Source organism: Oryza glaberrima, chromosome 8 (assembly GCF_000147395.1).
Source record: "Oryza glaberrima chromosome 8, OglaRS2, whole genome shotgun sequence".
Lineage (NCBI taxonomy): Eukaryota > Viridiplantae > Streptophyta > Magnoliopsida > Poales > Poaceae > Oryza > Oryza glaberrima.
Genome location: NC_068333.1, coordinates 22078558 through 22150064, shown reverse-complemented (window position 1 = coordinate 22150064; position 71507 = coordinate 22078558). Strand labels below are relative to the sequence as shown.

General features: G+C 42.8%; 7 protein-coding genes across 9 annotated transcripts in view; 2 read left to right on the top strand and 5 right to left on the bottom strand.

Annotated features, from left to right (window-relative positions):
* The window catches only part of LOC127781483 (uncharacterized), a 19019-nt gene extending 4644 nt beyond the window's left edge, over positions 1-14375 (bottom strand). For 2 of the 3 annotated variants that reach the window (XM_052308440.1, XM_052308444.1), the window contains exons 1-2: positions 13354-14375; positions 11972-12067 (exon numbers count right to left, since the gene is read on the bottom strand). The gene's annotated coding sequence lies outside the window, so the exon portion shown is untranslated. The remainder of the gene's footprint in view (positions 1-11971; positions 12068-13353) is intronic. The other variant, XM_052308443.1, reaches the window with a different exon arrangement.
* LOC127781482 (DNA damage-repair/toleration protein DRT100-like) lies at positions 2856-7416 on the top strand. Its single transcript, XM_052308439.1, has one exon. It carries the CDS (start codon positions 4009-4011, stop codon positions 5149-5151), a length of 1143 nt encoding a protein of 380 aa, XP_052164399.1. The 5' UTR covers positions 2856-4008; the 3' UTR covers positions 5152-7416.
* Positions 14376-26653: 12278 nt separating the features above from the next.
* On the top strand, positions 26654-28096 carry LOC127781518 (60S ribosomal protein L31). Its single transcript, XM_052308480.1, has 2 exons — positions 26654-26813; positions 27675-28096. The coding sequence occupies exons 1-2, from the start codon at positions 26725-26727 to the stop codon at positions 27952-27954; spliced, it is 369 nt and encodes a 122-aa protein (XP_052164440.1). The 5' UTR covers positions 26654-26724; the 3' UTR covers positions 27955-28096.
* A 2551-nt stretch (positions 28097-30647) lies between these two features.
* LOC127782265 (uncharacterized) lies at positions 30648-35025 on the bottom strand. Its single transcript, XM_052309391.1, has 8 exons — positions 34656-35025; positions 33073-33852; positions 32689-32983; positions 32309-32515; positions 32024-32197; positions 31659-31847; positions 31443-31556; positions 30648-31329 (listed from the first exon to the last, which is right to left on the bottom strand). The coding sequence occupies exons 2-8, from the start codon at positions 33813-33815 to the stop codon at positions 30988-30990; spliced, it is 2064 nt and encodes a 687-aa protein (XP_052165351.1). The 5' UTR covers positions 33816-33852; positions 34656-35025; the 3' UTR covers positions 30648-30987.
* A 9321-nt stretch (positions 35026-44346) lies between these two features.
* Positions 44347-44850, bottom strand: LOC127782768 (uncharacterized). Its single transcript, XM_052310038.1, has one exon. It carries the CDS (start codon positions 44826-44828, stop codon positions 44499-44501), a length of 330 nt encoding a protein of 109 aa, XP_052165998.1. The 5' UTR covers positions 44829-44850; the 3' UTR covers positions 44347-44498.
* An 11375-nt stretch (positions 44851-56225) lies between these two features.
* Positions 56226-57871, bottom strand: LOC127781563 (serine/threonine-protein kinase UCN-like). Its single transcript, XM_052308530.1, has one exon. It carries the CDS (start codon positions 57738-57740, stop codon positions 56469-56471), a length of 1272 nt encoding a protein of 423 aa, XP_052164490.1. The 5' UTR covers positions 57741-57871; the 3' UTR covers positions 56226-56468.
* Positions 57872-69015: 11144 nt separating this feature from the next.
* Positions 69016-70124, bottom strand: LOC127783371 (zinc finger A20 and AN1 domain-containing stress-associated protein 11). The gene has a single exon (XM_052310632.1). The coding sequence runs from the start codon at positions 69910-69912 to the stop codon at positions 69400-69402; it is 513 nt and encodes a 170-aa protein (XP_052166592.1). The 5' UTR covers positions 69913-70124; the 3' UTR covers positions 69016-69399.
* Positions 70125-71507: the final 1383 nt, after the last annotated feature.

The following is a 71507-nucleotide window of genomic DNA, read 5'->3' as shown; positions in this document are numbered from 1 at the left end:
TAAACATATGGGTATGGATGCACCCTGAGTCCAAAAACCGAAAAGGAACTGCGCAAAGCTCCAAGAGGAACCATGTTCCATGAAATGGCCTACTGGCCCTATGCCTCATGTGGCCACATGATTAAAGAAAATGTATTTGCAAAGCCAGTTACCTTCTCCTTTGCTATCTGCTTTAGCAAAGGACACTGTCACAAAACCATCTCTAACTTGGTAGAAATTAATTCTAAGGCTTACACTGTTAATTCCTTTTCCCAGAGGATTGAAGGAGATTTAAAAAAATAATTCCATATCTATTAAGAAAAAGAAAGTAGAATTAATCACTTTAGATTTTTCGGATTAACCAAACGAGCTCTAACAAGACATTACAAAATGCTAAAATTCATGTGTAGTGCAGCTCATGCTACGGCACGAACAGATACAATAGCAGGCTATAAGCTGGCTATAAAGATATTTTAGGGAGATAAAAGAGAAGAGAGAAGAGCAGCGGGTTATAAATTTGTAGCCAGCTATAGCACGGACTTCAAGACGCAGTATGTAGGACAGGTGGGACCAGATATTAATAGTATAGTATGCAACTATTGTACGAATTGACTATTAAGTTAACTACAGATGATTTAAAGATAGCAGTTGGTTATACTATTAAATTAAACTTGCTCTAAGGCGGCGAGTCAAATGCATGCATGTCAGCATGTGATCTGATACATGAACCCTATACTGAACTAAAACTACTTGTAGAGCTATAGGGCATTGATACGGATGAATGCACATCACGAGTCAGGACAGGGACGTGCCTATGATCAGTGGCATTCAGCACTCTGTCTGCGTGGATTTGGTTAGATTATCCCCAATCGATCAATATAATACTCCATTAGTTTAGTTTAATTATTAGGTGCCGACCCTTAACTCCGGGCCCGCGCAACGCGCAGATCACATGAGCCATGAGTGCAAGGTGGGGCCCACCGGTCCAGACAGCTGTGCTGTGGTGCTGCAGCCCGGTTCCCCATCACCCACCCCTGTCTACGAGTCTATCCTGGTCCACCGCCGCATTCACGTCGTTGGCTCCTTGCATGTGGCGTGGTCAATCACTGGTCAATTATTATCACCATTTTATCTACTAGTCCCGGTCAAATATGAGTACTCCATCGGTTCCATAATATAACGAATTTTAATATTTTACTTGTACTCTTTGATCATTTATTTTATTAAAAAAGTTTAGAATTATTATTTATTTTATTTGTGACTTACTTTATTATCTAAAGTACTTTAGACACAACTTTTCGTTTTTTATATTTGTACAAATATTTTAAATAAGATGAGTGATCAAACAGTACAAGTAAAAAGTTAAAATCCCTTATATTATGAGACATGTGAAGTATTTGGGCATTCAACCTCCTTCTCACTCCTCGAGAGGAAAAAACAAAATTGTGCTGAAATAACATGTGCAGAGATAAGAAACAATAACTTGTGGATGAATATTTTTCTCACATCAGTCAAATACGGATGAAGATCCTCTAACTTGAGTTAAAAGAACGTATGTCTCTCTGATATATGAGTCATACCTTCTAGACTGTTAGGGATTCATGTTTCTTTGACTTTAAATTAGAGGAGCTTCTTGAGTTAGATATCGTGTTTGGTTCTTTATGTTCTTATTGGATGGCCTAATCAGTTAAAGAAAAAAACTAAATTTTAAATTTAACTTAATTTTAAGATTGATTTCAAGATATTTTCAACGTAGTTTTTTTTTCAACATTAACTTTTAAATCACCAAAAACGCACATATAAAGTTTTACCTACAAATTAATCTTTATGGGCCTTTAGACTGTACTCCTTACAACATGCTCCATGATATATGTATGCTTGCGAATTATCCATCCAAACAGCAACAAGTTCTTGCATATGCGACAGTATGCTTGTTTAATCATGGGAGTAATTAATTAATCAAAGTTTCGTCGTCGTCATGCCGTTGCTTGCACCCCGTACGTACGTGCAGGATACACAGTGATCGATCTGCATCGATCTAGTCGATCGATCGCCGAGCCGGCAGATCGATCGACCAGCCATGTGTCCGAGAACGAACCAGCGGCCGCGCCCACGTTGGATTGCTGCAAACCAATGGATCGATCCATCCATGCGCCAAGTGATCGATCGATCCATCCATGAATCCTCACCTCACCGGCCGACGCTGCGGCGCAGTACGGCACGTCCATGCGCTTACACAGCGGCGAGAATATGGCTGCACGTGCCCATGCGCCCGGCTCGTCCCTGTCTGCAATCTCTCTAGCTTAATTAAGCTATCGTCAATCACAATGAAATTTAATTTGTTTGCTAACTGGTTTATTGATTGCCAGTAGATAATGATGCGTCGGATATGGCCGTAGAGGAAATTCTACAGCGTCCACTTCGACTTATCCGTTGCAAAAAGGTTTAAAGAGTTTTTCATTTAGTAGTAGTAGAGTTGAGAGGGGAGGATCCATTTTGAGTTTAGGGCTTTAGGCTATATTATTTTCTTCAACTCTAAACTTCAATTTTCTTATTTTCCGTTAGCACCTTTTTTAAACTGTTAAATAATATATTTTTAAAAAAATTTAAATAAATCTATTTTTAAATTTATAATAGTTAATATTTAGTTTAATCGTGTATTAACGAGATTTTTTGTGTCGCGTACGTGAAATGTTTCTCTCCAATTTGAACAAACGAACGAGGAAACAAGATTGTTAGCTGCACGCTTCTTAAAAATACATTCTTCCCAAAAGAATTCCTATGGCGACTAATTGTTTCAAATTATTTGTTAAATTCATTTCCAAACATTTAAATTATTCATCATATAATGAGTACATAGTCTGCGATAATAATCTGATGGATAATATGTTTCAAACAGAACTGACTAATAGTGCATATACTGTATACTTGAAGAAGCAGATTTTTTATGTCAGCCTATTTTAAGCCACCAAGTATTTCTATTTCTTTACAAATTCGTCCTATCAAATCCCTCTCAAGGTTTTTGTGCTAAATTACTGTGTTTCAACAAGCAGTAGCTTAAGATCGGCGAGAAGCTTCTCTGGTCCCGGCCGGCCTTCCCCTAGATCTTCAGATTGGAACGCTTTAAGATAGAACAAGAAAGATGCTGCTGCTGATGTATAACTTAGATCCATACACACGTGGACGACGGGTGATCGTGCGATCGGAGAATCCAACGGCTCGCATGGCACCGTGCATTGAATGGGGTTCGGTCCGAAGCAGATCGCGCCCATCATTTGCACTGCCAACAACACCAGCGACGAAACCCTGTCTGGCGCACGCAATATGGTGCGCGACGAGATTAAAGGCGCCACACCGGCACGGCACGTGCCCTGCAGACGCTCGTGTCCCCACCTCATCAAATGACTCTTCTACCCCTCCATTGCCCGGTCTAGCTCTAGCCAATCACCCCATCGTCTGATCTAACTAAGGCCCTATTTAGTTCCTTCAAAATGATAAAAGTTTAACTATTTTAGTGTAGGTTTTGTCAAAATGGATCTAAGTAGTAAAAGTTAATAATTTGGTATTTGTCATTTAGAAGTTTAGAGTAGCAAATTTTGCTAAAAAGTACGGTGAGAACCATATTGTCTCTCTCTCTACTAGTAAAATGACAAAATTTTACCATGTATCTAAACCAATAAATAAAACTTCAATGCCAAACCTTTTATCACTAAAATTTTTTAAAAAAATTTGCCACAGTAAATTTATCTAAATATGCCCTAAAAGCTTACTTATTATGCTGTTGTTAGCCCAAGGGTAAGATGGGTATTTTGGCCACTGTGAATGAATGCTCCATCAGCTATAGATTCTCTGGTTTTGATTGCTTCGTAGGCTAAAGCTAAAAAAACTGAAGAATGCTTAACGAACGCGCTTGGTGGAGGGTAATACGGTCATTTCAACACTCTGCCACCCTCTACTAATAAAGCTTAGCTCTGCGAGCTCACCACTCTCACTCTGCAGTGCAGTGCCCACGCGAGCCGAGACGAGACGATGGCATCATCTCCCGCTCCAAGCCCCGCCGCGCCGCCGCTCCTCCTCGCCGCGCTCACGGCGCTCGCCGTGGTCGCGTCCACCTCCGCCGCCGCGTGCTCCGCGGGCGACCGGGACGCGCTGCTGGCGATCCGGGCGGCGCTGTCGGAGGCGCACCTCGGGGTGTTCTCGTCGTGGACGGGCACCGACTGCTGCACCAGCTGGTACGGCGTGAGCTGCGACCCCACCACCGGCCGCGTCGCCGACCTCACCCTCCGCGGCGAGGCCGACGACCCCGTCATGGCGCCCGCCGGCCGCCCGGCCTCCGGCGTCATGTCCGGCTACATCTCCGACGCGGTGTGCCGCCTCGGCCGCCTCTCCTCCCTCATCCTCGCCGACTGGAAGCAGATCTCCGGGCCCATCCCGCCGTGCGTCGCCACCGCCCTCCCTTACCTCCGCATCCTCGAGCTCCCCGGCAACCGCCTCACCGGCGAGATCCCGCGCTCCATCGGCAGCCTCTCCCGCCTCACCGTGCTCAACCTCGCCGACAACCTCATCGCCGGCGAAATCCCAAGCTCCATCACCTCGCTCGCGTCGCTGAAGCACCTCGACCTCACCAACAACCAGCTAACCGGCGGGATCCCGGACGACGTGGGCGACCTCACCATGCTCAGCCGCGCGCTGCTCGGCCGGAACAAGCTCACCGGCGCCATCCCAACGTCGGTCGGCTCCCTGACCCGGCTCGCCGACCTCGACCTCGCCGAGAACGGCCTCACCGGCGGGATCCCGGACAGCCTGGGCGGCGCCCACGTGCTCACCTCCCTGTACCTCGGCGGCAACCGGGTCTCCGGCCGGATCCCGGCGAGCCTGCTGCAGAACAAGGGGCTGGGCATCCTGAACCTGAGCCGGAACGCCGTCGAGGGCGCCATCCCCGACGTGTTCACCGCCGAGTCCTACTTCATGGTGCTCGACCTGTCCCGGAACAGGCTCACCGGCGCCGTGCCGAGGTCGCTGTCGGCGGCAGCGTACGTCGGCCACCTCGACCTCAGCCACAACCGGCTGTGCGGCTCCATCCCCGCCGGCCCGCCGTTCGACCACCTCGACGCCGCCTCCTTCGCCAGCAACAGCTGCCTCTGCGGCGGCCCGCTCGGCAAGTGCACGTGACGTGCCCCAACCAGAGCCGTCCGATCGATCGGGAGAGCCTGATCGAACGTGTGGTGTGCGATGTACCGTGTACGATGCAACGAACTTACGTGTTCGTATATATGGTTAATTAGTTGCTGCTTAAGTATTAACTCACTTGGGCTATAGTTTTGGGCTTGGGTACATATAGAACATGATGAGAATTTGTGCCTAGTGTGTGTGTGTGAGAGAAAGAGGAAGTGGTTAAGGAAAAGAAGAATGTTTTCTCTTTCCTGCCTTTCTCTTCTTTATATTTTTAACCTTTTTTGCTAGTGATTTACTTGATAGTTCTACTTTAAAGTTTGTATTGTACAAGTGACAAAAGCATAAGAAATGCTAAAGATCTTGTATGAGAGGTTGTGGTTTCATATTTGTGCGCTTGGGTACTTGGCCCAATTTGAAAGGTCATAATAGATAAATGGATGATAAATCGTATGATTTGGTGATAATGTTTGATAATACAAACGAATGATGAATTAATTAGTATATTGCAAAGTTAAAAAGTTGTCACAGAAAAAGTATTCTATGCAACTTATATATAAAAAGATTTAATTGGCGGCTTGCCAATTTGTTAAAAAAAATATATAGTTTTAAAAAATTACAACGATTTGGAGTTTAGAAAGCATGCCATGATAATCTAAAATACGTAAGAGAGGAAAAACCCGGTCTTAGCCTTAAGGGATTTAAAGTTGTGATTGATTTTGGGGGTATTTTTCTAAAAAGGGGTTGCTATCAATTTACTTAGCCTACCTTTGATTCAAAGGAAATGAATCTTCCATGGAATGCTTCATTCCATATAAGTTTTGAAGGAAATTTAACATGAAATAGAACCTTATGAAAAGTTTTCTATGAGTCTATCTTATGATCCAATCAAATGGTTATTTATGTGTTTTTCTATATTTTGTAATCTCTATTTTAATTTACACTATATTTCTGTTATAATTTTGTGTTTTTCCTATTCCCTTTAATTTAAAGGGGCCTTAGTTATATTGGGTGGCTTGATTAGTTGGTACATAGCGATGCTTCATATCAAACGACATGAACATCAGAACATATGAACAAGATACTTGTTCTGCATAATAATCGCATGGTGTTTTTGTCCCCTCTGCCATTACGTTCACCGGTTATGTAGCCCCGTTTCCTGGCCACTCTCCGCGTTCAATCCATCTGTCCCCGTTGTCTCGTTCTTAATCAAAGCTCTATAATAAATTAGCCCAGCCGCTATCAACTCGATTGAAAATGTTTGGTTTGAAGGGTTATAATTTTGTTATTACTGATAATGTTTTTACGCAAATTCATATTCACTACTGGGCATTTCATTGGTAAGCTTTTGCAAGCCGTAAATTTCCTGTAGCTCAAGCTGTGAACAACAGATCGTGCCTACCGATCTGCCATGGCCCATGGCCAAGTCCTTCTGACTCCCATTTTTTCGAGATCAGATCAGATCATCAGCACAGCAGAACATTGACAGCTTAGGGGCAGTTTGATATGGATGAAATATGGATAAAATCTAACAAAGGATCTATAGGATGAACTAAATATTATGTATTATAAAGACGCACACGGTGATGACGAAGGGGCGACGTGGTGGCTGTTATCCGTAGATGGTGAGGCGAAGGGTGATGGGATCACGACGGCGCGACGAGACGTGCGGCGCCGTGTTTCCCAGAAGGAAACCGGACCGAGAGAGCGCGGTTAGGCGTGGCGTGGCGCGGCGTGGCACGGAGGGGATGGCGCACCGGCACGGACACGATGCGGTGCACGGGGGCAACACGAGATGCGGAGGTGGTGCGGTCGATCGTGTGCGCGGCGTCCGGGCATGAGCGCGGATGCGGAGGGATGCGGCGCACGGCCTAGACCCAAATTCTCTCTTTTTCCTTCTGTTTGAAGCGGCGCACGGCCTGGGAGCGGATGGATGCGGCGCGAGGGGAGGGAGGCGCGGCTTGCGGCACACGGGCAAGACGCGGGCTTGGACATGGGACCGGATCGAATAGGTGATGGCCCATAAACAGTGACCGACATAAAAAGGAAGAAAAGGAAAAGAGAAGAGGGAGGACTAAACTGCAAATAGCTGAGATTTGATTTGGAGTTGAGATGTAGCTCTATATATTTTGCATTTGAGAATTCAATTATTTGATTTGAATATTTATTTGGTTATTCATTAATTCCCAAATGAATTTGCTTTCCATTAGATTATCCAAAAATTATCCAATATAACTTCTAGGCTTTGATATTTCTTAAAAACTAATTAAATATTCTATTGTGACAATTTATAGTTTGGCAAGTAATAGCAACCATAACATCCAGCATGATACAAAAGTTCTAAAAAGTTCGAAATTTTAGTGATTTTTATTGTCGGGATTTTCAGGATGTTACAAACCTATCCCCTTAAGGGAATTTCGTCCTCGAGATTTAGTGGAACTATGGAGACATCGAACTAGTTCAACATTAAATATGGATCGACAGACAAACATGCTAATCGAAGGAAGAGAATCCAGGGCCTTTGCAGCTTCCAGACTTCATGAGTTGATGAGCGAAGCGAAGCGTCACTCTTTGTACTTTTGCCGTCTTGGTCAGCAACGGGCTCAGGCGCTTAGCTGACAGTCTTGGGGCACATGATCTGTTCTTTCGCAGAGGAAGCAGGTGATCTTCGTAGTAGGGCATTCTCCAACTGGATGGTCTTCATTGCAGTAGGGGCATTGAGTAACGCAATTACTACCGTAGTGTCCTATCTCTCCGCAATGACTACATGCCTTAACCTTCATTGGTGTCTTGGTCCTCTTCCGGGCTGATCTGCGAAGGCCGGGTTTCTTGTTCTTCATTGGTGTCTTGAGTACAGTCTATCGCATAATGTCCGAATTGACCACAAGAAAAACAACAGCCATCTCTCCTTGGTTGCCATGGGAAACTCCTTCTCGGTCCAACTCTCAACCTTCTTTTGGGGCATTTATTGGCATAATGTCCTTTCTCACCACAACCAAAACATGTGACATTTGCCTTCCGTCTGTCCGTAGTCAGATGGCAGCTTCCATTTGCAGGGTATTGCTTTAAGTGATTTAGACCGATGCTGTAGTCTTCAGGCTTTAGTGAGGATTGGACTCGTTCTTTGTCACTAGAAGCTTGGGGAGGTTCTTCAAAGAGCATCATGGGTTGTTTTATCCCCATATTTTGCAGGCCTTGTAAGTTGGAAGGATTCTTGTGTCTTGGTGTTGGTTGATCCATGTCTTCTCGTCTTGTGGTAGGTTTACTGTTAGAAGTTAGTAGGTTGAAGGTTAGTAAACTAAAATTCTCGGCGTCAATAGTAGCATGACAATGCTGAATTGTTGTCTTTCTTCTTCATCTGTTCACTCCATTTCTTAATATTATGCTATAAATCGTGTTGGTGAGAGCCGTGGTTGTATCTTGTGCAGTATTACTGTCCAATGGTACCGAATCTGCTCAATTTCCTTGTCCAAGGGTGAATAAACCTTGATCTATAGTATTCCTTATCCATATTGTTCTCACAAATTATTGATTCTCTTGAGGTCTTCCCATAATAGGCTACCCCCTTAAAATAAGAATGTTTGAAAATAATTTAAAAAGGTAACAACATAAAAAAAAGGTTTTGTACAAGTATCCTTTGAAATTGATGTATGCAAACCATTTAAAATTTTCAAGAGAGGTATTTTCTCACCCAATATAATTTGATAACAGATTTTTCAAGGAAGATTTTGTATAATCATACATTTAGCAAAATCAATACGGCAACTAGAAACTTCTGCAACCAAAGCAACCTTTGATTTTATTTTGCAAAAGAAAACTCTTGCCAACAGGGCAAAATGCCATATAGTTTGCATGCACGGTTCATAGTTGAAACAACAATACTTTTGAATATCCCAAAATAAATCTCCTGAAAGTAATTTTTTTTGGACCTTTTTCAGAAATTGCAATATTTTCAAATGGAAACAATCGCTTGGAAAACAGTTTTCACGAAGGTTTTGGAAATCTTTCACAATAATTTCCTTTGCAAGGAAAGCTTTAGGCAATAGTTCTAGAAGTTCAGCTTTGCAAACCTTTTGGAAAGGATGTTTACGAACACATGCATTCAAAATTTGATTTTGCAAGGAATTTTAATTTTTGGAAAATTTTGCAATAAACTATTTAGAACTGAAATTCACATATATTTTACAAAGAGATATTTATTTTGAAACTAATTTTGACCATTACCAGAATTTAGATATAATCTCAAAGTGGTTTTGGAGACAATTTTGCAATTACATTATTTGAAACAAACACTCTTTTCTCTTTGGAGAAATTTTCTTTGCAAAACTGTATTTCAAAATGCAAAAATTAATTTGTTTTGCAATATTTTCTAAAGACAATCCACAAAACAAAGTTCTCGGGGGAATTAAGCCATATGAGTTTGACTTGTCCTTAGAATTTTGAAGCAACCCGGAGCTGAAATCCAAAATGGCGTTCCTTTTATTAAATTTCCAAATTCGCATACTATCTTAAGTGTGATACAGATCCATACCTTTGAATCCTTCTCTGTTTATGGAAATAACTAGCAATCTTGCATGGTTTTCTCATACATCTGCAGTCTGTTTGTCTTCTTTTTATTGCTCTTTGTGATATTCCCATGCCGAAGGTAGTACATTTGTGGTTACTAACGGCTTAGTCGATACTTCACTCCTACTATACAATAGTGTAACTAGAGGAAACCAGTTCTAAAAATGGTAAGTTGTCATGATCGATAAGTTAGTTTCTGATCTTTTCTCTTTACTTAACTTTGTTTTTGTACAATATGATGAAATCGTCTAGTTTCGAGGATGAGGTTTCGACAGCAATCAATAATATTCCTATGGTGTCTTAATTTCTTACGGTCTTATCCTACAATTTTGAAGTACATGTAAGAATATAGAACCAATATTTTTCAATCACAAATGAAGTAGTAAGATAGCCTTTTCAAAGAAAGGGTTGAGATGTATGGTATCAAAATAATTTTTTTTTCGGCGCATCGGAATTAAACATTTTTGAAGAGGTAAGATGGGAAAACAACATTTGAATGTTTTCACATTTTTTTTCTTTTCAGCACTTAAAAATAGCTTTGTAAAATATAAGGTCCTTAAACTAACGACCATTCTATCTAGGGTCTCGAACTATAGTCGATATATTCTGATACCAGCTCTGTCGACCCCCTGATTTTGGAAATCGGAAATCTCTTGTGTTTATCAGTACCAATCCCTGGATCAGTAGTTGGTACACACATACATAGCCGAATCACAACATATCACGAATGAATTCAGGCTAAAAGAGTTAAATGCTTACATTAGGGCTAGGCAGGCCAACAACTATCAGAGAAACAACAGTGGAAGGCAAAATAATACAAGGGCCCGATTGACATGCCACAAGCAGTCGACTGGGGAACGAGACCTAGAGTGGAACTGCACTCCGATCATCTTGTTAGGTACGCAAGCACACTAACAAGGGCTTCTCTTCAACACTCTGCTAAAAGATATATATTTAGAGCAACAATGAGTACAAAAGTACTCAGCAAGCCACCACACAAATTGCAGCAATATACATGATAATACAAGGAGTGGCTATGGTTACTTTGCGTAAAGCTGAGTTTTTAAATATCATTTCACAAACCAAAGACCTAGCATAAACTGATCAAGTTTTAATTTCATTGTTCATTAAACAGCAACGTTTCTATCCACCATCCATTGTGTTCCCAAGGATAGCTTCTCGCCACTGCCGTCATGGTTTTCTGTGGTCTACCCCTTCTCGCCTCCCGAGAAGTTGATCCACCAGTACAAAATCATCATGCAATATCCCATCCCAATCATATTAAGAAATTTGAGTCTAGCCAAGTGTAATACATGTCCCGGTGCTCATTAACCGCGAGCACGACTATTCAAATAAATTTGGTTTACTCACAATGCAGTGGATGTACACTTTACCGTACTCCGCGATTGCCCAACACATGAGCCTCATCCCAACACATGAGACACGTCACGGCAAAGCCTTTCAATAACCTTACATTGGCAGTACCCGCTCCATGAACTTACATCCTCATGCACTCTAGGCGTCATAAGTTTCTAGCAGTGAGAGGAGTTCTGGCGCTCCCGGGAAGGGAAGACTCACACATGCAGTAAGTTATAATTAAGTTTAGGTTTACACATGGCAGTCCTACCGATGGCAACACCGCTGTAGGCACCCGCTCCTCGCGGTCCTACCAATGGCTGCCCCACCGTAGGCCCCTGCTCACACACATCAAGAAAACCACTATGCAGGGATACTGCCTCCGCTCAGCTAGTTACTCCGCTAGGTCTATACACATTCGAGAAGTACGGTTGTACGGGGGTCGTTTCATGCTTAACTTCATGGCTCGGTCTTTAATTGACCAGGGGCGGCACTAGCCTTTACCAGACTCCACCCAAGTCATCCAGCCACCCCAGTCGAAAATATTTGTTTAGTTTTAATTTTTCTTTCACAAATCATCTCATCAATATCTTGGCAATGTGGCACTCATGTCTCCACATGCCGTATCTCAACTACCTTCCCTAAGGTAGTTGCCCAAGCATAAAGCATTTGATAAACATGAGAATGCATGAATCTAAATTAGCATTACTAAGCATTTGCCATAAGTGACTAGGGACTCATACGTAATTATGGGTACAAGGGAATAATGAGATAGGCAATAATCAAAGGCATGGCATAATAACAAGTAGGATATTCATCACTGCATGTAATTTTATTTGTAAACAAAACAATTTTACAATTGGGATCAACATGCTCAAGGGATGGGGTGATGACTTGCCTGCTCAGGATAGTTCTTATTCTTAATATAATCTTGATCAACCTTCACCTCCTGGAAGTTGCATACGTTGCCTCACGACTAACCGATATACAATTTCTATAATACGCGAGAAGAACCAATATTCAACAACAAACAAATATGCACAAACAAAATATAATTGTTGGGGTTGAACCTAGGGTTGTTCATACTACTCGTGTTTGCTAACGGATAGTTTCTTAATCATTCTTATTGTCATGGCGGCTTATTTAGGAGCTATAATCATCATAATATAAATGGGATACACATTTCGTTAATTTGGAGTTGATTTATCTATTGAGTTATGGAAGGGGTATGACCACATATGCTTCTAATTAGTTTACATGGGTTTTACAGTGATAAAGCATGTTAAAGAGAATTATCCTCACACCTACTCTACTGTACAATATCAATTTTATTTATTAGCACACTATTTAGGTTAACCATTATCTAATCATTTGATATTAATTATTTAATAATTATGAATATATTTTATTGAATAGTGAATTATATACCATTGGAAACCTTATGAATTTAGATGAATTTAGGTTCAAGTTTCACTCAAATCCAAGGTAAAATGAGCAAGTTATGCTAGTTTAAAGATTCAAGTTTGAATTAATTCGAGAAATTGTGAAAGGGTACTGTTCGTAACTGATTTATTTTTAATCCAGCATTATCCACAAGCTACTGTGACTGACAGGTGGGACCAGACAAGGTTGACTAGGGTCAAAGCGGCTGTGTTTATTCACTGGTGGGCCCCATACGTCATAGAGAGTAAACTTAATTTTAATTTTAGTTAGATTTCTAATCATCCGGACCCATGCGTCATAGGCTGGGCTAATCATCATTAGGTAGAGGATTAGTGTGCGCTAATAACATGTGGGTCCCACACGGTTTCTCTCTCTCCCCATCTTCTTCTTTCGTCTCGCCCGTTACCGAGCGAGGCAGAGGCGCGGCTCGGCGCAGCCGGTGTGGCCGGCTCGAGCCGGGACGGCGGCGGGCTGCTCGGCAACTGCCGGGCAGAGACGCGGAGGATCTCCGGCGATCTCCCGCCGGCGGCCAAGGCGCGTGGCGAAGCAGAGGCGAGCGGCGCGGCATAGCCGCCATGGCTGAGCTCGGGAGGTTTGGGGCTTGAGCGATAGGTGAGGCCTCCGACCAAATTGATGAGTGCAGAAGCACCTAGAGCGACCGAGTGTTCGATTTCACTAATAATGTGGCTAGGTGGAGCTGTGGGACGGCATGTCCACGGTGAGCTCGCTGGCGGCGGAACAGCGGCCGGGACAGCACGCCGAAGGGGCTAATAGCCAAAATTGGTGGGGGATTTAGCTTCTACGTGATTAGGAGGAGCTATAGGAGCGAGGTTTTACCGAGAGACGGCAGGATGACGAAGTTCGGCGGCGCGCGGCTCAGTGCGGACGAAACAGGGGCGGCTAGCGGTCGGCGACGCTTGTAGGTGTTCGATGCGTGGTTCCCAACGTCCAGCGGCCTCGACTCCCTCAATGGCGACGGCGGCAGCAAAGCTCTTCCTCCACTCCCTCCAACCTCCAGCTCCGGCCGGGGAGCCTCGCAATGGTGATCTCTAGTGATGGTGAGAGAGTGATCGCATGGTGTTCGATGAAATGCATTCGAGGGAAAAAGGCAGAGAGGGATGGGGTTTGCATGGGGGCTTGGCTTGGAGATAAGCCAGGATGGCGTGGAGGATAAGATCGGCAGCTGGTACACTCGATGGCTGCCTATACGGCCTAAGTTAGGGAGGTTGACGCGGGTAAGTTTCCTCCTCTCTCACTGACTCGGGGATTTGGGGATCCATGGAGTAATGGTGGCGCTAGGGTTGCAGGCGTCGCAGCTAGACGGCTAGAGGAGAAGCCGTTTATCTGATGGGCACGACGTGGGACGATGTGACACGAGGAGATGGGTGAGAGGACAATGATGACGAAGGGGCGACGTGGTGGCCGTTATCCGTAGATGGTGAGGCGACGGGTGATGGGATCGCGACGGCGCGACGAGACGTGCGGCGCCGTGTTTCCTGGAAGGAAACCGGAGCGAGAGAGCGTGGTTAGGCGTCGCGTGACGCGGCGCGGCACAGAGAGGATGGCGCACTGGCACAGACACGATGCGGTGCACGGGGGCGACACGAGATGCGAAGGTGGTGTGGTTGATCGCGTGCGCGGCGTCCGGGCACGAGCGCGGATGCGGAGGGATGCGGCGCATGGCCTAGAAGCGGCGCACGACCTGGGAGCGAATGGATGCGGCGCGAGGGGAGGGAGGCGCGGCATGCGGTACACGGGCAGGACGCCGGCGCGGACATGGGACCGGATCGAATAGGTGATAGCCCATAAACAGTGACCGACAGAAAAAGAAAAGAAAAAGGAAGAAAAGGAAAATAGAAAGAGGGAGGACTAAACTGCAAATAGCTGAGATTTGATTTGGAGTTGAGATGTAGCTCTATATATTTTGCATTTGAGAATTCAATTATTTGATTTGAATATTTATTTGGTTATTCATTAATTCCCAAATGAATTTGCTTTCCATTAGATTATCCAAAAATTATCCAATATAACTTTTAGGCTTTGATATTTCTTAAAAACTAATTAAATATTCTATTGTGACAATTTATAGTTTGGCAAGTAATAGCAACCATAACATCCAGCATGATGCAAAAGTTTTAAAAAGTTCGAAATTTTAGTGATTTTTATTGTCGGGAATTTTCAGGACGTTACACGCTCGTGGTGTCTAGTTTTAGATGATGCTTTGTATGAGAGCCTGCCTTGAGGGATTGATTTCTACTCGGATATCGATTTGCTAGCCTCCTTGTTTCATGCTTCCATTAACCCGCCTTCGCAAACCATTTAGGTAGGTTGCAAAACCACATTTTTTTGTCAATTGCCCTACATCTCTAGCCTTCTTGATAGCCGCCTAACCTATTTGCAAGCTCACACTAAAAATAGATCCATCTTACAATCTTTAATTCTCTAAGTTCCATCCCCACCACTGATATTGCAGGCAAACTATCTGCTATAAAAGGCACCCTACCAATCGTGTATGACAAACAAAGACAGCTTGCTACAGATAATCTCGTGTGACCTAATTTACATGGAGAAGATAAGCATGAGGCTGGTTATGGTGGCCTTGGTGTTAGTGGGCATCGTGCTGGCGGCAAACCAGGAGGTCGTCGATGCATCCACGCGCGTGGCAACAGATTCCCCTGAACTTGCTGAAGAAAGGAAAAAACTTGAGAAGCTCACGGCAATCTTCTCTCGGCCTCCCGGTGTTTGCCACGCAAACGAGGGTTGCCGCGATGAACCAATACTAATTGATGACTGATGCCACCAAATGTACCAGTCCACACAAAATCGGTGTGTGTGAGGCATTTCCCATCTTCCCCGACCTGTGCAGGAGGCCAAAATTAGGAACCGGCAAATATATCCCTTGCACCGATTTATTTTGTTGAGAACCAACGCATACAGATGTTGTCTATGTGTCAGTTCTCAACAGAAACCAGCATATATGTACTTTCATATGTACCGGTCCTTGAAAAATGGCACTAATGATGCCACTACTCAATTGTGCTCTTTTGTACGTAACATTTTTTTTTATCTCAAGTCGTACGTTGACAAACTTTGTGTTTGTTTTTATATTTATTGGCATTTCTTAATCGGCCTCATATGCATCAAGATGTCTAATATCTCTACTATTATAAAAATTGAAGATGTTTTTGCCGGTACTTTGGTACGTCATCCGTGTTTGAGTCGGTTTTTAAGTTCAATTGCTTTTGGAATTACAGATTTGTATTTGAGTAGGTTTTTAAATTCATTTGCTTTTAGAAATATAGAAGGAGTCATATAAGAAATCTCTTTAAAAAACTTGCATGCTAGTTTGAGACGATTGGAGTCCTAATTATAGCTTATGATCTTGCAAAAATAATATCCAAGCAAATTCCTACAGCGAATTTCACTTTAGGTAAACCGTATAACAATAATAAGATATAAGATAGTATTTAACCATTGTAACGCACGGGTATTTTTTTAGTAAGATAAAAACTATGAAAATAAATGGTGTCAGGTAAAATCTCGAGAAATATTTGCATAACTACTACAAAACACACTAAGTTCATAGTAATTTTAGTTTTGAATTTGTTATTTGTATTTGAGACCTAATCTAACTGAATATTTCGCGTTATAGTGCTTAATAGCCTATACAATATCTAGCCCAGGTGTTAGGACAAAGTTCGTTTGTATACTTTTTTTTTTTTGCCAATACATTGCCAACTAACATTTAAAAAATAACCGGCCTCAATATCGAATGGGCAAAAAGCCATCATGTAAACGACATGCGTCCATGGGCCACAATGTCTTCGTTGGACCTTTGGCTGGGCATTGAAAGTGAAAACATATTTTTTTTCCCAACTAGGCCACGTGTAAGAAATGTAGGCTACCCGCGTACGTGAAATCGTGAAATAAAGGGAATTTTTTTTTCCAAATACACATAGCATCCAGATCTGGAAGGTGCATGTGCCGCTGATTTTGTCGTTTTCTTGATCGTGCATGCCGATGGCGCGTGAACATTCACGTATTAGACCGGTACTATTTATCTACTCTCTGCTTCTCGATAAAAGGTCAATCTGTTAGGTTGGGAGGCGGAGAAGAAACGATTATGAGGGCACCAAGCCGTACACTAATTTGATGCCCAAACCAAATAAGTTCTCAAACCACCACTACAGATGTGAGGATAGAAGATGAAGATCATTTCTAAAGCTGATCAATCAGATACAACATCGCGTGCCTCTCAATCCCTTAATCATCGGAACAAATCCAATGAAACTGTAGCTCGATGACCACCATTGCTCGCTTCTCCTCTTGACCATGCGCGCTCCCGGCTATGATCCTAACAGCCTATGTCCTCTTGGAGGATCCATCGAATACTTCGATGTTGACGCCTTGCAGCCATGGTCATCACTTGTCACCTTAAATCTGAAGTGAACCTCACAATTCATTTCTCCTAGGAAAACAAACCTCGAACATGAAGAGGAGCAGAGAAACAGATGTTTTTTCTTCAAACTCATAGGACTTGTTCAAGGCTGTCCCACATCGCTGAGGTAGGACTCTTGCTAAGATGGAGCAGCGACGTCGTGAAGTTTTCTAAATGGCACCCATTTGGTTCATCGGTACACCCATATAGCCAAGTTTTGTTTTTCAACATGTTCAGTTTTCAAGTTCTTATATCTAATCGCACCCACGCGTTTAGTGCTTATATCACCAGCGCAATCTACACCAAAAAAATACTTCATGTTCTCCAAGCATGTTTGTGCCATTTGAAAGTTTAATTGCAGGTTCGATTTACTCTGCGTGTGTCCAGGATCAAGATTGCTCGCTTTTCCAGTGTGGCGCTCGTGGTGTCTAGTTTTAGCTGATGCTTTGTATGAGAGCCTGCCTTGAGGCATTGATTTCTACTCAGATATCGATTTGCTAGCCTTCTTGTTTCATGCTTCCATTAACCCGCCTTCGTAAACCATTTAGGTAGGTTGCAAAACCACATTTTTTGTCAATTGCCCTACATCTCTAGCCTTCTTGACAGCCGCCTGACCTATTTGCAAGCTCACACTAAAAATAGATCCATCTTACAACCTCTAATTCTCTAAGTTCCATCCCCACCACTGATATTGCAGGCAAACTATCTGCTATAAAAGGCACCACACCAATCGTGTATGACAAACAAAGACTGGTTGCTACAGATAATCTTGTGTGACCTAATTTGCATGGAGAAGGTAAGCATGAGGCTGGTCATGGTGGCCTTAGTGTTAGTGGGCATTATGCTAGCGACGAGCCTGGAGGGCGGCGGTAGGGTTTCTTCTCGTGCCGCCGGAACAGCAGCAAACCCAGCCTAGGGCGAAAGGAAGAAGGATAAGAACATGGTGGATAAGAAGGGAGGAGCGATGAGGAAGGAGGAGGTGGTGACTAGGGGTGGATATCGAGCCAACTCAACTCGGCTCGGCTCAGCTCGGTTTGGCTCGTTACCTTAACGAGCTAGCTCGGCTCGGATCGTTAATACTAACGAGCTCAAACGCTGACTCGGCTTGACTCGGCGAGCTGGCTCGTTGAGCTTGTTTAGCTCGTTAACTTAATGAACCAGGCTTCCACCACAGTCCATCTGTGCGTGTGCATGAGTGCATCATAGTCACATAATAAGAAAACAAAACTACAGAATAAGATCACAGTCTCACAAATTCACATATTGTTAGAATTCAGAGAACTCTATGAATATTAATTAAAATAGCATCACAGATTCACAGTCACACCCTCACAGATAACATACTCAGCAAATAGCATAGTAGCAGCAAGTACTTAGCAAATAGCATAATAGCAAGTTCTAGTATTAGTCTGTTACATTCATTGATCCACATATCCTATATCCAATCATGCATAAGCATAATCGATAAATAATATCCATTGATCCATAATAGCATCGCTGTTAAGAAAAGCAAAAGCCCTTTGAAGTTGCAACTATTTTGTCTTCAAAGCCACCCAAAAGATCTTGTCAGCCTCACAAAATGTCTTGACAGCCATCCAAGCATCTAGTAGTCCCTACAAAATTAGATAATCTTACATGAGTATTCTTGTCTTCAAGTCTACATACTTGTATACATATTTTTGCAAACATAAACACCCTTGGACCTCACCACACCATACATTTGAACAAATTAGAAGCACTATAAATCAGAAGCACCATACTTGTCTACATAAATCAGAAGCACTATCATACATTTGAACAAATCATCAGAAGACAAAAATCTTACAAAATGTCTTACCTCTACTATCCTAGTTGCTAGCAACAACACTCTCTGGAAATCATCTAGTTGCTAGCAACATCATCTTTATCATTTTCCGCCTAAAAAGAAAATTGCAAGTTCAACTTAAGATATAATGTAATTATAAACTGGTAAAGAAAAATGCAAGTGGTTGATATGGGAGATCATACCACAAGCATTGAAGGTGTCTTGTTATCTTGAGAACCACGTATCCAACTAGAAGCACATATTAGTGCTTGAACCATTGATGGGTGCAAGGAACTTCGGTAATCATCAAGCACTCTTCCACCAGCACTAAAAGTTGTTTCAGATGATACACTAGACGCTGGAACAGTCAAGAATCTCTTTGCCAACCTTGACACAACAAGGAACCTGTGAGTATTCAACCTCCACCAATCAAGCAAAGTGAAATCCTTGTCCGTTAAAGGATGATTTGGTTCATCTAGATAGATTAGCCATTCTGACTTAGATACATTTGCAGAGCTAGATTGCAAAAATATCTAGAACTCACTTGAAGATTTAACTGAAGCTAATGAGTTACTTGTGTCAATGGTTGAGGTGGATGTTTCATCCCTTCCCCTGTTTCTTGCAGCCTTCTCAAGGCGATGCGTCGTTTCAGCCGTGGCAAAGAGTTCATCAACTTCTTTCCTCAACTTGACCAGCTTCCTCACCATACATTTGAACAAAACACCAACTCACATACCTCATCTTAAACCTAGGATCAAGGGTAGTGGCAATGATCATAAGGTTGTTCTTCTCTTTCCAATATATATCAAACTTTTCCAACATAGCTTCAACCATATTCTTCAAAACCTTGTCCCTATTAGTAGACTTAGATGCAGCAAGCAATGCCCTCTTCACATTCACAATGCTTGGATAAAAAACATTTGCTGTGGGGTATGTAGATCCAGAAAATACAGTAGTTACTTCAGCAAGTGCCTTCAATATTGGATGAATTTTGGAAAAGACTAACCAATCAGCAAGCAAAGGTTGCCATTGGTATTTAGCATCCACATAAGCATATTGAACAAAAGCATCCTTGTAAAACTCACAAGCACAAAGCATCTTATAGGTTGAACTCCACCTTGTTGGCACATCAAAACACAAACCTTTTCCAATAGGCAATGCAATTTGTTTACATACCTCTCTAAATCTATGCATACGAGAAGGAGACTTCTTAAAGTACTTGCAAGTCTCTCGAAGGTTTACTAGCAAAGGTCCCAATGGTGCCAAGCCATCATTCACTATCAAATTCACTATATGCGAGCAGCAACGGACATGAAAATACTGAGGCATGAACTGTGATGAACCCTAGCAATGAACTTGTCCTTTAATTTGCCAACAGCACTATCATTATTAGAAGCATTGTCAAGGGTAATTGAGATAACCTTATCCTCTATATTCCATTCAATTATGCACTCAAAGATTGCCTGAGCTATCTCAACTCCAGTGTGTGGTGGATCCAATTCAATAAAGTTCAGTACACAACACTGCATTTTCCAATTTGCATCTATGTAATAAGCTACCAATGCCATATAGCAAATATTTTGGTTTGAAGTCCATAAATCAGTTGTCAAGCTTACATGATCAACACTTTTAAGAGCTTTCCTAAGAACCTCTTTTTCTGTATTGTAAACATCCACACACTCTTTTCTAATAGTTTTCCTACCAATAAATTGGTATGTTGCATTCATGTATTTCATCAAAATATTAAACCAGAGGTGCTCTACCATCCTAAATGGATATTCATGGACAATTATCATCTTAGCAATGATTTTACGAGTGGCCTCATGATCATAATCAAAAAGAGTAGCAATGAGAGAGGCACCTGCCATGTCGGGATTAAAGCCAAGCAAAGCTTGAGCCTTCTGCCTGCCCAATTTGTTCAAATATGCCGTGCACTTCTTTATATGGCGATTGAGAGCTGAAGTAGCACCACCTTTCTTATAGGCAATGAGCCTATAGCAAAACCTTCATTTGGCCTTCGTCTCAGTGACCCCTTTCTCCGTTTTTGATGGAACATCCACAACCTTGAAAAGCTTCCAACAATCTGAATGCTTAACCCTTGCCACACTCTTTGTAGGGGATACAAAAATACCCTTCTTTCGTTTCCCTTTCCTCTTTGATCCTGGAGATCCAGAGTTGCCCTCATCTGTAGATTCCCCATCCACTTCCTTATCTTGACTTGAGGAATGAACTGACAAATGTGAGGGTGTGCTATCAGACGAAACAGACGGCATAGAAAATTCTTCATTTTTCGAGTCTGATCCCTGCAAGTTCAATTAAATAGTCAGATTGTTATGCTATTGCTTACCACATAATCAGTACAGGAGGCTATAACATAGCTAAGCCTACAGGATATCTCAGTACAGGTTGATATGGTTTTTATTGGAAATCTTAGCTTAATAACCAAACGAGTTGTATGGTTCAATCAGTGATAAAATGAGGAAACAAAATTGCTACAGATTGTGAAAAAAATTGATGCAGCACTTGATGTGAGGTTGGTGGATTTGATTTAGGTCTTTGTCTTGGTGGCTTCTGAACAGAGGCGAGGTGGCTGCCGCCTGGACAAGCTTCTGATGATTTCTTCCCCTTGCTGCGGTTCTTGGACTCCATGCTTGCCAATCGACGCTCCCTATCCATGAAGGCCCTGTGGCGGCTGCGGGAGAAGGGGCGTGGTCGGCGTGGCCTGGCGGCTGCGGTGGGAGGAGCGGCGTCATCGGCATCGTCGGCGTGGCGCTGCGGCTTCGGGAGGAGCGACCGGAGTCGTCGTCGTGGCCTTGCGGCCCTTGCGGCTGCAGCCTGCGGGAGGAGGAGCCGGTGGGCAGGGCAGCGGCAATGTTGCGGCCTGTGGCGGGCCGGCGGTGCAAGGAGAAGGGCGAGGGCGCGAGGCAGCGCTACGGCGGCGCAAGAGAAGGCCACGGCGGCAGCCTGCGACGGCATGCGCAAGAGAGGCGCCTCGGGCCCTCGGCTGACTGAGGATGGTCAAAGCTACGGTTTTTCCTTTTTACTGGGTACTTGGGCTGTTGGGCTGGGAACTTGGGCTTCCTTATTGGGTTGGGCTGCATGTCTGATTTTTGAGCTATGCGAGTTTAACGAGCCTACCGAGTAACTCGCGAGCTGGCTCGGGCTCGGCTCAGCTCGTTAAGACTCCAAGCTCGAGTCGATCCGCGCCGAGCCTGAAACGAGCCGATCCGAGCCACGAGCTTCAAGCTTTTTGCCCAGCCCTAGTGGTGACGAGGGAGTACACCATCAACCTCCACAAGCGCCTCCACGGCTGGTACACGTGCGTCCTTCCGTTTCATCCCCTCTTCTGCTCCCAGCTACGTCAACTGTGAGATCTGATACGATGGATGGATCACTCAATTGTTTTTTTTGTTTTTTCTTTATTACATCTGAATTGCATGCCCTGAACAGTAGTTTTAGATTTGAATTTACGGTGGTAAATGTGCTCATTGTTGTTCTCGTGTGTTTTCTTCCTTAAGTTCATTGCCTTTTGAAATTACAGATTTATATTTGAGTAGGTTTTTAAATTCGTTTGCTTTTAGAAATATAGAAGGTGTCATATAAGAAATCTCTTTCAAAACCTTACATGCTAATTTTTAACGATTGAACTCCTAATTATAGTTCATGATCTTGTAAAAATAATATCCAAGCAAATTCCTACAGTAAATTTCAGTTTAGCTAAACCGTATAACAATAATAAGATTTAAGATAGTATTTACCCGTTGCAACGCACGGATATTTTTTCTAGTAAAATAAAAATTATGAAAATAAAGGGTGTCAGGTAAAATCTCGAAAAATATTTGCAGATCTATTACAAAACACACTAAGTTCGTAGTAATTTTAGTTTTGAATTTATTATTTGTATTTGAGACCTAATCTAACTGAATATTCTGTACATGGCTAGCTCTCCACACTATGAGGGTATGTTTAAATCCCACCTCAAAATTTTTTTACCTGTCTCTTCAAATATTTTAACACCTACATGAAGTATTAAATATAGGTTAAAAAGTAACTAATTACACATATTGCGACTAATTTGCGAGACGAATCTTTTAAATCTAATTGCTCCATGATTTAACAATATGGTGCTACAGTAACCATTTGCTAATAATGGATTAATTATAATTAATAAATTCATCTCACGGTTTACAGGCGGATTATGTAATTTGTTTTGTTATTAGACTATGTTCAATACTTTAAATGTGTATCCGTATATCCGATATGACGCGCCAAAACTTTACACCCCTGAATCTAAACACCCGCTGAATGGGTAAAATCAATGCAGGGGGAAATTGGATCCCAGCATCAGCTTCAAGCAGAGCCGCTCAGGTCAGGTGAGCTCAACTCGTGCGTCCGTGCGGCCTTGGTCTCCGCAAGGAAAGCAAGAACACGGGCGGAGCTCTCTCGCCCAAGGAGCAGCGCCACTGGGTGAAGCCTAGCGTGGTGGGTTAATGGCAGTGGGTCGCCCGATCTGGCGGCTGCCTCGCTCTCGCTCTCGCTCTCGCTCCCGTCGCCACTCACCATCCCCACGCCGCTTCTCCTCGATGCGCGCAACAGCTCGATATCTTGCCTGTAGGGATCAAAGCAACTCACGGGAATACAGGCTACACTTTCTAGATGAGGCAGCGAGGAAGAAACACGAACACAGACAAATACACAAGAGCTTTCTGGCACTGAAACAACGTGCGCCCTTTTCTCTGTTTTCTTCTCATTAACACCAGCTAGTTACAGAGATATAGCGACAAAGCCCTTGTGTATTTGTCTATCTGTAACTTTCTAAATGATTAGCAGATGATTATTGTAACATTACTGTAGCAAATCATGAACTAATATACCTCGTTAGATTCGTCTCGCAAAATAGCCTAGAGGTTATGGAATGGGTTTTGTCAGTAATCTACGTTTATTACTCCTAAATAGCAATATTCCAGAGGGCTATTTAATAGCCTGGAGAATCCAAACAAGGCCATGGTGTTCTTTTCTCTTGAAGATAAAGATTAAGTTTTTTACGTAAAACGGGGTGGTATTAACGAATGACTCATTGAGCTTTAATTATTACAAATTTAAAAAATAGATAAATATGATATTTTAGAGCAACTTTCATATAAAAGTTTTTGTACGAAACATACTGTTTAACAATTTGAAAAGCGTGCCACGAAAATCTTAATCTTTATCCAACTCTTGTTGGAAAAAAGAACGAGATTAATTTCTAACATTGCCGGCAGGTGGTCATGCTGAGGAATGTAGGATAGGCCGGAAGATTGGGCTTCCAGTTCCACAGGAGGCTCCATCCTTGCTTCCCGGTGGTCCTGATGATTCGGGATCAGGGGACAACTCAGAATGTATGCAGAGAACAACTCCTTTCATCCTATAATATAATATAAGAAATTTTGGTTGGATGAAATATAAATAGTAATATTATAAAACTTAAAATTTTAGCTATATATCTCATCCAACCAAAATCCCTTATATTATGGGATGAAAAGAGTAGAGAAGAATGATAAGACGGTGGGAGTCTCTCTCCCCCACCCACCCCAGGAAACGATTTGTCACTTTTAGATTCGACAATTATCCAAACGCTCCTCATAGGTTTGCACTTATTTTTTTCCTCTTAAGAGATATCTTCTTAACTATTTGTCACTTTTGCCTACGTGGCATGGCAACATAGCAACGCTGGGTAGAAACTGGTGTGGGACTCACTAGTCAGCCTCTCCTCTCTGGTCCGGCATGCAATGATGGCAAGAACCTATGCGATCGGGGAAAGGAGCGGTGGTTGTGGAAGAGGCGAAGTAGCGGTGGACGGGCTCCTCGTGGCGGTGGAGCACGTGAAGCTAGCAACGACACCGGCAGAGGAGGCGTAGCAGCGGCGGACGGGCTCCTCACGTCGGTGGAGGAGGCGGAGTAGAAACATTGACGGAGGAGGCGTAGCGGCGGCGGACGACGGAACGGCGGCGCCAGCATAGCAGCGGCGGACGGGATCTTCAAGACGGTGGAGGAGACGGAGCGGCATCACCGACGAAGGAGGCGTAGTAGCGGCGGACAAGCTCCTCGCTGCGGTGGCAGAGGCAGAGCGGCGGAGGAGGTATAGCGATGGCGGATGGGCTCCTCACGACGGTGGAGGAGGCGGAGCAACGACGCCGATAGAGAAGGAGGCGCGTAGAGGCGACGGACGGGCTTGTCGCGACGATGGATGAGGCGTAGCGGCGGCGGACGACGGAATGGCGGTGCCAGCATAGCAGCGGCGGACGGGATCTTCACGGCAATGGAGGAGACAGAGCGGCATCGCTGATGAAGGAGGCATAGCGGCGGCGGATGAGCTCCTCAATGCGGTGGCGGAGTCGGAGTGGCGGAGGAGGTGTAACGACGGCAGATGGGCTCCTCACGGCGGTGGAGGAGGCGTAGAAGCCACGTCAACCAAAACCGTTGTCGACAGATCTCGTTCGTACTGGTTTTGTAAGTTAGAGGATGCGTTGTATCCAGTTTTACAGTTCAAGGACGATCTTGGCATTCGGTGACAAGATGCGGATCCCCTATGTAGGTTTTTTTTGGGTTAATTGGATCCATGCCACTTCAACTTTGCGAAATTAAAAAAATGCCACTACTATTCGTCATATCGGCTACATGCCACTAGAAATTTCTAAAATTGAAGCCATATCACTTCCATCACTTTTTCCGTCTCCTCTCTCACGCCGTTTCGTTCCCCCCGGTTTAACCGTTTCCATCTCCCTCCTCTTTCTTCCCCATCTTTTCCTCCATCCCTGCGATGGTAAAGAGGACAACGGCGACGACGGCTGCGGCGGCTCCTGTGCACTCCCGCCGCAGATGGTGTCGAGGACAGCGGCGGCGGCATCTGCCGAGACCTCCCGTTGCGGATCGAGGACAGCGGTGACAGCTCCCGAGCTCCAGATGGCATCAAGGACGGCAACGACGGCCACAGATTGGATCAAGGACAACGACGGCGGCGGCGGCTCCCGAGCTCCTACGCCACCTCCGCTGCCTCCTCCCCTAGCTCCGGACCCTAACTTCCTCCTCTGCCCTTGCCTTCTCGTCAGCGCCCTTCCGAGGCTACTCGCTCCACGCCACGCTAGCCCGCCGCTGCGCCCCCGCGGCCGCCTCCCTCGCCCTCTACTCCCACATCCACAAGGCCTCGCCGCCCACCCCGTTCATCTTCTGCCTCCTCCTCACCGCCCTTGCGTCGTCGTCTTCCCCGCCCTCTTACCCATCCGCAGGCTTCGCGTGCCTCGCAGCCACGTGCCTTGCCCACGCGCAGGCGTTCAAGTGTAATGTGCTCGCGCACCCCGTCATCACCCTGCCGGATGGAGCCATGGAGATCGCCGCAGTCTACGATGACTGTGCTTGTGCGCGTGCGGTGGAAGTTCGCCGGCAAGAGGAATATGTAGTGGCGGGAAGGAGGAGATCGTGTCGACGACGGAGAGGGAAAGGGAAGGCGCAATCCCTCCTCAAGCTCTACCGCTCGCCGGAGAGGGTGATGAAGTCGGGAATGGAGATGAGGAAGGAGGAAGGGGATGAGGACGGGAACGGAGATGGAAAAAGGGACGGGAGTGGCATGGTTTCAATTTTAGAAATTTTCAGTGGCATGTAGCCGATATAATAAATAGTAGTGGTATTTTTTAAATTTCGCAAAAGTTGCAGTGGCATGGATCCCATTAACCCTTTTTTTTTTCCTTTTGCCTTTGGTCTCATATCGGTCAGACGGGGCCCATGAACACACGCGAAACGCGGCCCATCTGCCTCTGCTCGGCTCGAAAGCGTGGCCCTGCCCAGCCCATGAGTGGAATTTCCAACGGCCCACAGGGTACTCAGCGAGGTGCAGGTATGAAAGGCACCCCCGCGTCGGAGATAGGGTTCCTCTCGCGCCGCCGGAACAGCGGCAAACCCAGCCTAGGGCGAAGGGAAGAAGGAGAAGAAGATGGTGGAGAAGAAGGGAGGAGCGGCGAGGAAGGAGGAGGTGGTGACGAGGGAGTACACCATCAACCTCCACAAGCGCCTCCACGGCTGGTACGTCCTTCCGTTTCCTCCCCTCTTCTGTTCCCCGCTACGTCAACTGTGAGATCTGATACGATGGATGGATCACTCAATTGTTTTTTTTTTGTTTTTTCCTTTATTACATCTGAATTGCATGCCCTGAACAGTAGTTTTAGATTTGAATTTACGGTGGTAAATGTGCTCATTGTTGTTCTCGTGTGTTTTCTTCCTAAGATAAGATTGGCTTCTATTGTGTACTACCACGCCCAGTGCTCGTCGGAATTGCAACTAGTTGTTATTGCTCACCAACAACATCCCAACAAGTTATCTAGTTATCAAGCTATGCTTAAGGACTGTTCAATGAGTCATTAACTCGTTTGGCCTTCCTTGGGAAGATGTATATAGCTAATTGATGGGCACAATGCGAGTCGCAGTTGCATTTTGGATGCAACTATTGAGTACCCTGTAAACTTGTTAATTGAGTTCTAGTGGATGCACTGACTGGGTTTACCCTAATATTTGAAATATGGCACAAACTTAATAATTGATAATGAAGACCAAGGAAATGCTTCTTTGGTCCTTTTACCAATTTTCATACTGAATTTTGTGTATTTCGTAGTGCTCGCTTTTGAATTTAATCAGCACTCAATGTATTTATCTGAACACGAAATGATCTTAACTTCGTGTCCTGCATATTTATTTTCTGGCATGGTGACCTATTTTTACTGCCTTAACCTTGTTTTATGTAGTTATTTAACTGAACCTCTAGAAATCAAGTGCTGTGATTTCTCATCCAACACAACATTATGCCATCACTACATTATACTGTTCATAAACATGAATATCACAACCTGTTCTGATGGATAACTCTAATGGTTCTCTTATGTTGAATAGTACATTCAAGAAGAAGGCGCCCAATGCCATCAAAGAGATCAGGAAGTTTGCGCAGAAGGCTATGGGCACTACAGATGTCAGGGTCGATGTGAAGCTCAACAAGCACATCTGGAGCAGTGGGATCAGGAGTGTGCCGCGGAGGGTTCGTGTGAGGATCGCCCGCAAGAGGAATGACGAGGAGGATGCCAAGGAAGAGCTCTACTCTCTGGTCACTGTGGCCGAGGTCCCTCCTGAGGGTTTGAAGGGGCTGGGAACCAAGGTTATTGACGAAACGGATTAAACTTTACCTTCTCTGCATCTTTAGAATGAGTTTAGTTTGAATTGCAACATCAAACTTTATTTTGGCAAATCAGAAGTTTTGGACTATAGCACATCGCAAGCTGTCTATCTTCGTATATATTCCATGGATTTACCTTTTTGTTCATGTAGTGTTCATTATTGCCTCTGGTATAAGCTCTGGTACTCAATGCTCCAGTTTGGGAAATCGTTTGTGGTTGCTCGTCATATTCATACATGAGGCTCATGGGATAAATTTGATGGTATGATGTTTTGCCATGACTTATACTACCTCCGTTTTTTAATAGATGACGTCGTTGACTTTTTCTCACATGTTTGACCATTCGTCTTATTCAAAAATTTTATGTAAATATATAAGATATAAATCACACTTAAAGTACTATGAGTGATAAAACAACCCATAACAAAATAAATTATAATTACTTAAATTTTTTGAATAAGACGAATGATCGAACATGTGAGAAAAAGTCAACGGTGTCATCTATTAAAAAAACGGAGGGAGTATAAATCATGGGCTTATGTTACTTTGATGGATAACTCTACTTTGAGGTGTCAACTATACAGTAAACCTTTTGAGATAAGAGAATCCCGTCTATACCACCAGCAAAATTTGGATGGTACTCTCTCTCCGTTCCACGGCTTCTCCCCCATTGTTTCACGTCATAAAACAACGTTTTGGCTTCTCCCCTTTAGGTTTACTGGCATCCGTATAAATTTATCGTGTAGGTTCGTTAATATCCATATGAATTTGGACACATACTAGTATTATTTAATGGGATTTAAATTTTAGGTTTAAATACTGATAAAAAAAAGCATCGATCGATCTATTGGTTTGTAGCAGAAACATACTATTTTTATTTATGGTCCCTTTAATAGATATGACCTTTACATTTATAATTCAGTTCCAGTGAATTTTTTTTTATAAAAACCACACACATCACAAAACTCTACATTGAGGTTTAACTTCTATATTGTGCGGAAAGCATAGTAACAAACGCTGCTAGCTAGGGTTTACCGGGTTAATAAGTAATTCTTTTTTATGAATTTGCACGTTTTGTATTTGAGCCAATGGAACTGAGGATTTTTATTTTTTGAAAATGCATGTTCTTCTTTTTCTAGAAAAGAAATGTATATTCCAGTATGTATCCATTTTGGTGTTGCGCTTTTGAAATATCTAAAGATGCACCCTGCCCCGTGAGAGCGCTAGTTTAGCATATTTTAAAGACATATATCTATTTAGTAATTAAAAATTACATTTGTATGTGTTATGAATTACTCCATCTGTCCTAAATTATAAGACCTATATTTTTACACGGTTTTCAATAACATAATTTAATCATTAATTTATTTTGTATTATGTAATCAACAACTATAAAATTAGCATTACATAAAAGTATTTTAAAATACGAATGTAATGACTTAACGTATATAATAGTGGTGTAGATATTATTCGTATAGTTATTAGTGAAAAGTTACCGAGTTTGATTTTTCTAAACATAAGGGTGCCTATAATTTGAGACTATATTATATATAGGCACTTTAAAATTATTTTTAGTCTATTTTATTATATATATATAGGCACTTTCTTTACTAATTACTCTACTACAAATTAGTACGTATTTCCAAATACATGTCTAGGGATTGTAAAAAAAAAAGAAAAGAAACACAAATTCAATGATATAGTTTCGACATGAAAAATATGTTATTTTTTAAAAATATATGGATCAAAACTAACCATTATTTTTTATTGTGGAAGAAATACATTGGTGCAACGTAATAGACAAACAAGTTACATGCATGTGCCTGGGAGCTGAGAGCTTTGGCTGGTGCAGCTGCTTGGGCCTTGGGCCATCGACTGGGCTGCTGGTGCCTGAGCCACAAGGACGTGGCTTACGTATGCGTGAGAAATCGAGAAACGGCGAGACTCGATCTGCCGCTTTAATCTTTTTATTTTTCGGGTTTTTCTCCATCTCTTAGCACATGCATGCATGCACGTATTAATCTATTCAAAACTCAAAATGTCTTGTCTTGTAACGTAAAATAGAGATGGTTTCTCTAAAAGAAAGAATGTGAAATAGAGGAATACCAAATAATATATTCAAAACTCAAAATGTCTTGTAACGTAAAATAGAGATGGTTTCCCTAAAAGAAAGAATGTGAAACAGAGGAATACCAAGTAATAATTAATTGTAACAATCCCTGGCCAGTAATTTAATGGTATGGTTACATCAGAATGCAGCTGTTAATCACATAAAACCTATTCATGCGTCTTTGTTGTCTTATTCTACCTTGGCTATCAATGTCCATTTCAGCAAAAGCATGAATGAGCAAGGAAGGTTGTGCACTGTTAGGGACTTTTGATTGTTCTTACTAATCCCAGGTGAAGCATTATTGAAACTGAGTATAGACCATCACTGATACGACCAAATGCCAATGTAAGTACGTAATATCACGGTGCACAGGTAGTGAAAAACATGACTCCTTGAGCAATTCATTACCGGTGGCGAAGGCAGATGGCGAGTCGCCATCGATGGGCGGCCGTCTGATGAAATGTTGACGAGGACTGAATTTTTGTTGGGCCGTCACTTGCATTGTGATATGTTTATGCTAGTGGAAACAGCTCACACATTAGTGTCTTCCAGTCATTATCAGATTTGTCGGTAAGAAGAAAAACTATATACAATAGTACTGTTGACAAATCATGCATCAGAATCTGGCCTACATAATGTTGTCCAGGTAGAACATCTTTTCGTTTCCCATGGGACATCACATTCTTTAGCTTCAACAGACAACAGAGAGCTCATTTCTGGCTTGCTTCTATTATACTACAAACGAACAACATATGTATATGAATGTACACGAAATTGTTTGCATTTTGACAGTAGCCATTCTTGTTTAGTTAACTAGCTCTGCAAGAGAGCAACTTCTCTCAAAGGTTTCACCTCAGCAGGTTTTCCTTCCCAACCCTTTTTAAGGTAGCTAAAGAAGAGATTCTGGATTTGTACAGGTTCACCAATCACTGCCTCTCCAACCATACCTCTCTCAGGAATGTGTATCTGGCATTCTCCATGGAAACTCCTCTTTGAGCAGTAAAATGTGCGATACCTTTAGACAGCAAAGGCGGAGCGCTTTTGTCGATAAGGGATGCGAGGGGAGAATCCAGGTCATCCAGATCATCATCACTGGTGTATCCTCTCCTCTGGACCATTGACGCTCTCCTGTCCAGCTTTGCATTGCCACCAGTGTCCGCCACTTTCTCTGCCACATCCAGTAGGGATGGAGGGCGGTACACAACAGGAGCAGCGATACATGGAAATGCGCTGGTTGCACTTTTGTCGGTGCATCGCTCCAGCAAACTCTGCATAACATCAAGTATCATGTTAACTACAAAGTTGCACTGTATGCATCTTCGTTGTGGGAACAAGTTTTGTAAGGCTAGACTACAAAGTTTCCTCAAGACAGAAACAACACCTCAGAATTCAGCTCCTCTAGGACTATGCTAGGAACAGGATCAGGACAGAACTCATCAGGAGTGAAGTTGCATAGGATTCTTGTTACTAACGGGAGGCCAATCGAAGGGCAGATCTGACAAAGAGGTCAAAGTCTTAAACACAGCTAAACTGATTGCTAGATAGGTAGATAGATAACAGTACAATTATTCATCAGGAACTATGCATGAGCACTAACCTCTTTCCTGATAGATTTTTCTATAAGCATGTCCTTTGGGAGCATAAGGAGATCACTCAATTCATTAAGCAGTTGAAAAGACTTTGATTCAGCTGCACTTCTTTCACTTCCTGTGTCGGTACCATCCTCCTCTGAGTCATCATCGTCGATTCCAAAGTTATCTGTCAACCATCTCGACCAATTTCCGATCTGCATATGCATTTTATTTCATATAAATTTGCTATTTTAAGTGCAATGGTAAGAAAACAACACCGTTTGCATTCTAGAGTTTATGCACAGAAGTTTAGCTTCCCATGCATAAATCATTGTGAGTAAATAAAGGAAAACTGAGAAAGCACTTAAAAGGTACTGAATCAAGTACATACAGAATTCTTCAGCTGAGCGCCTGACCCAAAGCTTAGATCACCAGCTGGAATCGGCAGGACTTTTGGGTCAACAATTGGGTCAGATATAGGATCAGTGGGTATCTCACTAGCCGATTCACGAAGGATTGCATTAAACATTGCAACATCTAAACGGCCTACACATTGCTCCATCACCTGATAATTCACAAAACACATAAATATAACATTTATATTAATATTTTCAGTAAGAAATGTTTTTCTTTTCTTTTCTTTTCTTTTTGTCAAGCTAAGGATGTCAAAGAATACCAATTTTGCCAATACTGGTAAACAGCCACATTCATGTCCACCAGCACGGAGGGGGCATATTCTGTTGAATGCATCGTGAAATGCAGCCTTCCACAGGTTAACAGAAAAGGTGCCTTGCTGCTGATCACCCAAAGAAGGACCTAACACTCTCCCAGTCTTTGGGGTTGACGATCCTTCCACCGGAGTTTGCATGTGAGGAGTTAGTGCCTGAACAACAAACGTTCTTCAGAAAATTGACAACATGGAGAAATCAGATATAATCACAGAACAATATCATTGCGAGCTATTTCTTTGTGAAACACTCAACTAGAACATCCAGTTTGGAGCAAGGGATGCTCAGTTTCATGCATGTGTCAGCAAGAATATAGTCTAACTTTTACCTGCCACCACACTGTTTCTACTATCCGAGAAAATATCCATGATTCAATCTTCTCCAATGCAGCCAAAAGTGTACTTGTTTCATGCCAATCATCCGGTACCTGCATGCCAGTAAATTTGGTTTGTTTGCCACTGGAGCTATTTGTCCATAGCATTGGCATCGATCTCCCATCAAGACTTTTTGCACTACCATTCATGTTGATGGCTGTAATGGTTGAAGACGATTGGCATGAGATACCAATAGTTTGTGCAATTATCTCCCTTAGCACAACTGTATTGGACAGCCAGAATGTCAATCTACAAGAGAGCAGAGTTTAATTCAAGGAAATTGATGGTTATGACCTATTTTCAAGGTAAAATAGAGGCATATCGTGGCCATATTTTACCTTGATGCATCGTTACTGCATGATTTCGCAACAAGCACTAGGCCAGACACAGTGCTTTTTGCCACCGAAGCTATCTTATCTGAGGACCAAAACTTTGATGCATGAATGTACATCCTAGAAAGACGCCGAGCTGGGGTATGCAGCTTATGTGCTGAACTTCCGTGCTCAGGCAATACAGAGTAGAGGGAAACTTCGAGCGCAGCAACTTCACGAAGTTCTTGTTCCAACTTGTCAATCTTTGATTGTAACTCCTCATTCCTTTGATACACAACTGGTTTCTCATCATCAACTATCTTTTCTTCAATTTCAGGAATTTCATCGTCAGTACCAGTGCTCTGATCACAATGTGGAGCTTCATCTAGCACATCAATCTCCTTGGCCTCTTCATTGCCTTTACTATCATCAACGGTTCCAGCCTCGCTAACTATATCGTCTGTTTCCTCAGAAAGCTCTGATGGAGCACGAGAAGGAACTCTTACAGTATCTGACCTTCTAACTTCAGCAGATTTCGCAGCGTTAACAACTTTCCTGGGTTTTGGAGATCTACTCTGAATGTTGTTTGAAGCTTTATGTTGCAGCTTGTTCTGAACTTGACGGCTGCCACTGCTTTTTGCCATGCGAGGGCTATTTTCTCTTGTATCCTTTCTCATGAGTTTCTTGGAAACTCCTGAAACTCTGGCCGGTTCATAATCTGATCCAACCCCCTTCTCGTCTCTTACTTCCCCATTATCTTTGGCACCCATTTCTGAATATTTCTAATCTCTGCTAGAATTGTGGTACCTGGAAAAATAATAAAGTCCAAATGATTAATCATTATAATTTGTAGCAACTTTTGCTAGGCGATCAACTAATTAAAACCAAAGCATGCCCAATTAAGATCGAGCACTATCGACACCGAGGAAAACACCAACTTTATGATTCAGAAGATTATGCAGTGAATCAAAATCCAGACTTATCATACTATGAAGTGCTATCATACATCAAAATGAAATCATTCCGCAGAAAAAAAAATAGAGAGCAAAATTTTGCCAGTAGACTCCTTCGTATGGGCGGTTAACTGAAACAAGAAATCAGAGCCCCCTGAAAGTTTTTTTTAAAAAAAAACAACAACCAAACCATTGGCCAAGAAACCAATCATCAGCAAAAGCAACCACTAGTAGTAGCATGGCAAAGAGCATCTTAAAAGAAGAAATCATTACTAGTTGCCTGGACGATATTCCGTCATAAATGCAGATGGCACCACACATCTACCCCCGGAGAATCCTAATCTGCAACCGAATTGCCCGTTTAAACGACAAGGAAACAGCACTCGCAGTCGCAGAAATGAATCAGCAGGTCGAACGGTGATGGCAACCGTGCGTGTCGCCGGAAATTCAGAAATGTGGATCACACAAGCTACCACTAATCAATCTCCGCGTGGCCGAATTCATTCATCAATGCTGCCGCCCAGAAGGCAGAGATCCTGGTCTCTCTCTCTCACACACACACCACACAGAGTAACGAAGCTCCAATCGAAAAACCTCCCAGCAAATCAAGAAAGCATGCTTAAACAAGATCGAATCCCAGCGAATCGAGAAGCTCACCAATCCTGATCCCCCACTCCCCCCCCAACGAGAGAGGAGAGATCCGGCCGTGGAAGGGCTGCAAAGACTCCAGGGTAGCAGAAACGCAAGGAGTAGCAGCCGGGGTCACCACCCACCGGCTCTGGCGTGGCGACCCGCGCGCCGAGCAAGCAGCAGGAGATGCAACGGCAACGGCAACGACAACCGCCCCAACCGGGCGGGCGTGGCGGCGTCCTACCCGGACTGAACGGTGCCTGTTCGACGCAATGCGGAGCCGGCGGGCAGCTGTCCGATGTCGTCCAGGCCGCCCACGCGTGCGCCGTGCGGGCGTCGGCGTCGGCGGACGGCGGCGAGGGAAGCGTGGTGGCTGCGCTGGCGGTGGAGTGGTGTGGTCGCCGCTTGGCTTGGTTAATATGGAGGGAGCCGAGCCGAGCCGAGCCGCGTTTCGGCTCGGCTCGAGTCCGCTCACCGGGAGGTGAGGTGAGAGAGAGAGAGAGAGATTTGTTTCTTCACCGTTCTTTCTTTCTTTTTTTTTTCACGATTTATGTGAGTTCTTAGGAATTTTTTTTAAAGCCCCATCGGTAGACCTATAATAAGTTAAAGTAAAAGTTAAATTTCAAATTTTTTAAATTGATTTTAAGATATTTTCAATATAAATTTCTTTTTAGCGTTAGCTTTTAAGTTGCTTTTGATTTATTAGGAAATATAGGCAACCGATGAGCCTCTTAGCTTCTTTTGCTCACAAGTGACATCAGTGGCGGTGTATGTGAGATTTTTTTTGGGTCATTATAGTAGTACTTGGGCCCTGTTTAGTTCGCGAAAAGAAAATTTTTTAGGTGTTATATTGGATGTTTGACCGGATGTTAGAAGGGGTTTTCAGACACGAATGAAAAAACTATTTTCATAACTCGCCTGGAAACCGCGAGACGAATCTTTTGAGGATAATTAATCAGTCATTAGTACGTGTGTTATTGTACACTTATGGCTAATCATGAACTAATTAGGCTCGAATGATTCGTCTCACGATCTCCTCCTTAACTGTGCAAATAGTTTTTATTTTTATCAATATTTAATGCATGTGTCCAAAGATTCGAAGTGGTATTTTTGTGAAAAAATTTTGGGAACTAAACCGGGCTTGGTAACCTGTAAAACTGGCGTGAAGAGGGCCAAATTTATTAACATATAGTTATATATTTACCTCTATTTCCGTTATTAATTCTAGGATGATATAAACAGTCCTACCACCGTTCATAATACTAATTATTCTCCATCAATCACTTTACAGTTAAATTCATTCCCAAATGAACTGCCCAAAAGCACCCTTAACACTACCTCATTTATTAAAGAGCATCCAAGTCATTTTTACCCGAGCTTAACCTCCGCTAAACAACGTAGAATTATAATTTTCTTTCGAACAAAAGGAGTATGTACTTTTTTATATTTTAAGCTTTATTTTTTTCCCCGGCCAGACTCTCAACCATGGATTTTGATGTGCCTAAATGTATGAAAGTCCGATATGTATGAATATTAATTATGTAAAGCAATGTTGTACAGAGGTAAGGCTAAAAACCTCAAAATTACAAAAAAAGAAGATCTGTATGGGTTCTAATATGGCAAAAGGTGATATAAAACGTCAACAAGAAAAACAATGTACAAGTGAGGCAATAATTTGTATGCTATATATGCTATGAAATTAAGTGCACTTTGGATGTGATCTTGTGCGGTGCTTAGGTGCATACTGTTACCTTTGTTGCACGTTGAACTGTGGGGATTATAAAAGGGTGCACTCCAGTTCTGTCTTGGATAGGCGCATGCTTTCCGCCTCTCCTTTTTGTCTCACTACTTTATTCCATTTTTATTTCAATTTTTTTGGTGAAAAAACATCTAGTTAATTACCTTAATCCCTCTTAACATACTAATCTGTAATACACCCCTTTAAAAGTTAGCCTCACTCCTGTACTGGTATTTTATTTTTATGAATCGAATAGCTTATCCCCTATTTCTATGAAATAGTCACGACTCACTAAATACATTAATTTGTTATATGGGAGCTCTCAAATTTAGCCCTGTCATAAATTGTTCAGCCATTGGATCGAAGTGGCTATGAGATATCAACTATCATATCAATGTTTTTTTTTTTATCAAAGGAGTTCTAGTGTCCTGCTATGATGCGAGGGGCACCTACTAGTTATACATAGCCAGCAATTTATTTTTTCTGAAGGGAGGGAGTATGTGGGTAGTACTTTTGCTCAAATATTTAGGGGAGAAAAGAACCCATAACTTCATTTACAAAGTTAATTCTTCTCTAAATACATACTCCATTCGTCCATGAATATAAGAGATTTTTATTGGATGTAAGTATCCTAGTACTACGAGTGAATCTGGACAGAGCATGTCCAGATTCGTAGTTTTAGGATATATCCCATCCACCCAAAATCCCTTATATTTTGGGACGATGGAGTATTCAACTAGTTATCAGCTATGATATTACATATACAATAGCAATAACCAACCAAATTAAGGCTACATCCATTCTGGCATTTAGAGGGGATATTTGACAGCACGCAAAATGAGATAAATTATTAGTGTGTAATTAATCAAATATTAATTATAAACTTAAAAATATATTTATTTTTATTTTTAGAAAAAAATATGTAGTGCTTTTTTTAAAAAATCATCATTTAGCAATTAAGGAAATGTGCTCACGAAAAATTGAGGTTAATCTATAACAACGTTAAATTTCAATTTGGCCCTAGAATAGCATATACTCCCGTCATTCTAAAATATAGTAGCAACATAGTACTAGATCAGATATAACCATATTCGTGAAACTAGATTATATCTAATATCCATTATTTAAATTGTTATATTTTAAAACGGTGAAGTACACTACTTTGTACCATTGTGCTCTAACAGTAGTAAGTTCTAATAAAGTAAAATTTGTTTGTGCACCGGCCAGAAGACATCCCTCCTCTCATCATCACCAAATCACCTAATTACGAGACGATGGGTCCTTGATTAGTCCCCACCTCACGCAACACGACACATATATTTACACACATCCGTCTGCATTCTGCACGCCGTTGACAAAAAAAAAAAAAAAAAAAAAAAGAAGCTGTGACAATCTGGATCCATCTACTGTGTTGCCAGTACACAAGAGCCCCAAACAATTTTCTATACACACACTAGCTGCTCCTATGCAAGTACCACGAAGTTCATCGCTTGGCCTAATAAATTAAAGCAAAAGTTAAATTTTATATTTTCGAGTTTAATTTTGAAGTCAAATTTTAAGATATCTGCAACATAATTTCTATGCAGTGTTGGCTTTAAACCGCTACGAACAGATATATAAAAGTTTTACTTATAAATTAATTTTTATTTCTTAATAAGCCAAAACAGATTACTAGAGAATACGGGTAACCGATGAGGGTCTAGTACCACTACCAACATTGCACATCTGCATGTGATTCACAGACAAGTGGGCCCAGATGTTCATGTTTGTTCCTTGTTTCCTACTGCCCTTCTGGTGCATGCAGATGCAGTCAGGTGAGGTCTAATATGCGTTCTCCCTTGGCACCAATTAGAGCACAATCTCAATTATACTAATATTATTTTTCAAAAAAAAAGTGGAAGAACATATTCTTCTGGCTAAGTCATTAGTGCAAAGAAAAAAAACAGAGAAACAGATATGAAAAGAAAGGAGATCTTGTTGTTTTTTTCTCTCTTTTTGATTTTTATAAAGGGAGGTGACCGGACTACGGTGCAGCTTCAGATTAACCGGGAGGAGCTGTCGGTGACCACCGTCCACCGGCCGGCTCCGGTCACCGTGCGTATCAGAGAATTGGCTTATGCTAACGACGGATCAATCAGGTATTTTTTTTAGTCTTTATATATTTACGCTTTTGCCCTCGGCCGCCGGCAAGCCGGAGTATTCAAGATGCATGGGCCCACACGCAGTGTCAACGATGGCCGGCCTCTGCTGCGCCTCACAGCCTGCTAAACCTTCCTCCCTCCATCCCATAATATAAGGGATTTTAAGGTTTTGCTTATAGTGTTTAACCACTCGTCTTATTCAAAAAATTTATGCAAATATAAAAAAAAGAAAAGCTGTGATTAAAATACTTTGGATAATAAAGTAAGTAAAAAAATAAATAGTAATTCTAAAAATTTTTTAAATAAGATGAGTGGTCAAACAGTGCAAGCAAAAACTTAAAATTCTTTATATTATGAGATGGAGGGAGTACATCATACTGATCATTAATACTGCCCACGTACATCAGTACATGTACGTATAGGTACCACACATTTAGTGTGGTATAGGAGTAGTCTTGTTTGGAAAAGCCTCTCTCTTTGAAAGGCTTCAATGTTAGGAAAAATTTAACCTCCTTTGGATAGCAGAATCACATGCTCCGTCTTCTAATACTAGTTGTATTCCATACATTTAGAACGGGATCACAGGAATTTTTAGAGGTGATTCTTTAACATGGAGCGGTTTTTCGAAAGGTTTTTTTTGAAAGGAGAGGGAGTTGTTTCTCTAAGGAAGGAGGCTGACTAATAACTTTTAAAGCAGTTAAAAAGATAATAATATAACACACTTATTTTTTAATTCATTTGATTATTTATACATTCTACTCCCTCTATCATAAAAAGTATGCCAATTTTTCCTGTTCCAAAGCGTATAAATTCATAGTACTAGATTGTGTATAATCCAGTACTAAATTGTTATTTAGTAGTACTCTTTTCTCACTGTACTTGATAAATATTGTTCAGTTTGTGAGAAAAATCAACTGCACCATATATTTAGAAAATGGATGTAAAAAATAGTGTAAGATATTATGGAATTTCTTCATGGTAAGTGGGGCTTTATATTTCGCATGTTGGGGAACATAAGATGGGCAATGTGTTGTACTTCTCATATAGAAGTAGGGATGCAAGTGGGTAGTCCCGCTACCTGCATAAAAACCCGCTTATTACTTTAATTTTTATGTGGTAGTACAAAATTTAGAAGAAAAAAATAAACTAGAAATGAGATAAGCGGGCTAAAAAAACCTGATTGCCCACCCCACTTGCATCCCTATATGGAAGTTGAAGGCATGAAGCTACACCACCTGAAATTCGTCATGTACGGGAAAAGAAACTTTGAGGACAAACTTTGCCCTCCGGAACTAAACAAGTCAGGCATTAAGATTAAGCAAATGATAACTACACTCAACAGCAAAATCGTCTAATCTCATCAAGTATGTCCAATCACCAGTAATGATGCCAAACAGTCGTACAGAGTTTAAGCAATGCTGTGTGACATACTGACATGTGGTCCTTGAGGACACATTTATCATGTATAGTTGTATAACACATTTATCATGTAAACCTCTATGTGTACTCAATTCGGTTTTGGTCCGTGGGGATCCAACAACCCCCACACAGTGGATCTGCTAACGGTCGGTGAGAGACCCTTTTCTCAGTTCTCATTTTCACGCAGTATGAATATGTCTCTTTCATCCTGACCAAAGAGGCTTTGGAAAAGGATGTCTAGACACATGGAATTATACCCTTTTTTTTTCTCTTTTTTATAATGGAGCATGGAATTATACCTGTACTGGGAGTTTGCTAAAAAAAAAGATTGTCATACCTGCAAAAAGAGCTCCATATATTGACCGACAGGTGTCAGCAAACCCACCCATCAGAAGTTCCATAGAGCTAGCTAGCTGCTCGTCAGCAATTTCGGCATATAGAAAGATCTGGACTTCTGGAGCTACAAGGCAGGCCATATCAGTATTCAGTAAGAAGGACCTACAAAAGAAAAAAAAAAGAAATTAACTTAGCAGCATGTTAGGACCGCGACTGCTCTCACAAGGACATGCCAACAGCAACCACCGTATTGCTTTGCATATACAGCTTGTCAGCTCGCATTGTGAGATTGAATGTCAATGGTTGCTTCATAGTACCTCAGCAATCAATCCTTAGGTGGTACACTGATCCCCCATTCTACCAGTTTCTGACTAAAAACATCACAACCACAGCCACAGGAGTAGGTTAATGTACTGACCTGGAGTCACGTTGGAGTTACGATTCGGAGGGTGAAGCAAACCAGGCAACCAGCTGAAAGGGCCAAGAGACCATACACACATAGTGCTAATTCATCAGGTAGAACGGTGATGAGACAGCAATGTTTCATTTACTTCCATTAGGGATGAACAGAATTGAGCTATACATATCCGTTGGATCACAATCATAACAGGCAGCAAGAGAGTGATGCAGTAGGGACAGAAAATCAGCACAATTATATGTTATACCTGAGATGGAGCAGTATGAGGCGCCCTACTAATGATTATATCCAAGTACATGTAACTTTGATGAGACTGCATAATTTGTGGGTGGTGACTCTCTAACCAAGTTTTTTCCCACAAGATATTGCAACTGAAATAATTGTATCTCAATATCTGTTTGACAAGAACTATAACTTGCATTTTTGGAGTTCAAGGATAACATCAACTATAACTTGCACTTTGGGGTTCTCACTAAGGATAGCATCAGTGAAATTAATCAATTTCACTAGTATAATAAAGATGCAAAAGATTAGCTATCAGCAAGAGTAACTCAGCTTTTAAATGAGGAAAAGATTATATAAAACTTTATTCATCAAATAAACATGGCAACTACAATTTCTTTGAAAGGCATCATCAGGTAAGAAGTTAGTGTCACAACAGGAAGATTGGTTCATAACTTTAGATAAAAGTTGCAATCTTGTAAGATAAGTTACTACACATCTGCTAAAGATCTGAAACTCTTCCGAAAGCTCATGCATACGCAAAGTTGGAAAAATGTAATCATGCGAAAGTACAAGATAGACATATACATGACACCAAAAAAGTTTATACATGGTTCAAACATCCCTTCCAAAAAAGCAAGTAGAACAAAAATATACATCGGAGAGTTAAATAAGTCGTCCAAAGGACTAAGAATTTGAAGGCTGTGACATTAAGGTAAAACAAAATGTGTTAAATGTGAAGGGACATATCTTTATTTGGTAGACCAAAAGTTCCATGATGTCAACTCTCAACAATTAACTGGTAGAATAGTGCACAAGAAATTTCAAATAATACTCAATGGTGTTTAGATGCAGGCACTCAGCTTAAGTATATGATGATTTGTTGTGTTGGTCTTAGACTTTTAGTTATTAGCACTTCAGCAGCTGCTTGTTAAATAAAAGAATGTAAAAAATTGAAATAATGAAGTATAGCCCTTACAGTTACCCAATTTCAACTTGAATACTTTAGACAGTAAACAAAATGCCAGTGCCTCATGTCCATGCTTGTGGTCCCTAACAAGCAGATCCCATCATGTTGACTAAATTATTTAGGAAATGTCAACAATTAAGGAAAAAAGGTTTGGTTCATGCCTCACTGGCATAAAAAAATGTACTCCGTTATGGTTTTAGCTCGCATAGACTTATAAGAAATAGCACTAAAATAACAATTCTAATAATATGGATAATTGGTTTAAGGACTTCTTGAATGCATTCGGTAGTTCGGTTGACAACACGAGCTAAATCTTCAACGAAACAACAATGTAATTCATATCAAATCATATAAAAGCATCCATGAAATTTTGGCAGGCTATATTTATACATATTTAGATCATTAGAGTAAGAAATTTATATTGCCAAAGCTGCAAGATAGCATTCGTGTCCACAAAGATTAATCATAGCATGAGCAAGAGCAATGCATGCCTGGACAACAAAAGCTGCAGTGACAGTGCAAAAATGCTTTGTTGGTAAAGATGCAGACACTGCTCAAATCTAATAAATCCACAGGATGCTCAGATGTCAGGGACTCAGTGCACAATATAATCACCACAGCATGAAGAATAATGCAGTGAACTAGTGATAAATAAATTGCAGGAGAAAATTTCATAGCTTCGATAGGAATCGCCATTAGCCAAGAGGCAACAGTGCAACACATTGTCTAAACTGCTGCAAAAGATCAAGACAGTCAAATGCAAAATTTGAAAAAATTTGCAAAAGATCACTGTAAAGCTTATTTGTCAGATACAGAGCACCGACACAAAAATGCATCATGTACCAACTGAACAGGTAAACAATATGTGCAATGTGTTAGGTAAGTGTTGGTCAATACGCATATGCCTGCCTAAGTAAGTGGGTTATTCTTTTCAGACTTTTGTTTTCAAGTGCTTGGTCAAGGGTACTACACATGTGAAGGCTTCAAAAGGAGGAATCATTAGCAAATATTTAGCATTATTCAAATGGTAACAACAGTTCGTTAAGCATAGGCATATACTACTGATGTCCTGGAGTGGACATTAAATATTTTAGTGAAACTTTTCAAGATATCCGAACTTAGCCACCCTGATTGGGGCAAGATTACAGGAGCCTCTCGGATTTCTGGGTCTCTGTAGAACGTATCTGGAGGAGAAGCCCTAACAAATGTTCATATGCCACAACCTTGTAGTTCAAAGTTTACACAATTTAGAAAGGTAGGCTGCCTGTAGAAAGCCTTAGCATTTAGCCATTTCGGTATGCACCCCTTCTTGTATTGAATATAGACAGGCCCAACCCTGCAAGGGGCCTTGTAAGTTGTAACAGGGAAGGTCCATAAATGGTCAAAGAAGAGAAGCATTGAGAGTCCTTACAGCTGAAGGGTAGCGCAAACAACTTAGAGATTCAATTTAATTCCATGTAACAACTGAGGGAACATCGCATTAGAGATGGCAAAATATTTGGAAGTGGGTCTGGACACACTGCTGGACCTCTCGGATTTCTGTACTGCAAGGTCATTTTCCCACCTTAAAATGTGTCTTGCTTTAATATTCTAACCAAGAGCACAGACAACCAATCCTTGTAGTTTACCCCTTAATCCAAATGGAAAATTTCACTTTCTTGTAATTGCTATTACCTTAGCCACCTAAACATACCTTCATGCTCTATTTCAACAGCACATTTTGAACCTCCACTTCATTCAGACATGAGAGAAATATATCCCACACATTTTGGTGAGGAACCATTTTCACAAGTCAATCTTTGAGGAGTATATTACCTATAGCAGAAGGGAGTATCACTCTTAATATTTGATGTTAAACCAGGACAATGTGATAAAAGCCATAAGGACAATGCAGGCTCACCAGGAACACATATCAGTATATCACACATGCATTAGCATGATCCCTATGAGGCTATGACTTTCAACAACAATCGTCACATTCAACATGAAAATTATTCAAACTTTATATGACCAGCTAAATTTGATTATGCATTATAACCATTTCCTCTAGAGGACAACATCCGTGGCAACAAAAGCCTCACGCGATTCCATGGGCTTGTAGTTCACTCAGACCCTATCTCACTCTACATGAGCAACTACATTTCCTTAAAAACCTCACCTGTCACTAACATAAGCTTTCGCAGTTTAGTTTACATATAACCTAGTACTTAACTTCTCGTAGAGAGAGATTTCTCGAAGAAAAAAAGATAATCGTTGGCACTCCAGCAGCAAGAATTACCCCGCATAATATCTGACATTTTCATCTACTGGTGCATTTCATTGTAGCATTTTGCCAAAACCAGGAGGAAATTATAAGCCAATGGATACCAACAAACAAATGTACTGCAACAGGTATGCAAAAATCTCAGTTTGCAAACCACTAAAAAGGTATAACATGTTCACCATCATGCCAAAAAAAGAAAGAAAGAAAGAGAGATACAATCATGACTCATACTACAGTTATCAAGAGAAACATCAGTAGATGTACATTTTTTTTATCAGTTTGAGGTTCATCCAATCCACTTACGGAATTACACATAACGTAGTACAAACCGTTTGAAAAGAAAGAAAAAAAAAAGAAGAAAATCTAGAGTTCGCGGGGAACCTGACCGGCGGCGGCGAGGTCCTTCTCCTGGAGGCGGTCGAGGGCCTTGTGGTGCGCCCACGTCTCGAGGGTGAGGTCGGGCTTGGCGCTGAGGCCGACGCCGAGGATGGCGACGGTGAGGAAGGAGGTGACGTAGCAGGGAAGCTCCCTGTCCTCCCACTTCCGCGACTCCCCCGGCGGCGGCCGGTTGAAGAGGTGCCCCTTGGGCCGCTCCTCGTGCCCGGGAGTCGTCCACCGCCCCGCGCCGTCGCCTCCGCCCCCGCGGAGCCGCGCCCGCAGCATGCCCGCCGCCGCCGCCGAGATCGCCCGCATCGACCTCGTTTTTGTGCGAGCGTGACAGATTTATCAAAGGGCCTGTTAACTTTAGAGCCATTCTATTTTCAAACTTACCAAATTTTAATAAGGTTACCAAAAAATTGACTACATTTAGTTTGCTGCGAATTTGGCTGCTATATAAGAAATCCTACCAAAATTTTGGTAAGTTGTTAAATTTTGACAACTATATTAAAATTTTAACAATGCCAAAATTTGATAAGGTTTTTTAATATTAAAGTAAACATGCCCAAATTTTTCGACAGAATTTGGGGGGAGAGGAGGAACTGCGTTGCGGAAGAGTGGAGATCGGAGAGGAGGGGTGTGGGAATCTGGAAACCTGGGCTTTTATGAATGGGCTGAGTTAGTTTCGGACCGAGATAATTGGGCTTAGATTAAGTGGGCTGAACTAGTATACCTTTACAGATAAGTTCGTCTGAAATCCCTTAACTTGTCAACGAATCCGATTTTTCGTCCTTCAACCGGAATACCAGATACGACGGGTCCCTCAATTATCAAAATCGGTGAAATATAGGTCCCACGGCGGTATGGATGGCGGTTTTCACTGACGTGGCGCCTAAGTGGCTAATTTAACTCAGTCTTCCCATGACGTGCAATTTGATTTGGAAAAAATAATAAAAATTGTTGGCCCACATGTCAGTTAAAAAAAATAATTTAAAAAATGGTAAGGCCCCACATGTCATTCTCACCCCTCCTCTTCTTCCTCCCCTCTCCCCAACTCCCCTTTCTTCATCTTTCTCTCTCCCCAAGTCTGGCATGGCACGAAGATGGGGATCCAGGGGATGTTGTGGAGTGGACGAAGCGGGGGATTTGGGTTTGGTTTATACTAGTTTTGGAACAAGTCCAGCGGTTAGGGTGGCCTGTGTTGAGCATGGTAGCGACGGCGACGGAGGAAGGTGGCGGAGGGAGCTCATCTATCAACTCCGACGGCGAGTGCTCGCGGCGGCGGCGCCGCCTCCCTCCACTCCCAGCTGTTGCGCGCCACCCCTCCTTGCCCACGCTTGGAGAGAGGATTGAGGATAGGGGAAAGAGAGATGAATAAAGGGCAGTTGGGGGAGAGATGAGGAGGGGTGAAAATGACATGTGGGGCCCACATGGGCCCCACCATTTTTAAATTATTTTTTTGGTGTAATTGACATGTGGGCCCACAATTTTATTATTTTTCAAATCAAATTGCCTCGTAAGCGCCACGTCACTGCCACGTCATATGAAGATCGACTCAAATTAGTCGCATAGGCGCAACATCAGCGAAAACGACACATACATATGTTATATACTCCCTCCGTCCCAAAATAAGTACAGTTTTGCACTGTTCATGTCTAACGTTTGACCGTTCGTCTTATTTGAAAATTTTTTAAGATTAGTATTTTATTTGCTAGTAGATGATAAAACATGAATAGTATTTTGTGTGTGACTATTTTTTAAATTTTTTTCAAATAAGATGAACGGTCAAATGTTGGAAACGGAGATCCACGGATGCACTTATTTTAGGATGAAGGTAGTATGTGTTAGTTCTCAATAGAAACCAGCATATATGTACTTTCACATGTACCAGTCCTTGAAAAACTGGCACTAATGATGCCACTACTCTCTTGTGCTCTTTTGTATGTAACATTTTTATGTCAAGTCGTATGATGAGAAACTTTGTACTTATTTTTATCTTTATTTGCATTTCTTAATAGGCCTCATATGCCAATATACGAAAAAATAAGGAAAAGTACGAATTACCCATCCAATTATCGCAGTTGACTAAATTACCCTCTAAATTCAAAAATCAGACATCGTTCACCCTGAATTTTCAATATCGGATAAATTACCCCCCCCCCCCTCGATCCAATACAGAGCGGTTTGTCCTACGTGACGTACACGTGGCAATCTAATCAACATTTTCATTTTTTAAAATGGTAGGGCCTACCTGTCATACTCTCTCACCTCCTCTTTCCCATGTTCCTCTCTCTCTCACACACTCACTCTTCCTCTCTCTCGAGCAGCGGTAGGCGTTCCCTCGTAGCCGGCGAGGTGCACGGAGAAGGCGCCGAGGCCGAGGTCGTGGTTACGGAACCTCCCGCGCAGCGTCGTCGTCGTGGCCAGCCTCGTGGATAGCAGCAGCACGGTTAGCCCCAGCAAGGCCAGTGTCCACAGGAGGCAATCTCGCGAACAACGACGACCGAACGACGACCACCAGGCGCTTCGTGTTCGTGCGGATCGGCGCCCTCGACGGCATGCATGGTACTGCGCTGCAGCTGCAGCTTCGAGGTCTCCACCGCCATGAGCTGCCATGCTTACCTAGTTAAGTTCAACAAGATCCAAAGGATCAAATATACTGTATATGATAGGGTTGAATTCAGTCACAAAACACCCGGTTTTGTATCGAATTCGGCGATTATTTCCATGCGGAGGCGGAGGCAACGCGGGACGCAGAGGCGGCGGCGGCGAACTCCGGCGAGGGACAAGAGCAGCCGCTGGCCCTTGGAGTCCCGCCTCCGCTCCCGCCTCTGCTTGACCCGCGCCAAACAGTTCGCTCCACCTCTAGTCTTTCTCTCCTGTCGTCGCCAAGCGAGATAGGTTCATGCGCCTCCGGCTTTCCTCTCGATGCCCACGCGCGACGACGCTGTGGAGGAGCGGCGCTGTTGGGCACTTCGGGATAGAGCCGCGATGGCGAAGGCGCGGAAGCATCCGCAGGGCCCGTTCGCCGCCGCCGAGGAGAGGTCGTTACTCGGGTTCCACCACCGCCGCGGCGGCTCCGTGGCGTCGGCCTACGGCGACGACGACGACCTGCCCGATTTGGCGGAGGCTGATGTCTGGTACACGCAGTCATCGGAGGGGAGTGCGGATCATCGAGGCGGCGGAGGACGAGGGCTGGAAATCGGCGCGGCGGCGGCGGAGGGAAGCACAAGGTCAGCGTGCTGAGCCGGATGTTCACGAACCTCCCGCCTCCGCTCCCGCCTCTGCGTCCCGCGCCGCCGCCCACTGCCCGTCCCCACACACTGACCGCCCGCCGCCACTTGACCTGCGCCCGCCTGCCTTGCCCTCCCGCCACGGCCCCGCCTCGCTTGCCTCCCCTCCATCGCCGCCCGCCATGGGTGCAAAAGAGAGAAGAGAGAGTGGAAGAGGGGGATAAGAGTCTCACAGGTGGTCCCATATTTTTATTAATAAATAAAAAGCTGACTGAATTTCCACGCGTACGCCACATAGGACAAAATCGCTCTGGATTGGGTCGAGGGGGGGTAATTCATCCGGTATAAAAAGTACAGGGTGAGCAATGTCTGGTTTTTGAGTTCAGGGGGGTAAATCGATCGACCACGATAGTTCAGGGGGATAATTCGAACTTTTTCCTAAAAATAAATGGTGCGAGGTAAAATCCCAAGAAATATTCGCATATCTACTACGAAACACACTAAGTATACAGTAATTTTAGATTTGAATTTATAATTTTTATTTGAGACCTAGTCTGGCTGAATATTTCTAGTTCTCATGCTTAATAGCTTACACAATATCTAGCCCAGGTGTCGGGACAAAGTTCATATGTATAACTATTTGCTAGTACATTGCCAACTAAGTTTTCAAAATGCACATGGCATCGCGATCTAGAAGGTGCAGGTGCCACCGATTTTGTTGTTTTCTCGATCGTGCATGCCGATGACCACAAACATTTTCGCGTATTAGACCGGTCCTATTTCTCCACTCTTCGTGTCTCGATGAGAGCTCAATCTGTTAGGTTGGGAGGCTGAGGGGCAACGATTACGAGGGCACCGAGTGCTACACTGGTTTGATGCCCAAACTAACTAAGTGTTCAAACCACCACTGCATATGTGAAGATACAAGATGAAGATCATTTGTAAGGCTGATCAATCAGATATAATATAGCATGCCTCTCTATCCCTTAATTATTGGAACACAAATCCTATGAAACTACAACTCGATGACCGCCATCGCTCGCTTCTCCTCTCGACGATGCGTGCTCTCGGCCATGAGTCCTAACAGCTGATTTTCTCTCGGTGGATCCATGGACCGCTTCGACGTTGATGCCCTGCAGCCATGGTCATCACTCGTCACCTTCAATATGAAGTGAACCTCACCATTTATTTCTCCTAGGAAAGCAAACCTCAAGCATGAAGAGGAGCATATCAACAGGTGATTTTTTTAAAAAAAACTAATAGGACATGTTGAAGGGTGTGACACATCGCTGAGGTGGCACTCTTGCTAAGATGGAGCAGCGATGTAGTGAAGTTTTCTAAGGGGCACCCCTTTGGTTCATGGGTACATCCCCATAGCCATGTTTTTTTTACCAACATGTTCAGTTAATCGCACCCACGCGTTAAGTTCTTCTCTCACCACCGCAATTTACTCCAAAAAATTACTTCTTGTTTTCCAAGCATGTCTGTGCCTTTTGAAAGTTTAACTTCAGTTTCGCTTCACTCTGTGTGTGTCCAAGATCGAGTTTGGTCGCTTGTTCAGAGTGGCGCTCTTCGCGTGAGAGCTTGCCTTGAGGGATTGATTTCTACTCGGTTTCTATTTGCTAGCCTCCTTGTTCCATTAACCCGCTTTCGCAAACCATTTAGATAGGTCGCAAACCACCTTTTATCAATTTTCCTACATCTATAGCCTTCTTGTTAGCCGTCTGACCTATTTGCAAGACCTAGGAGAAGCGACAAGGTTTGCATCGTGAAACACTCATTCACGCGGTCTTCGCTAAAGCAATCCTAACTTGATCATATGAACTATGTTTTGGTTGTTCTTGTACTGTACGAAAGTTCAATGTTGCCCAGGAGGACCACAAGAAAAGGTTGTTTTAATGGCTGTCCCCTACTGTTTCCATGTAGAAAGAAAATAGTCATAGCATATTTGGTAAAAGGACAAAACAAGCTCACACTAAAAATAGTTCTATCTTACAACCTCTAATTCTCTAAATTCCACCCCAACCACAGATATTACAAGCAAACTATATGCTATAAAAGGCACTCCACCAATCGTGTATGACTAACAAAGTCAGCTAGCTGCAGCTAATCTCGTGTGACCTAATTTGCATGGAGAAGGTAAGCATGAGGCTGGTCACGGTGGCCTTGGTGTTAGTGGGCATCATGCTGGCAGCGAGCCAGGAGGCCGTCGATGCATCCAACCCCGAGCCAACAGATTCCCCTGAGCTTGCTGAAGAAAGGAAAAAACTTGAGAAGCTCATAGCAATCTTCTCTCGGCCTCGCAGGGTTTGCCGTGAAAGCGAGGGTTGACGCGACCGACCAATAGTACGGGAGTGACGCCACCAAATGTGGTAGTCCACAAAAAATCGGTGTGTATGCAAAAATTAAGAACCGCAAATATATCCCTTGCCCCGATTTGTTTTGTAGAGAACCGGCACATACATATGTTATATATATGTTAGTTCTCAATAGAAACCAGCGCATATGTTCTTTCATATGTACCAGTCCTTGAAAAACTGGCACTAATGATGCCACTACTCACTTGTGCTTTTTTGTATGTAACATTTTTATGCCAAGTCGTATGATGAGAAACTTTGTACTTGTTTTTAGATCTTTATTTGCATTTCCTCATAGGCCTCATATGCGTCAATATGTGTAATAAAAACGTAAAAAAAATATAAAATAAATGGTGCGAGGTAAAATCCCAAGAAATATTCGCATATCTACTACGAAACTCACTAAGTATACAGTAATTTTAGTTTTGAATTTATAATTTTTATTTGAGACCTCGTCTAGCTGAATATTTCTCATTCTCATGCTTAATAACCTACGCAATATCTAGCCCAGGTGTCAGGACAAAGTTCGTATGCATAACTTGTTGCCAATACATTGCCAACTAAGTTTTAAAAATTAACTGTGATCAACATCGAATGGGCCAAAAGCATGCATATATAGGACATGCGTCCATGGGCCCCAATGTATTCGTTGGACCTTTGGCTGGGCCATCGAAAGTGAAAAAAGTAGGCTACCCGCGTAAACGAAATCGCAAAATAAAGGGGATCTTTTTTTCCAAATACACATGGCATCGCGATCTGGAAGGTGCGGGTGCCACCGATTTTGTTGTTTTCTCGATCGTGCATGCCGATGGCCGCGAACATTCTCGCGTATTAGACCGGTCCTATTTCTCCACTCTCCGTTTCTCGATGAGAGCTCAATCTGTTAGGTTGGGAGGCTGAGGGACAACGATTACGAGGGCACCGAGTGCTACACTGGTTTGATGCCCAAACTAACTAAGTGTTCAAACCATCACTGCAGATGTGAAGATACAAAATGAAGATCATTTGTAAGGCTGATCAATCAGATATAATATTGCATGCCTCTCTATCCCTTAATTATTGGAACACAAATCCTATGAAACTACAACTCGATGACCGCCATCGCTCGCTTCTCCTCTCGGGAGGCACACGCCGGCGTACACGAGATCCAACGGCACGCTGTGGAACCTCATCTTGATCACCAGCGAGGGATGTGGCGGTGGCGGGAGCGGCGGCTGAGTCCGTGGTGGTGGCGCTGGAGAGAGAACAGAGAGGAAAAGGGGATAGAGATGAAGAGAAGGAGATGGGGAGAGGAGAAAGAAAGGAGTGAGGATGACATGTGGGGCCCATGTGGGTCCCACCATTTTTAATTATTTTGTGTGCAATTGACATGTGGGTCTCATGGGTTTTATTATTTTTTCCGGATCGAATTACCACGTAAGCAATACATCAGTGCCATGTGAGATGAGGACCGAGTCAAATTAGCCGCATAGGCGCCACGTCAGCCAAAACCGCTATCAAAACCGTTGAGGGACCTCGTTTGCCCGGTTTTCGTAAGTTGGGGGACGGGTCGTACCCGATTTTGCAGTTCAGGGACAAAAATCAGACTGGACGACAAATAGAGAGACCTAAAGTGAACTTATTCCCCTGCATGCCGAAGTCTTCGGGTCAAGGTTCGGTGTGGCGTCCGGCGAGGTCCTCATCCCCCGCGCCCAACTCTGTCGCCGACGTCGAGCGCCCGCCGACCGCCGTCATCCGGCGGCGAGTTGGTTCTAGGTCAGGGCAAGTACCACGCCAGCGTTCTATGCACGCCTGGCTGGGCGTGAGCTACTCCAACACTTTCAAGGTAAACTACCCTTTTCGGCATGAACTTGCTCTGTTTTTGCTAGCAATTTTTATTTCTTTTCTCCAATTCCATGGCTTCAATTTCTCTCTCTTTTTTTTCCGAAGAGACAATATGAAAATTGGAATCTCGTTGACATTATCATCTGAAGCCAAAAGTCCATATAGATGGATTCAATGTACCCCGGCCCGGATTTATTTAGAGGCAATGACTTACATCGATCCGTCATTATCTGAGACTGACTGCATCACGAATTCACGATCGACACAGTGGGTATATGAATGCAGGGTACTGACCAAAAATGGAACAAGTGTCGAGCTCCCATACATACACATCTCCATGTTTCATCAGAAGACTACGTGGCACATGTATGAACCAGCTGTTCGATCAGTTGGTGCCGAAAGTAAAGTAGTAGCCAATCTGAAAGTAGTTGTATTGCAAAGAAACTATACTGATATAGATCCCCAGGAAGTGACCACTATATATATATATATATATATATATATATATATATATATATATATATATATATATGATCTCAGATCAAAAGAGATGAATGTTCAGTGTAATGTAGATATGGTTGTGTGTACTGAACAGTCGGCGTCCGAGATCGACTTCACCTGATCTGTCATCAGCAGTAGTAAAGATATTGTCAGCATAATGCATCACACGGTGAAGTGGTGAGCTTAGGAATTAAACTCAATGTAGCTGATTTTTCCAATTTACTGAAAACTCAATCTAGATATGCTTGCACAACAAAGGAATGGACAAAGCTGAGACAGAGTAGGCAAGATCAAGTTAATTAATAAGCTGATATGACTGCCAGGTAATATTATAGATAACTGACCTAGTAGTGTGACAGCTTATTAATTTTCTAGCACCTTTGTCAGACCAGACCCGTTTGTAATAATGCAGGAAATTCTCCTGTGAAAATTATTTTGCTTAATTCATAAAAAAAATCTTGTCAAAATTAAACAAGAGAAATTGGTCATCAGATTTACCTTCTAGCCCTTGTCGATTAATCCCTAATTAGAGAAAGGGATAGAAAGAGACTGAGTATGGTTAATTAATTTTACATTCAAATAGGAGTAAAATAAATCTCCTCTAAATTTTGGAAAATGATTAACCGAGCCAGACCTATTAGTTCATCTCTGTGATATGTTTTTCTGTCTAATTTCAAACGTGTTGATATTAATGAGCGGACTGGGGCCTTCAACCATACCTGAACGTGGCTACCAACACAACTGAACTTTTTTGTGCCACAAAAAACCAAAGTGTTGGTTTGAAAGAAAAACTAAGTAACACGCATATTCTGCTAAATGCATGCAACCTCACGCCGAATGTGGATTCATCAGCTTATTAATGCTTTTAGGAAGAAGATGCATGGCTTACTCAGTAGTACCATAACGTGTAAAACAAACCGGCCCACTGTCTCCTAATCCATGAGCAATCTCCATGAAATTCTCCAATTACGCTAATCGATTGATGAGATCAAAAGATTTAGGAACCCACACACCAAACTTAATTTGGTCAAATTAAACGCCTGCCTTCTTTTCAAAAAAAAAAAAAGAAAAAGAAAAACGCCTGCCTTTAAACACACGTACAGTAAATACATCGTACGGATAGCACATATTGATAGCTTTCGGCAACTAACGACGACATTTGGGTATGGTGTGCCATGCTAGCTTAGCTAGAGCAAATGCAAGCTCACGTACGTGTAGACCACCCACCAATTAATTAATTAACTAATTAAACTGTGGGTCTATATATATGATCAACGCTAACTAACATGCTCAACCATCAAACAAACTACTTAAAGCAAGTTTACTAACTATAAACTTAAACTTAATTATAGCTCATATTATATTTAATATTTAACATATATAGTAGATGAGTTATAAGGTTATCGCTCCGATCGGGAAACCGTATCCAAGCTCCGTGGCTAGTCTGCGCTCTTTGGACTTTTCAAACTTAGCGAACTGAAACATCTGAGTAGCTAAAGGAAGGAAAATCAACCGAGACCCTATTTTTCTTCTCCCCTCTCTACCTCTCATATATGTATTTAATGAATTCATCTTGAAATACGTGAATAGCTAGCTCTTGCATAAGAGCTAACTCTCTTTATTTTTCAAATTTGAAATGTCTATCCAAAGCGTGTCCGACCCGTGTCCAACTAGTGTACGCTACTACATGCCTAGGCCCACATAAAGAGATCTTAAGTGTACTGATTGCTGGTCAGATGTGGGCCGTACGACTAGAGTCGTACGTATAGCAGAACTCTTTCAAGTTCTTTCTTCTTCACGTAAGTTTATAGTTCAGCTTATAGTCGCCTATTAAACTTGCTCTTATAGCATTTCATATGTATAGGAATTGGTTGTGTGGATATACATGTTGAATTTTAATCCATTATTTTAAAAGGAATAGGAATATGTATAAAGATATAGATAATATTTTATGATAGCTACAACTTTCTCTCATAATCTCTAACTCCCTAAATATATACTCCTTAAATCCCAGAATATAAGAAGTTTTAGAGTTGAACACGGTTATTAAGAAAGTAGGTAAAAGTGAATGGTGGAGGGTTGTGATTGGATGATTAGTGAAGGTAGGTGGGAAAAGTGAACGGTGGAGAGTTGTGGTTGGTTAGGAAGAAAATGTTGGTGGAGAAATTGTTATCTTTGGGGACAAATCTTGAAGGTTAAAAGTAGTTATATTTTAGAACGGAGGGAGTAGTACAATTTATTTTATGTAGATTATAAGAATCGGAAGCTATAGAACCCAGAAAATAAACTAGATATTATAAGAGCTAAAATCTAGCCTTTTCATATTTTTATTAGCTGCTTTTTATAATCTCGGCTTTCTAAACAATGATATTTTTTTTCTCTAATGAATGAGCTTGTAAATAACTGTCTGTCTTGAATATGATGTGGATAGAAATCCTATCTTACTATAAAGTTATCCTCCACTAACTTTTTAAGCTTAACATGCAAAGATGCCACATCATCATCCACTAACAAGATACCACATCATCATCCACTAACAATCATCACATTTAAACATCATGCAAACATGCTATATCTTTATATTTTTATAATTTAAGAGCTTTTAAAATACAAATATGTTAAATTATCATTCAACATAATTCACATAATGTTTCAATGTATATCTTTATTATGTTTTATCATATCCTATATACTTATATAGTTCATCCTCACTTAGTTAGTGCTTAAATGATTAATCTATGGTCCAAATTATCTTTCTCTTTTTTTTTCCTCTAATTAAGTCATATCACATCAATTTTTTTAGCCTTTAGATGATTAATCTACGGTCCAAACTATCTCTCTATTTTTCTTCTTCCATAAAGTCATATCACCTTACTTTTTACGTTTAAATCACCATTCTACATACTATTTAAATTTAAATTATCATAAACCACATTAATTTACTTAATCTGATGTTATATAGCTATCTTACACGTTATTTTTTATTGTTATCATACTAAATTCTCCCGCAGCAATGCGCGTGATTTCACCTAGTTAATTAAGGAATCATGTCATCCGTGCACACATTAGCCCAAAAATTAAATGCAGTATGTATATTATTCTCATTGGTATATAAATCAAGGTCCAGAGATTAAACATAGCATGCCACATGCGTGTCAATTGAAAATTCTGGAAACCAGGAGAGATGAGCATGTTAAGGATTTCAACCACCAACAGCTCAGAAACAACATAGCCTAATTAATCAGAGTTGCATGTGTACGAACCGCAATTGGCATGATAAATGTATATAACCACCAGCGCTCGTGGATCAATCATTGTAGAGATGTACGGGAGGTAATTATAAATATTCTCCTCTGCAATATACAAAATTGAAACAAAGGAGTTAAGCACGCCCAAAGACAATATACTAAACCCGTGTTTAATTATGTGGTGAATGTGTCTTTTATATGATTAAAGATGCATGTACTAATTAACTTCAAAAAAAAGTATTACTAACTTGAAATAATTAATTATGATTTGTAACTTATGACCATATTTTAGAACTCATGCAATTGTATATCAACCCGTTTCACTATTTTGCTTATCATTTACCTTTAGTGTTCTATATATATGGGAGATGGTTTTTCACCACTCAATTTCGAGAGGACAAACGAGATCGTAGAACAAAATGACTTTCCGTCCTCCATGTAATCCATGTAATTGAGAAAAAAAATTCTTTACTATTAGGCTTTTTTCTGTCAGTGTGACAATTTTGGTAAATTCTTCTGCCAGGCACTGAAAAAAGGACACGAGAAAAATACAGAAAAAAAATGGCTTGGACAGCCTCATACAGAAACGTGCACGTGCGACAGCCCTCCAAAAATGTTGTTTTGCACATCTCCACAGCCTCTACACCGAATTTACATTGCCGCCCCTCTCCACGTATATACACGCACCCTCAGCCCCTTCGTTACAAAATAGTAACCTAACGAGGACCAAACCGCAAAATGACCCAAAGAAAAGGTAGGAGGAGTACAGAGGCAGCAGCCACGTTAGATAGATTAGAACTCCGACGAGAACTCCGACGAGGAGCTCTCCGACTCCGGCGGCGGCGGCTGGTGAAGCTTATCGAAGTATTCTCTTATGCTGAAGTCTTCTCCGTCGCCGACTACCTCGTCGCCGTCGTCAGCCGGCGGCGGGATGTAGGGCGGCCGGGACACCACGTCGAGCATGTCCCACGCCACGCCGGCGAAGAACGGGTGATCTCGGACCTCGTCGGCGCCGCCTTGGTACCCCAGCCTCTTCCTGGGGTCCCTCTCCAGCAGCCGCGAGATGAGGTCGGTGAGCTCCGGCAGCCGGCGGCGGCTGTCGCCGGCGAACTCCACGTCCTTGAGGAGCACGTTCCGGAACGTCTCCTTCCGGTTCTTGCCCTTGAACGGCGTCCGCCCGTACGCCATCTCGTAGGCGAGCACGCCGACGGCCCACCAGTCGACGGCGAGCCCGTGGCCCTCGCCCCTCACCATCTCCGGCGCCACGTACTCCTCCGTGCCCACGAACGAGAACGACTTCCCCCACGACGACGCGAAGCTCGCCGGCTTCCGGCTCACCGGCGACACCCGCGCCGACTTGGCCTTCTTGGACAGCTCGCTCCTGTCGCCCTTCATGATGAACCGGACCAGGCTCTGGAGCTGCTGCTTCGCCGACGGGTTCGCCGCCGGCGGCGAGGGGTCGGGCTTGGTGGCATGGCTGAAGAGAGGGATCTCGCTCCTCGCCGAGACGCGCGGGCGGTGGCCGCCGCCCTGGAACATGCGCGGCGGCGGCGACGCGGACGACGGCGCCTCCGTCTTGGGAGGGAGGAGGCGGGAGAGGTCGAAGTCGGTGAGGGTGACATGGCCGTCGGCGCGGAGGAGCACGTTCTCGGGCTTGAGGTCGCGGTACGCCACGCCCGACGCGTGGAGCTCGCCCAGCGCGGACACGATCTCGGCGACGTAGAAGCGTATCGCCGCCGGGGAGAAGACGCGGTCGGGGAGCGCGTAGCGGAGCTCGTTGAGGTCGCCGCCGGGGCAGTAGGGGACGGCCCACGCGAGGAGGCCGGGCGTCTCGGCGGAGCCGAGGAGGCACGGGAGGTGCGGGTGCGCGAGGCGGGAGAGCACGGACAGCTCCCACCGAGCGCGGCGCTCGGCGTCGTGCCTGGTCGCCGCGGCGGACCGCTTGTCGAACACCTTGAGGGCGTAGCGGAAGCCGCCGTACCGGGCCTCGACGAGGAAGACGGTGCCCATGGCGCCTCGGCCGAGGACGCGCAGGGCGCGCGCCCGGTCGAGGTCGATGTCCATGGGTGGCCGCCGGCGGCAATGGCGGGGGGCAGGGGGCGCGGGTTTGTACGACGGCCGGCCGCGCGCGCGCCGGGACGTAGGCGGCGAGGCGGGCTAAGAATAGGGGAGAAGGCTGTGGCTCCAGGATGGAGAGGCGAGGAGGGTTTGGAGGAGACGACTTATAAGAGGACCCCAAGCTGACATGACATGCTTAATTTTTTTTTCTATTTCTCTCTCTCTCTCTTAACTTTGCTACTCCCTCTATTTCACAATGTAAGTCATTTATATTAATGTTAATGAATCTAGACATCTATCTATTTAGATTCATTAATATCAATATGAATATGGGAAATGCTAGAATGATTTACTTACTCCGTTTCACAATGTAAGTCATTCTAGCATTTCCCCATTCAGATTGATGTTAATGAATCTAGGCATATATCTCTATTTATGAATGTGGGGAAATGCTAAAATGATTTATATTGTGAAACGGAGGAAGTACTTCAGTGCTTTAAATTAATTAGTTTTATCTTGTTTGTAAACTAACTGAATTCCTAGTACATTTTCAAAGTTAATGCCAATACGTACATGTTAATATTTTGGGACAGAGAAAGCAGCTCACGTTATAGAATCGTTTGTGCATATCCATAATCAATCAATAGCTTACATACTAGCTTGTCCTTTCAATTTCCTTCCCATTTAGTGGTAGCATGTTAATTCTAGGCTCAAGAAGAACGCCACTAATGTAATCTTTTCTATAGCTTTATAACTAAAATAGTCGATTTGTCTCCTTGGATTTATTTGCAATTTAAGTGTTGGTTTTTATCTTGGATACATGTCAGTCTTAGCTAGTCTTAATATTTCGCTGTCATTTCTACTCTCTGGAGCTAACTAATTAAAGTCCTAAAAAATTGCCTAGATTTTATGTCTCAAACAATCTCTCCAGTAATAAATAGAAGAATTATTCAGGCTCCCATCAGATGACCTAATAAGCCAAAGAATAAGCCAAATTTTGAATTTTTAAACTTAATTTTAAGATTAATTTTGAGATATTTTCAACGTAGTTTTTTTTCAGCATTGACTTTTAAGTTACGAAGAACACATATATAAAAGTTTTACCTATAAATTTATTTTTATTTCCTAATAAGCCGTTTTGGCTTATTAGAAAAAAAGCCAACCGATGGGGCCTTCACTGTTTGTTTGCTACTCATGTATCAGTATCATTTCTAAAGTTCATATCTAAGAACACAATGGCATGTCATCAGTACTCCGCACCAACCGAAGGGAGTAACAAACTAAACAATGCATGCATCCCCCTTGGCGTGAATGTGTAAAAGAGAGATGATTGTTTCCTTTTTCTGGTGATGATTAAAATAGAACAGACAACGTCGTTGATCCACTAATCCTGTAAGCTGTAACTTGGATGAAGTTAAAAAAAAACTGTTACAGTATTATTTATGCAGATTGTTAATTGCTTGATTAATTAAGCAGAAAAGGGATCGGAGCATTGGGTGTGGAGCTCGAGGAGGGAAAAGCGGAGGTTTCCACGTGTGGAGGATGCAACAGAAATGAAATATAAATCCATCGAATATATAGCTCAATCATCATAGGTATATATTTTAGAGGAATTTGGATGCAAGCACGGGCTGATTTATTTTAGAATCTAAGTGCTTCGCACATGACAAAAGGGTGAAGAGATTTGATGGGATGATTTCGCGCGGCGTGCTGTTCGTAATTTGTCTCGATCTTAATGCGTTGTCATAGTGTTTAGTTCTCTCGCTAACGCAACAGAAATGTTTTAAGTCGAGGTAATGACTAGTAGTTGCTAATTACTGCTGTGAAAATTTAGTTGCATGCACCATTTCTGATGTGTGAATATTGCACTGCTATAAGCTGTATTGTCATTCATGGGTGTGTATCATTCATAGGTGGAATTTCCTCTTTTGTTTGATCACTAATTATCTACTCCACTATTTGCTAAGCAACTAGATAATAATGAGTTCCAGCAACAAGTCCAAGCAATTTCCTTTCTGTCAGTTCTTGTTTAATTCCCAGTGATGAAACTAACCTAATAGTTCTTGTAGACATATGGCTGCACAATTGTTCAATACTTTTTCCCTGGAATTCTGACTTTTATTCAGAACAATGAAAGAAAACAAACATATCAGATGGTCAGACTACATATATAGCACCTAGTCTATTTCTCAAACAATGCACAGCATAAACATCACCCTAAAATACTGACCCTATTTCGGATCAAGTGAGCAACTGAAGCAACCTAGAAGGAGCACATATACATTGTTAATTAACACATATACATTGTTAACTAACAAGTCTGCTTCCTAACAATAACAAAAAAAGAGCTGCAGAGTGCAGAGCTAGTATTGAAGCTTTTCCTTCTGATAAATCAGTAGCACACTCCATTTTTTGCTAGCTTTACAGTTCGAATCTGCTGTTCTAGCGCTCTAAATATTTTTCATCTATGGATCAAGTTGCTTCTCCCAATGAGCTGCATGTGATCAGAATCATAGGGTAGGGGGCGGAATTATTCTTCTATGACACCTAATCACAGTGTAGAGCTGTATACATAGGGCTTGTGTGTTATACTATTACAAGTTGTGCAATTGCTTTTGCTGTGTCTGCTACTAGCAGTACTGTAGCTTTAATGTGGAGTTAAGTGTCTCAATGCAAAGATAACCGAGTTCTCTTTCTTCAGTATGTTTTTGAGATGTAACAAAATGTAGGATAAGTGTTCCAGTGGCAAAGATAACTGAGTTTTATTTCTTCAGTATGTTTTTGGGATGCAATAAAATGTAGGATAGATCAGCTAAGGTACATTCAGTGAACATCTCTGATTGAGTTAACCAGAGAAAAAAAAAAGGCCAGGTGTAGTATAGAGCATAAAACTCTCTCAACTGAAAATGACAAATTTAGTTGCTTTTAATTTTGATAGTTCAATTTGTACTATGAGCTGTTGTACTCTCCACAGGATTATTGCCTCTTTATTTTTCTGATTCGGACTTGAATTTGAGCGACCTTATCAGGAATATTTCTTAAGAGAAACTAACTGGAACAATCATTTGGGTCAATCTGCAGTAAGTAAGTAATCAAGTATTATGAATGCATATGGAACCGTACAAGCTGGCAAGACAAGAAACTGATGAAAATAAATGTAGTAGTAAGATTGGGCAAGTGTATCTCTAGCGGAAATGCAATTCATTATATTGAGCGAACTCTTAACTGAACTCAACGACCTTATATGTCATCTAATAAATTCTCTGACCAATTCCATTAATTGCTGATCTGCTCAGTGTTTCAAGGTTTCAGAATTCAGAGGCAAGTACACGTGCAAGAGTCGATATAGTTCTCTCAAATTATTTCCTTAAAAATGAAGAAAAGGGCATGTAGTTGTCTATATATCTCCCCTCTCTGAAGTTAAGTATACATGCTACTTTTATATATAGTATTGGGTGGTTAAGGGGATTAGAATGATAGAAATTATAGTGCTGACCTACCTAATAATTGTATTTGATAGCAGATTGACTTCTTTTCTAGGAAAAAAAAGAATTAATAGAAACTTATCATTGGATCGTCTCATAAAGATCTTGGCTTCTGGGCTACATGATAAAAGCAGTACAGTCCATGTGTTAAAAGAAAAATCAAAAGTAACCTATTTGATTAACCTGGAAGTTACATTTCTGAACTTTTACTGAATTTTCTCGTAGCTCATGCACAGGCTGCATTATTATTAGCACTCTGAATATGACCTTCTCATGTTACTCTCTTCAGAAAAATGCCGTGCATGTGGCTAGCTCCTCGTACTCATGTGGCGTTTCTGTTGTCTCCGAGAGTGAGAGCGGCTTGTACGTACATGTTGTCGCTTATGCAGCAGCCAACTGTTTTACATTCTCCTTAACGGCGTCTCAGAAAGAAACAACATCTTGAGTCAGAAAGGTTCTCCCCATGGCATTATTCGAGCTCAACAAACGCAGTTTGTTGCAAAGCAAGGTGCAGAAGAGGACAGCTAATGCATGCTTGATGGGCCTAGTTCCTTACAAGTAATTAACTGTAAGAAATAGCCTGACATGTTGGCTAGTTCTTGTCCACTATTCAGAAGTCTCTCCCCTAGAAATTATAGCATCACTCAAGTAGTACTAATCATCAAGAAGCAAGAGAGTTAATTTACTTGCCACCTACTTAATTAGCAGCTAGATCACAATCAGCTCTTCCTCCTTTTGTTACTTACAATTATTTTCTCATCTTGTCTCCCTTCTTGTTATTGAAACAACATAAAGCAAGAAGCCAGATTACACAGAGGTAGAACCCCTGATTTGCTCATGCATCCCCACACTACTACCTCAATTCCCAAGCAAAATGTAGGAGGTGTAAAGCTACACTTGCAAGCAAGCATGTTAGCCCACCAATGCAAAGGCCTAAAGTGAAGGGGAGGAAATTGCCCATTTCTGTATGGGTGGATCGGTCGGCCATTGCATTGGCAAGCCATGCAGTGGTTTAGGGGGTAAAGGAAGGCTTAGCATTTGGGCGTCAATTGAATAATGGTCCTTGGCCATGTAAAAGGGGGACATGGATGTGTAAAGGTGTTGATTTTGTTTTGATCCCTCTCCCTCTGCTGTTGTATGGTGCGCCGTTGTCATCGTTGGGTGTGTGCGAGAGGATTAGATTTGATGGCTTGGTGGGGCTAACCCGTGGTTCTTGTCCTTTTGGCACCAAGAAATGATGGTGGTGATTGGTGATTAGTTTGTGTTGTGTGTAGATAGAGTACTAATTTAAGCAGAGGAGCCCATCTATATCTGACCTTTGGAGGAAGCCACTAATGCGATAACCAAGTACTAGGAGATAAACTCTCGTAACTACTCTGAGCTAAAAGATGAGCTACCCAATTTGCCGTTCGGTTAATCCAGACGACTTTACACTCCTAAGAAAAAAAATAAAAATTGTAGATCCATTTTTCGCGTAAAAGATTGCACGTCAATATATTAGCAAAATTTTTACTTCCTGAGCTAGAGAACCCAATACAGATCTGTTAAGACTTCTATCTTGTAGTTTTTTTTTATGTTCCCGCACTATCTGTCTCCAAGATCAGCTTCTGAAAGCCTACTTCTCTTGCCAATTCAGCCGCTCGCTTGCAAGCCAAAAGTTCAGTACTTGCGACATCGATCACTCACCGAGTTGAGGTAGTGGCCCAGCACCAGCTTTGAACCTCCCTCCTTCATCCCTTTGTCACAACCCTCGTCGCCCTGTGCTTAGAATTCATATGGAAAGCGCCATCAGCATTCACCTTAAACCAGCCAACCTCCGGGAAAGAAAGACCATCCAATTGTAACAGTACCCTTTTGTCGATCTTTCAACTTCGGCGATTCATCCAGAAGAAAAAGAACTCTTTGCGCCACGGAATCCGATCAGTCAAAAATGTTTTCAAACCTTACACTATTTCTTGTCTTCCATGGCTCATAAATAATTGTAGCCATCAGTTGCATACTCGATTCCTTTTGAAAGTCTGTGCAGTCAAGCAACCATCGTGCCAGTGCGGATGGTCTATTGCATATTTGCATTCCTCTGATGAAATTGCTAAAACACCTTCTGTAAATTCTTCCAGTTTGCTCCATGCCCATTGTGAGAAGTGCGGATGGTCTATTGCATGTTTGCATTCCACTGATGAAACTGCTAAAACACCTTCTGTTAATTCTTCCAGTTTGCTCCATGCCCATCGTGCCAGTGCGGATGGTCTAGCTATTGCATATTTGCAGTTTCATCAGAGGAATTGACGATAGATAATTTAGAGCCGGTAGTTAGCCACACTATTAAACTTGCTCTAATTCAATCACTAACAAAAAAAAAAGGACTGCAGCATCTAGTGGCGTCCATCGTGTGTGGCCCAGGGTTTGCAATACCGCCGATAACTGCACGGTTACCGTGTTTACCGCGGGGTACGGTAAAAGAAAAACCACGGTAATCTTCTTAAATTTAAAAAATAATTTAAAATCTTGATAAATTTTACACGGTTTTGTATGGTTTGCCACAGTGCTTATAACCGTGACATGGTAACCCTGGCCCCGGTGGTATGGAAACCCTGGTGTGGCCTGCCACGAGCCCATGACTGGTGATGATAAGAAGGCGTCCCTCTTTGCAGCCGAGCCGCGCATGCTATGATTCCGGCACATGCACGCATGCAGTAGCAGCGTATGGTACGCATGCCGTCGTCGGGGATAAAGAAAAAAAAAAACCGACTTGGGCAGTGCGCGTGCAGAGCCAGACCCACCCCAATCCCGGCCCACCCGGTGGAGGACCGCGGGTATGGGCCGCGGGCGCACGCTTTAGCCCCCTCCCATCTCATTCTCATCGCATCATCGCGCCTCATCGTGGACGCGGTGAAGTCCCATATGCATTTGCCTCGGCTTTGCAAGCGATACACCCGTGACCCGTGCGTCGACGCCAAGGCTGCAAACGGCAACGCCGTGCGTTACGTGGCAGGGGCACCGCGCGTGTACTCCTCGCCTGTCTGTCGCCTCCCCCCTCGCATCCATCGGCACACGGTCGCACGTACCCCAGCGCTATGATTTGCCGCGGCCCGTTCACGCTCACGCGTGGCCAATTCTACAGCACGACGAGCAAATTTTCTCGTATCCGGGCAGTTTTCTCGGGTCCAGATGGTCTCTTACGTGGGCCTAATTTTGGGCCTGGAGAACACATCCCTAGACGATCTTTCAACATTACGCTGCGGAATAAGTTCACCTTATGACCCTTAAATGTGATCAAAACCATAAACTACAAAACCGGATATCTCGACCTACAAACTCTTAAAACCGGTGCAATTTGACTCTCTGGGTTGTTTTGGGAGACGGTTTTGCTAACGTGGTGTCTACATGGTAATATTGATCGAGTCTTCGTTCCACGGACGTTGACGTGGCACCTAAGTGGCGGTAGAATTAAAAAATATACATGGCACCCATTAGTCATTCGCAAAAAAAATGTGGGCCTACTGACATATGGGACCCACATGTCAGTCCTTCTTCCTCCTCCCTCTCTCTCTCTTCTCTCTCTTTCTCTCCCCTTCTTCCCCTTCGGCAGGTGGTGCGCAGGGACAGTAGAGCTGCGGCGGTGGTAGCCACGACAGCAGCGCGGCGACGGCAGCGGAACTCGAGGGAGTAGGGCAGCGGAACGGTAGCGCGACAGTAGGGCGGCGGTAACAGTGGGCCAGCCTCCATCGCCCCATCGCCGTCTCCCCACCGGAATCATGCTCCGTGACCACTCCTCGTCGCCGCACCATGTGGAGAAGGAAGGAGAGGGAGAGAGATGGGGTCGCTACCGCCAGCTACGGCAATGACGCCGCGGGGAGGAGCGGATGAGGCTATGGATGGGGTTGGAGGAGGCACCGGCCATCGCCTCTTCAGCGCCCATCCGCCGCGTCACCGAAGATCTGGCCCTTGCTCCTGCCCTCGCCCGCCCACCCGCCCTCCCGCTGCTGGCTCCCGTCCCACGCTGCCGAACGTCGCCGCCACCGCTCGTTCTCGCTGTCCCTGCGCGCCACCGGCCGAAGGGGAAGAAGGGAGAGAAAGAGAGAGAAGGAAGAGAGGAAGGAGGAAGAAGGACTGACATGTGGGCTCCATATGTTAGTGGGCCCACATTTCTTTTTGTGTGAATGACTAATGGGTCTCACGTATATTTTTTAATTCTACTGCCACGTAGGTGCCACGTCAATGTCACGTGGAACGAAGACTCGGTCAATATTGCCACGTAGGCACCACGTGGCGCCACGCCAGCAAAACCGCCTCTTAAAACCGTCCAGGGAGTCAAATCGCACCGGTTTTAAAAGTTTAGGGGTCGAGATATGTCATGGATTAGATTTCGATCACATTTGAGGATCCTAAAGTGAACTTATTCCTTACGCTGCTGCAGAGACGATCACTACTACTTCCCGTCACACGCACGGGGAGCAGAAAATGAGCGAAATACACTAATCCTGTAAGATGCATTTTAATTCTAGTTTAATGTATAACAGCGTGTTCAGGCCTCCATTTATCACGTATGATCGCCGCCACGCTGCTCTCTGTCGTCGCCGGATGGGGCACCGGGAACTGCCTCAAGAAATGCAAGCAGCATATAGCCGCACGCCCCACCACTAAGTCGTGACGGTCGGTGGCAGCAGTACCAGCACGGTGAAAATGAAAATTTTCCGACCGTACCGATACCTTCCACAAAACTAATATAATAATAATATTTTTATCGATGGTTACTGTTTTCAAATTTAGTTTTTTTTTAATTTCTGTCAGCGTGGCATTGAAGTTGATACTAAATAGATAAATTCATAAATATGAAAATTTCCCAATTGTTTCGGTTCGTTTTCGAGAAAATAATAAAATAATGATATAGTTTCTTACCATTTTCGTCCGTTTTCATCCCTGGCATGCGCAGTGAGTGGCCTCTAGAGTCCAACATCGGTGAGGATGTTCTGGAAAAATATACAGTGGAAACTATATATATGTTGTCGCTCAGGAGTCTAAATGCAAAATATGTGCTAGCGTGTAGCGTTACGCCGGTGGTCATACACGAGCAAATAAAATTTTAGACATGCTGAGATACATTAAATCAACAATATGAATCTAAATATGTATTTTGCCAGATTAGGTACTTAAGTAAACCACCGTATAAATTTAAGGGCTGGTCGTGTATTTCACAGGAAAAAAAACGATCATTCCATCTCTCGCTGTCTGCCTTGTTGTCCCAAGCTTCTTCCATAAGTAGTACAACATCTCTACCACATCTCTCGCCAGCCAATCCGAGCACCCCTACCCAGTCAAAAGCTCCACCATTGCATGATGCCATTATCTCCCTGGAGTACAAAATCAAATGCACCGAAGACACTTTAAAATCCACAATCACTAATGGCTAACCTCAAAACAGGACAGAAAAGTAGAAGTAGTAGTAGCTTGATTAGGACGGATGGCCAGAAGGAAGGAAAAGGAGGGATGTCGAGCAAAAGCAGAGAGTTCAGTGAACCTGTTGTCTTTCTGAGACGCTTCATGGCGTCCCCACAAGTCCCAATCATTGTAGTACTAGTACTGAACGGCCCTTGTTCTGGAAAATGGATCTTCCCAGCGTCGGTTATCCTCGATGAAAGCAGGCGCCACACACAGCAAAGAGATAAAGGAGGAAAAACCGGTAAAGCATGTAGCTCTAGTTCGTGTTTAGTGCAGTACAATTTTCCATCCTGCGGTCAGCAGGGTTTACAAAACCATATGGCAATCACGTACGATAACCTACGACATACCTCGCGGTAACCATCAAACCGTGGGCGACGGTAACCTTACCTCTAAACAATTTGGTAAACACTTATAGTCATTCTATCACTATAGGAACAATTTGATCTCATGGTCTCTCTAGGATGATCGCGATCCCCAATCACCGGCGATCAATTTTTCAGTCCAAAATACTTTATGGAATTATAGTAGCAGAAACTTACATAATAGCTAGAATGTTGTTGCCATTCGGAACGAGGCTACTAGATCCAATTGTTACAGCAAAATTAGTCTACGTCACGTGATCGATCTTTTTCTCAAATCTCGTTGACATGTAGTACTCGGTACAAGCTGCGCAATGACTAGCTGCGTTCGAAGCTAAAGGTTAGGACCATCTCTTCGCTTTGTAAAATAGAACGAGCCATTAGTATATATTCCCTCTGTCCCACAGTATAAGAGATTTTAAATGTATGTGACATATACTAGTATAATGAATCTGGACAAACCATGTACCCAGATTCATTGTAGTAGAATATGTCACATCCACCCAAAATCTCTTATATTATGGGATGGAGGGAATAATTAATTAAGCAGAAACCTTTAGCTTATTTAAAAAGTTAATATATTTTTTAAGACAACTATTCTATAGAAGTTATTTTTTCCCATAATACGCCATTTAGTAATTTGAGAAAGATGCGAAAAAACAAAAAAAGTTGAAGTTGAAAAAAATATGGTTAAGAACGCAAAATAATTTGTCAATCAACTCCCACAAACACGGAACGAATCCAAAGCAACTCACGCGCTTGGATCACTCGCGAAACGACCTATCAACATCTCAAAACTCTCAAACCAATCGAGAGAACAAACGCAAAATTTGCCCATAAATAAATTTATTTGCTCCAGCTAAGACCGGCGGCTGATCGATCGAGCTCATCACCACGGGAAAAGCCGATCGCGGAAGAGAAGAGAGCCCTTCCAGCCTGGGCCACGTGGCGTCCACGCACCATCACCAGCACAAGGAAGGAAGGAGAAAGAAAAAAAAAAAGAAGAAGAAAATCTCCTCGTGCTGCTGCCGACCTGTGCCGGCGATGAGAGCAGTGGGCCCCAGTGAAGCACGGCGGCGGTGGGAATCGGCGAAAGATCCTCCGCCTCCGCCTTTGCGAGGGGAGGAAAGGTCGCCGGGGATTTTCTGTGAAGGCGTATCCTGACGACCACCTTAAGCTGTCGACCTGCTTATGTTTAATCCAAAAAATTTTGGGGGATGTTTCATCCAAATCGACTTTAAATCCCTGATTGAATTATTTTTTCACAGGATTATTATATGGATTATCTACTAAATTATGTATTATATATTTTAAAATAAATTTAACAAATAGTTTAGAAAAAAATTGTCTAAGCTGTATGGTGGAAGAAAATATTCTGAGAGGGCATATTTTAAAACGAATTTCTTGAAACTTGATTTTTTTTGTATTAATTTTAATGGATAGTAGCATTTGTTTTCGTGTTAATCATGAAATGGGAGTCATGCAACTAAAGCACAACTAGTTCCAAAATCAAATTCTAAATTTCAAAATCAGCCTACAGTGAAAAAAAAAACTGAATTGATTTCCATTTCTTGTTTTTATTCAATAGATGGTGAATTGCACGCATGTATATAATCATTTTTCTGTTTGTAATGTGTTTTGGAAAAGGAAAAGATGATGAATTTGTGAGCTGAAATTTGGTCTGAAAGAGGAAACCAAGTGTGTGAACAAATGTCGACACGTGGTGGTCAATTTGCAGCCGTATTAGGTGGTATCAATACGATTTTTAATCAATTCGAATACAGGACGGTTACCTATCTTAAAAAAAATTAAAAAAAGAACAGGGAAATAATTAGTGTACGCAACTTGGACCAACCAATAATGCCAGGCGAACTAATCCAATCCGGTTCAACTACTAATGGATGGCTCCAAGTAGCGTCAATGATTGAGCTGTCAGGGCAATTCACAACCAATGGAGGAAAAAAAAAGAGGAGATAATAAAAAGAAAGATGCCACTAGCTCAAGCTGATAATAATGCTCTCCACAGATAATAATAAATTTTATACAAAAGGGAATTAAAATTAAATAGAGATTTGTGGGAGGACAACACAACAACCCCATCTTCTTCCTTCCTCCCTCTTTCCATCCAACTTCCAACCTCAACCACCACTACAACAACAACATCATCATCATCATATTATTCTTCCTTTGCTTGATGCATCTTAAGTCACCCATCTCATCTCCTTTTCTTTTTCTTTCTTTTTTTTCCCCTTTCACCTTTAAGAAGCTCTCAGGAAAAGAAAAATAATACCCTCAACTTTAATTTTTAAAAGGAAAGAAGAAGAAAAAAGAAAGAAAAAAGGAGGAAAATTCAGGTTGGTTTCCCCTTGTATTATCCTTTTAGAACCTAACGATCTTGGCGGCGCGGACGACGGGGTTCTCCCTGGCGATGGCGTCCCTCGCCGCCGACTTGTAGTCGAAGCTGCAGTCGTGGCGGTCGGAGTACCGGTGCGCGCCGCAGTAGAGCTCGCCGCAGCGGCACCGGAACCCGGTCAGGCCCACCCGCCTCCGGCAGCTGTGGCACCGGTTGACCGACGACGACCTCGACACCTTCGACGACGACTCCACCGGCCCCGCCGTCGGCCGCTCAACCACCAGCGCCACCGCCGCCGCCGCCGACGACTGTACGGCCTGCCTCGGCTTCTCCACCACCGGAAACACCGGCAACGACGTCGTCGACGGCGAGGCAGCGGCGGAAGAAGAAGAAGAAGACGCCGAGGCAGCCAAGAAGCAGTTCTGGCAGAGGTTGTTGGTCGCCGGGTTGCCCGGGAACCCGCAGCTGTTGGCGCAGAGCGTCATCTCCGGCGCCCTCAGCTCCGTCGGCTCCTCCACCTTCTTCTCCCTCTGCGCCATGATCGAATCCGAGAGAGAGACGAAGCGAGCTTAGGTTCGCTTTGCTTTTGGGAATGGGTTAGCGAGGCGAGGCGAGGAGAGGGTGAGTCCCTTTTATTTATCGAGGAGGAGGCGGGCGGCGTACGCGTTCTCGTCGTCGACAGACAGCGACGGCCGGCGCTTGAAAATGGGTTGGAAATGGCGATGCTGCCCCTCTCTCGATCACCTTGTCTGACGGTGAAACGAGGAGAAAAAAAATGGGGGCGACAGGTTGGGTTTGGTTGTGGTTGTGGGGGTCTCTTTCTTACGGATTAAGGGAGGAGGAGAATGATGCAAGGGCGTGCGTACGTGCTTTGTGGTTGGGGATTGTTAGCGGCGGGTAAGGGAGGGTGGCTTTGGCTTGGCTGGCCTAGGTACTGTGTAATGTAATTTGGAGGGTGGATGTCTGTCTTTAGGTTAGGGAAGCTTGCAAGCTATTTCAAGCTGGGATCTACTATTATACACAAGGGAAAATAGGGGTGAAAGGTTTCTTTTATTCCTGTGGAAAAATATTGGAGGAAAACATGGATTAAAATTTACTTTGTATTGTATTTGAAGGATCTTTAAGATTGCACATCGATCTTGCTTGATACGGTTTAGGGTTTCGAAACGTGAAGAGAACCACTCACCAATTGTCCTTTTATGAGCACTGTTGTTGAGAGATGCACTTTGCTAGTGCGGTGGCAAGAGGTGCGTGGTTTCAATCCCGATGTCCGTGTTCAATCCTCAACACGCTTATAATTTCTTCTTAAAAATATTGTATTATTGAGCAGGTTCGTATTTAGAAATTGCAAATGGAAACAATCAAATTTAACGAAAAAAATAAACAACAACTGAAAAAAAAAGTATTTATTGTTGACAAATCAAATGTATAGAAAAAAACAAACTAAAACCGAAAATTTAGGTCCCCTTTGATTCAAAGAAAATTCATAGGAATTTTAGAGGATTTCTTTCCTATATGAATTTTTCCTATATAGCCCTTTGAATCGAAGGAATGGATCTTATGGAATCCTATGAAATTCCTATGGATTGCCTAATGCCATGCAAGTTTTGGAGCAATTCTAACATGAGGTAAAACCTCTTGGAAACTTTCCTTTGAGTCTTTATCTCTCCTCTAATTCCTGCGTTTTTCCTGCGGTCCAATCAAACGACCATTTCTGTATTTTTCCTGTGTTTTACAATCCTCTGTTTTACACTTACATTCTTATCAAAATCCTGCGTTTTTTCTATTCTTATGTTTTCTCATTCTTGCGATTCAAAGAGGCCTTATTGAATTTCACCGATATATCCGTACATCACAATTGAGCACTAGTAACCACAATTACCGATTAACCACCGGACAAATAGCAAAATTCAATGTACGATGTTATTTTGTTGGATTTTGATTTGAATTCGTGTACAAGTAGCTCAGATGGACGTCAAAATTTTCCAAGGCTAACAAGTTGCAGCACCATCGGTCAACTCAAACGAACGTCAAACATGCGTAGTACCGCTTAAAAGTAAACCCGTACTTTGTACTCCTTCTGTCCCATAATATAACAATCAACTGAATAGAATATTTCTACAATAAATCTAGA

Excerpts from the sequence above, each read along its gene's own strand:
- LOC127783371 (XM_052310632.1), bottom strand. The coding sequence starts at position 69,912 with ATGGCGCAGAGGGAGAAGAAGGTGGAGGAGCCGACGGAGCTGAGGGCG.
- LOC127781482 (XM_052308439.1), top strand. The coding sequence starts at position 4,009 with ATGGCATCATCTCCCGCTCCAAGCCCCGCCGCGCCGCCGCTCCTCCTC.
- LOC127781563 (XM_052308530.1), bottom strand. The coding sequence starts at position 57,740 with ATGGACATCGACCTCGACCGGGCGCGCGCCCTGCGCGTCCTCGGCCGA.
- LOC127782768 (XM_052310038.1), bottom strand. The coding sequence starts at position 44,828 with ATGCGGGCGATCTCGGCGGCGGCGGCGGGCATGCTGCGGGCGCGGCTC.
- LOC127781518 (XM_052308480.1), top strand. The coding sequence starts at position 26,725 with ATGGTGGAGAAGAAGGGAGGAGCGGCGAGGAAGGAGGAGGTGGTGACG. Across the intron at positions 26,814-27,674 it reads CACAAGCGCCTCCACGGCTG|TACATTCAAGAAGAAGGCGC; the intron begins GTACGTCCTTCC and ends TATGTTGAATAG.
- LOC127782265 (XM_052309391.1), bottom strand. The coding sequence starts at position 33,815 with ATGGGTGCCAAAGATAATGGGGAAGTAAGAGACGAGAAGGGGGTTGGA. Across the intron at positions 32,516-32,688 it reads TAGAAACAGTGTGGTGGCAG|GCACTAACTCCTCACATGCA; the intron begins GTAAAAGTTAGA and ends TTTGTTGTTCAG. Across the intron at positions 31,557-31,658 it reads AAAAATCTATCAGGAAAGAG|ATCTGCCCTTCGATTGGCCT; the intron begins GTTAGTGCTCAT and ends CCTCTTTGTCAG.